General features: G+C 40.8%; 5 protein-coding genes across 10 annotated transcripts; all 5 read left to right on the plus strand.

Annotated features, from left to right (window-relative positions):
* The first annotated feature begins 11,296 nt into the window (after positions 1 to 11,296).
* apoe (apolipoprotein E) lies at positions 11,297 to 16,790 on the plus strand. Of its 4 annotated transcripts, none has more exons than XM_002941039.4 (4): positions 11,297 to 11,387; positions 11,797 to 11,846; positions 12,821 to 12,971; positions 15,332 to 16,790. In XM_002941039.4, exons 2-4 carry the CDS (start codon positions 11,804 to 11,806, stop codon positions 15,963 to 15,965), a joined length of 828 nt encoding a protein of 275 aa, XP_002941085.2. In that variant the 5' UTR covers positions 11,297 to 11,387; positions 11,797 to 11,803; the 3' UTR covers positions 15,966 to 16,790. The 4 variants fall into 4 exon arrangements, with proteins under 4 accessions (XP_002941085.2, XP_004912063.1, XP_004912065.1 ...); XM_004912006.4 differs by lacking the exon at positions 11,297 to 11,387 and adding an exon at positions 11,461 to 11,481; XM_004912008.3 differs by lacking the exon at positions 11,297 to 11,387 and adding an exon at positions 11,500 to 11,530.
* A 16,642-nt stretch (positions 16,791 to 33,432) lies between these two features.
* Positions 33,433 to 37,004, plus strand: apoc1 (apolipoprotein C-I). Its single transcript, XM_004912010.4, has 4 exons — positions 33,433 to 33,538; positions 34,797 to 34,879; positions 35,752 to 35,896; positions 36,798 to 37,004. The coding sequence occupies exons 2-4, from the start codon at positions 34,825 to 34,827 to the stop codon at positions 36,853 to 36,855; spliced, it is 258 nt and encodes an 85-aa protein (XP_004912067.1). The 5' UTR covers positions 33,433 to 33,538; positions 34,797 to 34,824; the 3' UTR covers positions 36,856 to 37,004.
* A 3,573-nt stretch (positions 37,005 to 40,577) lies between these two features.
* LOC101731543 lies at positions 40,578 to 42,958 on the plus strand. 3 transcript variants are annotated; one of them, XM_004912011.2, is made up of 4 exons: positions 40,578 to 40,684; positions 41,302 to 41,366; positions 41,695 to 41,845; positions 42,644 to 42,958. In XM_004912011.2, exons 1-4 carry the CDS (start codon positions 40,614 to 40,616, stop codon positions 42,819 to 42,821), a joined length of 465 nt encoding a protein of 154 aa, XP_004912068.1. In that variant the 5' UTR covers positions 40,578 to 40,613; the 3' UTR covers positions 42,822 to 42,958. The 3 variants fall into 3 exon arrangements, with proteins under 3 accessions (XP_004912068.1, XP_004912070.1, XP_004912069.1); XM_004912013.4 differs by having other exon boundaries at positions 40,588 to 40,704; XM_004912012.4 differs by having other exon boundaries at positions 40,588 to 40,693.
* A 3,275-nt stretch (positions 42,959 to 46,233) lies between these two features.
* On the plus strand, positions 46,234 to 52,064 carry LOC100489282. Its single transcript, XM_002941033.5, has 4 exons — positions 46,234 to 46,329; positions 48,365 to 48,428; positions 49,542 to 49,686; positions 51,573 to 52,064. The coding sequence occupies exons 2-4, from the start codon at positions 48,380 to 48,382 to the stop codon at positions 51,733 to 51,735; spliced, it is 357 nt and encodes a 118-aa protein (XP_002941079.1). The 5' UTR covers positions 46,234 to 46,329; positions 48,365 to 48,379; the 3' UTR covers positions 51,736 to 52,064.
* Positions 52,065 to 56,520: 4,456 nt separating this feature from the next.
* On the plus strand, positions 56,521 to 60,371 carry apoc2 (apolipoprotein C2). The gene is made up of 5 exons (XM_004920534.3): positions 56,521 to 56,620; positions 57,446 to 57,520; positions 58,305 to 58,380; positions 59,207 to 59,357; positions 60,065 to 60,371. The coding sequence occupies exons 3-5, from the start codon at positions 58,326 to 58,328 to the stop codon at positions 60,150 to 60,152; spliced, it is 294 nt and encodes a 97-aa protein (XP_004920591.1). The 5' UTR covers positions 56,521 to 56,620; positions 57,446 to 57,520; positions 58,305 to 58,325; the 3' UTR covers positions 60,153 to 60,371.
* The last annotated feature ends 577 nt before the right edge of the window (positions 60,372 to 60,948 follow it).

A 60,948-nucleotide genomic window follows, 5' to 3' on the forward strand; every position in this document is an offset into this window, starting at 1 on the left:
TATTCAGTTGAAGCTGAATTTGCTCTGATGAGTTTAAATTGTGACATGGTGATAGTAGTGGAAGGTGTACACCTCCTAATGTTACTATGAAGGTCAGTCATGTACTGTATATAAAAAGCATATTTTATGTCATATGGAAACAACACAAATGGATGCAAGTTCCGTGTCCATGATAAACTACCGCTCTGTGAAAGCGCTGCACAACCATGCGACTAGTTTAGATGCAGAAGATGATTGGCTTTGGATAACGAAGAAACCAGTTACTCATAATCAGGATGAACTCCCCAACGCCCACCTACTGACATGGAGGGGGCTGCCTGTTTAATAATTGAATTCTTATCACATATTTGCTATGTTGGCCGGATTCACACTGAGGTTCAGGTGAGGTGAGACTGTGCGTTGGGTAATGTGAATGCCACATTGGTACCAGGGCAGTTGCACTCCTAGTCAGGTCTGTAGCTCTTCATTCTTTGTGTTTAGCATTACCCATCTTGGCAAGGCACAACAGAGTTGCAGAATTATGTACCTGCAACAGCAGTGATTGTTTAATTTCCCCCCCCCCCCCCCACGTAGACCACTCTTAGGACAAGGACCCCCCCATATCTCATATGGTTAAATATATAAACATTGGATATACATATTTACCCCAAATCTCAGTCAAATAACCTTTATGCTGAGCTCCCAGGTGTATCTTGGGGGGAGTACGTAAGTGTTCTCCCCAAATGTCCTTCCAGCTGACCCCCTCAGCCGCACTTGCAGGCCCAGCCTCAGTTTGGGAAGCACTATGTTAGATGCATGCTGGGTCTTGCATTCAGTTTTAATAAAAGGCGATAGCCATCAGTTCCACTGCACCCAGAAAAATAGAAACATTTTGTGTAGGAGGGGCTTATAATTGTTTTTAGTTGTAAACTGATGTATTGCGATTGTTTCATTTTGGGGTGGCTGGGCTTCATTATTCTCTCCTATTGGCTGTGCCTGTCTAAACAGTAGTGTATGGTTGCTCTGCATGGTCGTTTGGGTGGCTTTGGGCATATTGACCATTTCAACAATGCTGAAAATCGTTAAAAATGAGCATCTTAAAAAATATAAGGAAATATATCAGTTAAATTAGTGGTTTGTTTACTAAAATACAGATTTGGGCCCATTTGAGCTTTGATTGGATACAGCACCCCAGAATACCACATAGTAAACATCCTGTTATTGAAATCCAGCTCCCCCAGAATGCCACATATAGAGAAGTTTCCGATGGGTAGAGCACTGCAGTATAGACTGAGAAGACCGACCTACAGGCTGCTGTTTGCCACTGGATTGTTATGTGACTGTACATTAGTAAATATGTGAAACTTGAAGCAGCAGTGGGTAGGGAAGGAAGAATTTGCTGGAAGGTTAACTGCCATCTGTAAGGCATGTACCCAGCATAAACTTTGTAGATCAACTTGTTTTTTTTCTTGCTTATTACCTTCTGTGGCCACTAGTAGGAACCACTGTTCCATGTAATTGATTTACTCTACTTATGATGGCTGGAACATCCTATAGACTCCAATTCAGTATGATAATCACAGTGCACCCTGACCATAGAGAAGTCTGAGAAGTTTAGAAGAGAGGACTAGACCTTCTGCCCTGACCAAGAGGGATTAAGCTGTCAGTGGAGCTAGTAGAGGTTTAGGAGAGGGGCACAGGCCCAAAGAGCTGCCTATGATAGAAACACAAAGAAATAACCACAGTTTGATACATTTGGTTTTGTTAATGAGTGGAAAGGCAGTTGCTCCCAAAAGGCCTGTCTCTTTTATAGTCCCCACCTCTGGCAGCTTTCCTGGCCGCTGATCCATTACTCTTGGTCAGGGCTGGAGTTCTATTCCTCTCCTCTGAGCTTTTGTCTTTGTTTTCCTGTTCCCATGATGGCAAATGGGGGCCTTTGAACCCTCAAGTACACCTGCTGCAGATTAGACTCCCAAGTCCAGACTTCTCCAATCTCCATGGCCCACCCCATCTGCCAAAAGTCTGTGCACCCTACCAGCATCCTGTAGCATTCTGAGCAGCCTTCCATACAATTGGATTGCTCTCTGATGATGTCACTGGTGATGTCACATTTAAGCTGCTGGGAAAATGCGTACAGGGCCCAATAGGAACGCCTCCTACCAATACTTCCCACACAACTAGAACCAAAACTGTGGGGCTGGCCCCCTTAGAACAACAAAGAGCCTCAATTAGGGGGGGCTCAGTCTGAAAGGCAGCTGGGGTCAGAGTTGGGTGTAATATCTATTTACTCTGCTAGATACTCCTGGGCACCCAGCTTTGACATCACTTAGTTGTTACCTCACAACTTTTTTACACAACTGCGACTTATTTGACGTGACCGCAATGGGCTAATCTGGCCCTTGGCTAAATTATGGGCTTCAGGGGGAGTTTGAACCACATAAATCCATTAATCTTACACCTTTAGGGTAGTGGCGCATGGGAGATTAGTCGCCTGTGGTTAAATCTCGGCTACTGCAGGCTACCGAATCTTCCAGAAATGCCTTTGCACCGGCAGCAAAGTGAATCGATGGAGGAAAGGCATACCGAAGTTGCACAAATTGCATACATGGTCTTTCTTATCGCTCTTTAATCAAAAAAACCTGGCAAAACAGTAATAAATGCTGCCAGTAGGGGTCACAAAAGTGCAGAATTAAATCACATCAATTGAAAAGACTTGATTCGCCCAATAGGATAAAGGCAAAATAAATAACAGCAACAATTACTGTGTAGCAACAGGTTGCCCTTTGCTAAACTGCTGAATGCCACAAAAATATACTAGATATTATTATGCCAGCTGCCTGGTGTTGCATGTTCTGGCAGGGGGCACAAAGGCATTGCCCCAAGGGTCAAACAGCTGCTTTCTAGATGTTTCTGTGCTCTTGGCATGTATTCTATGTTCCATCTGTACAGCAGGGGGATTTGCTTCTATTGAATAAGAACCCAGCACTCCATGTATAAAGAGTAATAAGTTAAAGAGATACGGACACCAGAAATTTAACTTTTTTTTTACATTTATCATAACATGTAAATCTATTGGCTGATACTTTTACATTACGTATCTGATCCCCCGTGTTCCTCTATGAGGGGGCTGCCATATTTGTGCAGCAGGAGGCCATTAGCATTAGAAGCTATAACTGACAGGCTGAGAAGGGACAGTCTGGTTGGCAAACAGGTTTAGGAATTTCAAGTAACAATGACTTACAATAGAGCTCTATAAGTGAAACATTATCAACATGGCCTATTGGTAACTTTTAACGTGCATTCATATTTTGAAAAGTTGTTTTTTCATGTCAGAATCACTTAAAAACTGGAATATGATACAACTTATGGCCCTGTAGATGCTGTGGCACTGCAGTCTGACCCTTTGTGCCCTGCACCCTTACCCTATTCATGGGCAGTGCATGGTGACAGGGGTGGCAACTCGCTGACATACAGTGTCTAACTCTGACTCAATCCTCTTTCTGTTTCAGTTCCTCAGTCACTTAGGCCCCTGGCACATTATTATGTAGTATCACTGGCAACATTTGCCCCAGTCCAGTAACCGAAAGTAACTGCTCAGCTTGCTGGTTACCTTGGGTTACTGAACCTTCCTGGATCAACCAGCAGCAGTGGAGCAACTTTACTTGGGCCCCACCAATGAAAAAAAATGGTTGGGACCCCAGTCCAGTCTTATTATCACAAGGCCGCCTGAAATTAGCCTTGTAAATGTGCCCATCCTATAGCCAAAGAAGAACAAAAATGAATTCTTCAGGCGCCCAAACAAGATAATTGTCTGCCTCATAAATGCTAATAATTTTGCCTTTCTTCATGTTAATGGATCTTTTGTGAGGGGACTCAGAGCTGGAGGCAGAACTGTCCAAAAAGGATTGATATCTTGTGTTACACCTGGAATATTTACTGTTAAGCCAGCAGCACTTTCAGTACGAAAACAGGTTCAGAGAAAATAGCTCAAGATTTAATACCATTAAGCACTTAACATAAAGAAACAGAAATTTGAATGCCTTAATTACTAGGAAAATATATAGACATAATGATCAGACTACATATTTGTACCCTCTGTAACTCTGTGGCTGTGGGATAGCAGGTATAGTAGGGAGAGATGGTGCCTATAGTAGCAGTGGGGTAATAGCCTCTGGGAAGGGACTGTGGCTGTGGGATAGCAGGTATAGTAGGGAGAGATGGTGCCTATAGTAGCAGTGGGGGGATAATAGCCTCTGGGAAGGGACTGTGGCTGTGGGATAGCAGGTATAGTAGGGAGAGATGGTGCCTATAGTAGCAGTGGGGGATAATAGCCTCTGGGAAGGGACTGTGGCTGTGGGATAGCAGGTATAGTAGGGAGAGATGGTGCCTATAGTAGCAGTGGGGGGATAATAGCCTCTGGGAAGGGACTGTGGCTGTGGGATAGCAGGTATAGTAGGGAGAGATGGTGCCTATAGTAGCAGTGGGAAAATAGCCTCTGGGAAGGGACTGGGGCTGTGGGATAGCAGGTATAGTAGGGAGAGATGGTGCCTATAGTAGCAGTGGGATAATAGCCTCTGGGAAGGGACTGTGGCTGTGGGATAGCAGGTATAGTAGGGAGAGATGGTGCCTATAGTAGCAGTGGGATAATAGCCTCTGGGAAGGGACTGTGGCTGTGGGATAGCAGGTATAGTAGGGAGAGATGGTGCCTATAGTAGCAGTGGGGGATAATAGCCTCTGGGAAGGGACTGTGGCTGTGGGATAGCAGGTATAGTAGGGAGAGATGGTGCCTATAGTAGCAGTGGGGGGATAATAGCCTCTGGGAAGGGACTGGGGCTGTGGGATAGCAGGTATAGTAGGGAGAGATGGTGCCTATAGTAGCAGTGGGGGATAATAGCCTCTGGGAAGGGACTGTGGCTGTGGGATAGCAGGTATAGTAGGGAGAGATGGTGCCTATAGTAGCAGTGGGGGATAATAGCCTCTGGGAAGGGACTGTGGCTGTGGGATAGCAGGTATAGTAGGGAGAGATGGTGCCTATAGTAGCAGTGGGGATAATAGCCTCTGGGAAGGGACTGGGGCTGTGGGATAGCAGGTATAGTAGGCAGAGATGGTGCCTATAGTAGTAGTGGGATAACCTCCAGGAAGGGACTATGGATGCATTGTGGGTAAACAACATGGTGGTTATGTCCAAAACTGCACTTTGTACACTACAGATCTGTACCCAAATGACCCCTAATATATTCTGGGAAGAGAAACTGACTAGATGGCAATAATATTAGTGTTGCTTATCTTGCAGCCCTACATTGGCCCTGTTTATGCACAGCTCCCAACACTGAGTTAAAGATGTACGCAGAGAAAAGTAGTTGAGCTAAAGAGTAATAGTTTGGACAGTCTAATTTTATATAATTTATGGGGACCCTCATAGTGTGTTTTTGCTGCAGGTCCTTAATCAAAGAACAGTCTGGGGCACTGCCATTAGCAAGTGATAAAGAAGGTGTTTAGTAAGGTTACAGACCAGGCGAGGTTACAGGCCTTCTCTTGCCCTTTCTGAAGCCTTTTTGCTGCAGGTCCTGACCCCAATAATGACAGTCAGTGCTGCCAGTAAGTAAATGAGCTAAACTATTGTCCATGAATGAGGCTACAGGGCGTCAGGGCTGCAGGTTTTCAGTAAGAGGATTGCACTAAGGGGGCAAAGGTGATCATTAATCTGTGCTTGGAGATAAACACACGGCCAAGTCTTGCCACGTCGGAACATTACCCTGATTTATTGTACCTAGGGGCAAATTCCAGTCACTTAGGAAAACATGTTACACATAAGCAGCGGGGCCCAGTAGTGGGAATAAATCAGCTCCTTCCACTTCCAATAGAACTGCATTGTGTTAAACTCCAGAATAAAACACACTTTGCACCCCCTATAGCTACAGATGCATTAGCAGCAGTGGTATAAAGACTTGGCAACAACGCCCCCCCCCTCACAAAAAATCTTCAGAGGGGCCCAGCACTCTGCAAGGAACCTACCCCCTCAACCTACTTGAGTGCACACTCATGAGCACCTTGAGCATTAATTTTCTTTGGGTCGGGTACCTAAGGAGGAAGCTGTTGGTCCCCCCATGACCACGGGGTCTGCTTCCTCTATAGTTACGCCACTGATGCAGGCCATGTATATTGTGCTGTTCCTGCTGAACTCTCTTTATTGAAAGTGGAAGTAAATGGGATGCACAGAATCTTGGACTCAGTTTGGGATTCAGCCGAATTCTAACATTTTTGTATTTTTACAGGATTTGAGCTTTTTTTTTATTCTGCTCATCGCATTTCAATATGCAAATAGGTGTAGAAAATAAAGGCAGCTTCTGGGGGTAACCCCACGACTGTAGGGATATCTGTGGCTCCTGGCTTGGTTTGTATTGGGGAAAATGTGCATATTGTGAAACTGTACATTTATCTGACAGCCCTGGATATCACATATTTGTCCTCCTGCCATTGGAGATACAGTAAGTTATTAGAAGGCACATATTTCCCTTACCTCTCTCTTTATGATGTATGATTTATATCTGCGGCCCACAGGAAGCAGCAAAGCAATCATCTGCCAAAATGTTAGGCCCCCAGTAAAACAGCGCTTAGGGAGGTTTATCCACAGGTCAGTGCAGTTTTCCCCTAACTGGAGCACCAGCCTGCACTGGCTCTGGCACTTAGCTCTGGCACTTAGCTCTGGCATCTCTTCCTTCTATTTCATTATACACTGAATAGTATAGTAACAAGGAGAAAGGATTTATTATCTCTCTGATGATATGGGATTCATTGTTTTGTCCCTACTTCTACTTAAAACAAAATACTGCATAATGGAGAGGAAATAACACACACACACATATATATAACTGGTCCTTTATATAAAGAGGAGATACATATCTGGTGCGTCTGTTTTTACTGTTTTTTCATTCAGGCATTACAATAGGCAACAAGGAGGAAGTGAGCTATTTCTATACCAGAGGTAGTAATGCCCAAGGCCCAAGGCTCTGTACGGGAGGGGTTCTATGCCTGATACAGGAGATACTTATTAGGGGAAATCAGTGGCCATTCCAGCTGCCCTTAATGTGCAATAAATACTTAGCCATCCCCTTACAACTGCAGTGGGACACCAGGAGTGTCCCCATGGGTCCCCATTTACATTCCTGAATAATTGTGGAAAGTTGTACTTGTTGACTGTCCTATTGTGGGGGCCTGACCATATTATATCTCATTAGACCCTGCCATACACACATAGTTACATAGTTAAGTTGAGTTGAAAAAAAGAAGTCCATCAAGTTCAACCTTTTCAAGTGATCTATACACTGTCCTGTGTATAAACTACAGTATATATACCAACATCAATACTAATGATACTGAAATGTTAGTATAACAATAGCCTTGGATACTATGCTTGTTCAAGAACTCATCCAGGCCCCTCTTATAGGCATTAACAGAATCTGCCATCACAACATCTCTAGGAAGGGCATTCCCCAACCTCACTGCCCTCACTGTGAGGAACCCCCTACGCTGCTTCAAATGGAATCTCCGTTCCTCTAATCTAAAGGGGTGGCCTCTGGTGCGTTGATTGTTTTTATGGGAAAAAAGAACACCCCCCATCTGCTTATAATCCCCTCTAATGTACTTGTACAGAGTAATCATGTCCCCTCACAAGCGCCTCTTTTCCAGAGAAAACAACCCCAACCCTGACAGTCTCACCTCATAGTTTAACCCTTCCATCCCCTTTACCAGTTTAGTTGCAGTCTCTGCACTCTCTCCAGCTCATTAATATCCTTCTTAAGGACTGGAGCCCAAAACTGCACTGCATACTCAAGGTGAGGCCTTACCAGGGACCTATAAAGAGGCAAAAATATGTTCTCATCCCTTGAGTCAATGCCCTTTTTTATACAAGACAGCACTTTATTTGCTTTAGTAGCCACAGAATGACACTGCCTGGAATTAGACAACTTGTTATGTACAAAAACCCCTAGATCCTTCTCCATTAAGGATACCCCCAGCACACTGCCATTTAGTGTATAACTTGCATTTATATTATTTCTACCAAAATGCATAACTTTGCACTTATCAACATTGAACCTCATTTTCCATTTTGCTGCCCAATTTTCCAGTATTGTTAAATCGCTCTGCAAAGTAGCAGCATCCTGCATGGAACTTATAGTTTTGCACAATTAAGGGGCTGATTTACTAACCCACGAATCCGACCCGAATTGGAAAAGTTCCGACTTGAAAACGAACGTTAAAACTTAACGCTACGAAAAATGCGCAACTTTTCGCGTAAGTTTTAACGCTACGAAAAATGCGCAACTTTTACGCAACTTTCGTAATGGATACGAAAAACTCGCGTTTTTACGCAAAAATCGTATTGGTAACGAAAAATTCGTAAAGAATCCGAAAAAATCGCAAAACATACGAAAAAATCGCAAAATACCGATCAAAAAATGCAATCGGACTCATTTCGACCCGTTCGTGGGTAAGTAAATCAGCCCCTTAGTGTCGTCAGCAAAAATAGAAACATTACTGTCTATGCCCACCTCCAGGTCATTAATAAACAAGTTAAAAAGCAAAGGACCAAGGACTGACCCCTGCGGTACTCCACTAACAACACTGGCCCAATTAGAAAATGTTCCATTTACCACCACTCTCTGTAATCTATCCTTCAGCCAGTTCTCTATCCAAGTACAAATATTATGTTCAATTTTATCACACACATTATGGGCACTTTTATTGGAAACCAGTAAACCTGTATGTATTTGAAGTGACCCAATGCTGCAAGGTAAAAGTGCGTATTGATTATCAAGGTGCTATACACAGCTTCCTACTAATGATCAGCGAATTCAGCTATTTTTCACAAAACTGCACCAAAAAGTTGCCAAGACAAAAATCGCCCATTGACTGATGAATTAAAAAAATGTTGTGCATAAAGTCGCCTATTGACTTCAATGCATTTCATTAATTTTTCATCAATTTGCTAATTTTCCAGAAGTTTATTGCATTTTTCGGCAAAGTGAAACGAGACAGATTTACTCATCACTATTACCTACTTTATCTACTCCTTATTCTGGCCTTGGTTTAGGAAGACAGGTAATAAATAATAATGGGTCCTTGGCCAAGTTGACTTTGGTGTAAGACAATGACATTCACACTGGGCTTGAGATTCACACTGGGCCGCACATCACAGGAGTGCATTTTTACTGTTACCCATTGTATTTATTAAAAGGAAGTTACTATGTAAAGATGGATTCCCTAATTATCAATGACAAGCAAGAATCAAAAAGGGGGAAGCCACCCACCATGTGAGGCATATGCTTCTGCAGTCATCCACATATATATGAGTATCAGCAGCAATACTTACTCGTGATTTTTGGGTCCTACCACCAACATGGTGTGTGCCAGAAATTGTGTAAATTTATGGTTTAGTCGACTTATAACTGATTGCCAGATGGGAAACTAACTTGTTTTTAGTGATTCTTATAGAAAAGTCCCTCATTTCCCTTTTGATCTCCTGTACTGAACAGCAAAAAGATACAAAGTTTCTCAAACTTAATTAAATAAGTAGCTTTTGGCAGAGAACCCGGAATACTCAACCCCAGCACTTAGATACAATGGTAACTAAGCTAAACAGGTCTGGAACTGGCATGTTTACCTTCATTCAGGCATTCAGGCATGGTCAGCAACCCTTTAATTGCAGGTCAGAAATAAGTAGAATAGAAAGGCCAATAATACAATATGTATAAACAATGAATAATGACCAATTGCAAATTTGCTAAGAAGAGGTTTATTTATAGTGTACTAAAATTGTATTTAAAAGGACACTTCCCCTGTAATTAGAGGTGCTAGAAGGGTCAAACAGGCCAAGCATGTCTAATCATGGCAAGCATTATATGTGCCCCCTGAGGCTCTTGTTTGTAGCTACAGCAAGAATTGGTGATAGTGTGGCAGCCTGAAAGTTCCAACTTTCTATTAACAACTATCTTAGTAATCATTAAACCATGATATGACAAATGTGTAAAAGGGCATTAAATTCCTGTTTGTTCTCCACTGTGCACATATAAATAAATAAATGCATTCTGGGAATTTGTAAAAGTAATTAGTCTTCTAATGAGTAGGAATGCAGTAACTCTATCATATAAAGGTATGGGACCTGTTATCCAGAATGCTGCGGACCTGGGTTTTTCCGGATAAGGGGTGTTTTCATAATTTAGATCTTCCTAAAGTCTACCAAAAATCATTTAAACATTAATTAAATCCAAAAGAATTGTTTTGCCCCCAACAGGAATTAGTTATAGCTTAGTTGGTATCAAGTACAAGGTACTGTTTTATTATTACAGAGAAAAGGGAATCATTTAACCATTAAATAAACCCAATAGGGCTGTTCTGCCCCCAATAAGGGGTAATTATATCTTAGTTGGGATCAAGTACAGGTACTGTTTTATTATTACAGAGAAAAGGGAATCATTTAACCATTAAATAAACCCAATAGGGCTGTTCTGCCCCAATAAGGGGTAATTATATCTTAGTTGGGATCAAGTACAGGTACTGTTTTATTATTACAGAGAAAAGGGAATCATTTAACCATTAAATAAACCCAATAGGGCTGTTCTGCCCCCAATAAGGGGTAATTATATCTTAGTTGGGATCAAGTACAGGTACTGTTTTATTATTACAGAGAAAAAGGGGATCATTTAACCATTAAATAAACCCAATAGGGCTGTTCTGCCCCCAATAAGGGGTAATTATATCTTAGTTGGGATCAAGTACAGGTACTGTTTTATTATTACAGAGAAAAAGGGGATCATTTCTAAAATTATTTGACTTAAATGGACTCTATAGTCCTCTATAGTCCATAGGAGTTGGCCTTCCCATAAATCAGAGCTTTCTGGATAATGGATTTCCAGATAACGGATCCCATGCCTGTATACTGCAATGCTTATACATGCTTCTCCTAACACAGAAAGTCATTGTCATTACATGTGTGTGTGAGAGCAACAATCAATGGCGGCACCAAAAAAGATGGAAGGAAAGAAAGAATAAAATAAACAACACGGTAGTAACTTATTGTATGTAATATCATTATTATACAGTACATATATGGGTACAGCACACACGCTAGAGGGCTAAGGGGCACCAAATTGAGCCCTTATGCAATATCTTACTATAATTATATGAAGCTCGTTCTACATTAATGATTCTAACTAGAGGTTATAAGTGTATTCCTAATATAGCAGCAACACATTTAGTAGGTGAAATGCCAGCTTTCCCACATGCCTCTTGTCATTATCTAACTGTTCACACACCAGTGATGCCAGGGTTAATTCTGAGGAGGTTAAGATTGCTCAGCAGACTTCGTTCCCTCCAGCCAAACTCTGCTATGTGTCATCTGCCTCAAGGTACAAGAGCGTGACCCTCCTGCTGCACAGCTGCCTCCCTGCACATTATATAAAGAGAGGGGAGCAGGGAGATAGTATTGCTATTACAGGCAAGGTGAGAGAAGGAGGCTCAGCAAGGGAAAGTGGGATTAAGACAAGAAAGTGTAAGGCGGGGGGGTGAGAAACTAAACAGAGAAGTAACCACTCATGAAATGATAGAACATAGAGTAGAATCTTCTCTAATGTTAGGAAAAGAGACTGGGAGTTTAGAATCAGAATCCAAATGTTTAGTAAGGGTGTTTTTATTACTTTTTCTGCTTATTATAGACAGTAGGACCCACTTCTTCATAGGATGATTTAGCTTGTGGATTGGCAGTTATTATTTATTGAGATCTAACAAGAGTTCTTTTTTCATTACATGAATATAAAGAAGAACAATGAAGCTGATGATCCTCTTGCTCACGCTTGGGCTCCTGGCAGGTAAGTACCTTAATGGTGGAACAATATTCAGAAGGAAATATACGTTGTTCTAAACTCAGATTTGGTAGTTAAGTTGATTTCCCAGGGTTGGTTTGGGTTGTCAGATATGTAACTTGACATTTATTGCCCATTGGAAGTGTAAGTAAGTGGGCTAGTGGGCTGCTGAAAAACAAGAACCAGTTTGGATACCGTAGTAGAAATCATTTTGGTGTCCAGAATGTCTAGAATAGGCACAGGCAACTGGTAGCCATACACATGTTGCACTGGCCAGTAGACTGGGGGTCAGTAGGTCTAGAAAATCTAGAAGTAAGAAAGGTCAATTGTAAGCAGTGAGTTATATATCAAGGTTTATTGGGGGTATGGATATAGCATAGGGCAAGCCATGCTTGTTACCCTGTCTATGTGTACATGTTAACTGTTTTGTCTTTTGTACCCCTTTATTCTGTAAAGTGCTGTATGAATTGATGGCGCTATATAAATAATAATAATAAGATCATTGAAACTGTAATAGAAAAAGTAATATAATAAATCAGTAAAGAACAAATTGTTTCTGCGTTGAAGGAGTTAGGGTAAGACACAACTACCTTACAGGTATCCTCTTGGCTGTTGGGTAAAGTTGGCCAGAGTAAAAAGCTGTGTTTTTAGTTATGGATTGTATAGGTAGAACTATAAAGAAAAAATGTATATGGTGTTGCACTTGTGTAGGTAATTCTATGTTAGAAAGATGGAGAAAAGTGTAGTTATGGTAGAATAAGGTGCATACATAAGTTAGTGATTTTTTGGGCTTAATAGATGTGAATGTAATAGTTGAATATGGAATATATCAGCTGTCAACTGTAGTGTATTTACATAATAGAGCAATAACTACTATACCAATATACATTTGCTTACTAATTTGTGCTATATTAGTATTGTGTCATTACAAAGGTAATTTGTAATTTGTTTGATCTGCCATGAATATTCTTTCTTTCCAGGGGCCCAGGCCAGATCTCTCTTCCGAGATGCACCAAAGACAAAATGGGAGACTGCCCTGGATAGTTTCTGGCTAACAGTCAACAAAATGGAGGAGGCAGCTGATGAGGCGAGAGCCAAAATGAAGGATTCACCAATCAGTAAAGAGCTGGAGTGAGTATTTCATAGGAGGGAGATCATCACATATCCTTGTGGCCATGATGCTGTGTGTATGCCATCTATATGCACTCACAGTGTGCTCTGTGCTTGTTATAAGCCAAGCCAACTACTTTTGGCTAATAATTACATTATTCCATTACTTCTGGTTTTGTTAGCTATATAAATAAATAGGAGAAATAATGTATGTCCAGTTTTCAGTAAGGTATTGGTTAAGCTCAGGCCATGTTGTGTGTCAGGGAGTAAATATTTAAGTGTGATCCTATTGAGGTTTTGGCATTAACCCAGCAGAACCGCACATTCCTGAAAACATATCTCAGCACAATATACCCTACTTACTCCTTTCTCCCAATCTCTGTGCCCTTACCCCGTACTATTGCTTCTTCCCTAATCTACAAGCTACCCTCCCTGCTCTTTCTCCCATCTTCCCCTCCTCCTCTTCCTCCTCCATGTTCAGTCAAAGGCCACTACCAATAACTACCATGATTGCAATATTCCAGGTTAATACTAAGCTTATACTGGAACTCAGTAACTCACAGCTCCCCCCAAGATTTAATGGATCTCAAATGACCCATTCCTTAAGCACTGTGCTGATCATTACATACTGTACAGTACATACATGCAAAGCTTGCAAGCAAAATGGAACTGCTGCTTCTTTATACCATAAAGCAAACACAGATATAGGAAATTATCCCTGAATTCTGTTTTGTGAGGCTACAATTGTATTGTTATTGTTACTATTTATTACTTATCTTTCTATTCCAGTCTCTCACTCACCACTGCCTGGTTGCTAGGATAATTTGTACCCTAGCAACCAGATAGCTGCTGAAATTCCATACTGGAGAGATGCTTAAAAAAGCCAAATTATTAGAAAAAAAACAAAAAAATAATAAAAAAATGTAACCATTTGCAAATTGTCATACATTAGCACTCTCTATATCATATTCAAAGTTAACCCTTTTAAAGGTAACAGTCCTGCTATAAAATGTTTAATCTGTTTTTTTTTTCTTTGCTGTTAGTGCCCTTTAATAGCCTTTGCAGAAGGAGGGTATTATTTTGGTCTGACCTAATGTTACCTATGATGTTGACAAGCTGTAATTTCTTCCTCAGAACAGTCTGGTCTTTGTACAGCCATTTACAGACAAACTGATGGGGAATTAGTAGCATTAAAAAGTAACAAAAATATATAGAAGTGCTCCCAGCAACAGTAAATGCATTGAATAAGCAGTTAGAAATGTAGCTGGAATCAGTTGGCCAGGGCAGGGCATGAGTGCATAGTTCCTGTAAATGGCATTTCTGTGTATATGTGTCAGTTACAGATATGGAACACTATAAAACATTATTACATATAGACCTACTATGGATTTAACAGCACTGGGGCAAGATGCAAAGTGAAAATACCTGGAACAAAATTCTATAGGTTACTGCTACAGCATTTCCCTGTACAGGGCATAACGTTAAGTAATCATCCCTCAATGTATATAATCCAGGCACACCATAAATGTGATAAATACCATAGTATAAATGTGATTAAAACATTTCAGTGCAGCTCAGACCTTGCCAGCTTTGGGCAGCAAATATTCCAATATTATCAGGGCATATAGGTGCAAGGTCACATTTACAGAGGTAAAATATCCATCTCTTATTATGCCTATGTGAATGCACATCATTTTGGGGGCAATTGCCCCTACCACAGCTACACAAATGCATAACATAGATACTGTGAATGGATAGCAGAGGTATAATTACAAATTACAAGCCTCACTGCAGAATCTCCTTAGAGGTCCCATTACTCTGATAAGATGACCTCTATCCCAAACATATCCGGAAACTACATACCTTCTATTGCTCCTTGGGCCTCCCATGCTTCTGCAGTTGCATGGTCTTCTCATCCTAATTTTAAACTCCCTCTGCCCCAAATATACACATTAAGGGAATTTATGTTTACACATTCCTTGGCCTATGTTTTACCAGTAATTCATTATTTTCAAGTGTGTACAAAATTGACTGCTGTCATTTTATTTATTAAAGAGAAGCACCCATGTCACCGTTAGTGTATTGGTCAAGCCAGAGGAGTTGCTCCAAGACAAGCCACTCTTAATGGACTCCAGTGTTACCACCTCCAGTGTTAATTCTAACTGATAGATGTAAATGCAAAATATTTCTTGTCTGTTCATGTTACAACAAAGGGTAGATAAACCTTAGTACTTTAGTACCTTAGACCATAAACTTAGACTACCATTGTGTCTATGAAGTTGTTTCTACAGCTGCATTAATATTTATTTATAAATAACACTCTATAAATATAAAAGATAAAATGATAAATCTCTTACAGTTATTTTCCCTTTGCTTTTCAGTGGCCTTATCAAAGACACAATGGAAGAACTGAGCATTTATGCAGAAGACATGAAAAGTAAGGTGAGCCCCATGGCCCAGGATGCACAGCAGCGCTTTACTGAGGAGGTATCTGCCCTGGCTGATAAGCTCAAGTCTGACATGGAGGATACAAAGAACAAAGCCATTCAGTACTCAGGAGACCTGCGCATGATGTTTGATCAGAACATTGAGGATGTCCAAGGCAAGGTGAACATGTACATGAAGAAACTGAAGAAACGGCTGAGTAAAGACAGTGAGGATTTAAAAAAGAAGCTCAGCCAATATGGAGAAGATTTCCGTAAGAGTACTGAAGACAAAGTGGAAAATCTCCGTAAAGCCGTGGAGCCTTATTTGTCCAACGTGAAAGATAAAGGGCAGCAGAGGCTGATGAACCTGAAGGATGCCATAGATGAGCAAGGGAAACAACTCAGAGACCGGTTTGTCTCTGTTGCCAAAGACGCCCAAGCTAAAATGAAGAAGACAGCCTCTGATGTGAAAAGCAGTGTGGATAAACTAGGGGAACAGTTCCGTAAATGGTTCAACCCCAATGTAGAGAGCCTGCGCAATCAGCTTCAAGCCTTGGCTAAGAGCCTGCAGACCAAGGCCAACAAATAAATGAAAGAACCAGTGTTTTTCCTTGCTTCTCACTTGCAGCTGCTACTTTTGACCATAAGATTGCGCCCTGAGGTGGAGCAGGACATTAAGGATCCAACATGCCTAAACATCTTGCCTTTCCCTGTTTGTATCTGAGGTACATCACCCAGTGATTATACTGCTCACCTAGGCAAGCTCATTAATCAGATCTCTGACATTAATGACAAGCACAAATTAGAGGTGAACGATGTAAAGCCAAAGGGAACTTCAGTATTAAAGGCACATTTAACCTAAGGGCAAGCCTTAAATTATAGCACTAAACTATCCCCAGCATATTCTCCTGCACTAAACATGCCTTGTGTCCTACAGATCTCCAGCTGACTGCCCTGCCTGAACAAGAACCTACATACCTTAGGCAAGTTAAGATTCACAGAAAAGCTAAGACAGAAAAGTATATGAGCCTCTACATGTTATATTTTCCATTTGGAACACAGGCCCCAAGGGCAAGCAGTAAACTAGGCCATGCAAGGAATCACTTGTACCAAACAGCTGGGGTCTTAAACAAGAGGGTTCATGGATGTCTGTATCTCAACCTACTAAATATCCATATTGTATCACCAGCTCTTGAAAATGTAGGGCACCATTATGGGCATTGCTGGTGTCTTTATGTTTCTTAATACACTCCCCTTTTTTAAACCTAAAATAACGTTGTGCCTTCACTAGATTTCTGCTGTATGTGCTGCCTTACCTACTTTATAAAGTGCCTCTCTGCTGTAAAATATATGTCTATTTCAATGCAATTTTTATCCAAATAAAAAAAAATAAAATACATCTAATTACTGTGGATTAATTCCAAGAGTTATGATTGATACTTATAAGGTTTTTTATTGCAGGGCCATCTATCTCCATTTATGAGTTCTACATATCCATAGCAACACAGTTCAATAGTATCTCAATGCACAAGCTATGAGGAAACCTAAGGAGGTTTCCTTGTTAATGTCATATCTGAATGGACCCCATTTTTGACCCCCTTCTGCTAGCCACACCGCAGTCATACCACTAGGCCACACACCCTGCTATGGTTTTTTTTTTTTTTTACAAATTTCTAATAACTCTCTACTGTCTTAGATATTACTGTAAATAGGGATCACATATAAATACCTGCCACATTATTTGTAGATGTTAAGTATCTGTATAAGATGTGATCCTCATTAGGACACACACAAGACCAGAAGGATGGAAAAATACAACCTAGAATGTAGGGCAATTGTATGTAGAATACATATTAGGTTGTACAGACTCTTTAAGCTGTGACACATCTCACTGGTTTCTTTGGACTTTTATGGTTAAATTAGAGTTCACTCCATGACCCACCCTAAGTGCTCCCAGGCTGGGCTTCCACGAGTATTTGGGAAAGCAAATAGGCATCATTGCCAAATCTCACAATAACTGGCCCTTGGGCTGACCACCTACAGCTATTGCTCCAGGCAATGTGGGGGCCAGGCAAATAGCTGGGGTACCATTATGGTATCCCATTCCTGCAACAGCATATGAGTTGTGGGAATTAGGGTAATATAAAATAAGTAACATAACTATGTAAAATAAATTAAAAACTCCCCTATCTAACACATTCTAGCATGCCCCCAGTGGTCACATTTGGTAAAGGCTTAAAGAAAGTACTACAGGAAAAATGGGTGCATAGATGTCTTCTAGTTGTTACACTCACTTTCATCCATAGCTTTCAGTAAATATGTGGCACATTATACAGATAATTTTGCCAGAAATAAATGTGTCCTTTTAATATAAAACACAGAAAAATTGCCAGCACTAAGCCTAACCCACATTCCGGAGTTGACCAGCTGCTATAAACGCTAAAAGAGCCATTATTTGTACACAAAAAAGAAAAGTAAAAATGCCAGTGCACGGTTTTGCAAAAAATGAGGTGTTAGTACTACACTTTGGCCAAAATATGTAAGCTCCTTTTAATATAGCCTTGTTGGCTGGTTTCCAATATAGCAACAGCAAGTGGCTAATCTTCTTAGTGGCTAAACACAAACAAGCTTCACATTGAGCTTCGCATAAAAAAAACAGATGTGTCTTTTACCATTAGGTTCATGTCACGAGGGACATTTTGACTATCCATTGCCATTAGGTGGACAGTAGCATTGGTCAAACACCCCTCTCCACTTTTTGCTGCTTCTTATAGTAATGTATAGGAAACATGATGCCTGAAGAACAGAATGGTTCCAGACAGACCTTTGCTGATAAACACTCGCTTAAATACTTCTGAGCAGAGGTTGGTTTGTCCCCCCCTCTACCATTACAGGCCCTGATGATATTTCTGTAAACAAAAGTTAAAAGTACAGATGACAATTGTAATATATTTTGAATATTAACCCCAGGGCTGTACAACTTTGGGCCTAGCACTGATGCCCCCATTCTGGAATTTTGAGGAAAAGTTGTGCTGTGGGAAAAGTGGCAAACCAATTCATTTGCTTGTGGCACTTTTTTCTCATTAGTGAATGATGCCCTATATATGTTATAAACAACATTGTGGAATGATACACAAATGATTAAAATGAGGTGCCCATAAATTGTCAGACAGCTGCAGACTTGGCCACTCTTGACTGAATCTGACACCTGTTGGTGCTAGCTTGAGTAATAAACTACCAGATCTAATGTAGTGATTCTGAGTATTTATTTTCATAGTTAGTGACAAATACCTCTGCAGGTGGGCGACAAACTACCCAAATTGCTCCCCATTTATTTGAAATGTAATTATCTAAAATAATGGGTTCACTTGTTTATCATCGTGGTAGTTGCACTTAAATCAAAGAGAGAGTATTTTGTTGCTTGCTTGTTGAGTTATTAATCACCTGGGTGGCAACACTTGGAATAATTATGTTTAACACTGAAGTTACAAGGATACGGTCATTACATAATAACCCTCCCCCCAAAAAAAAGTAAAGATTATGACAGAAGGGGTGAGAAAAACAGAGCAGTTTGTGGCCTAAAGCCAGACACACTAAGCTACTAGTAGTAGCTACTTTTTCACAACTACTAAAGTCCAGAAAATACCCTGCCATAGACAATACTGAAAATTTCCTCTGCTAAAACACACATAGAGACAATTATCAGTAAATGATCAGCATTGTCTTTTTTAGTAGCCACGACAAGTAGCTGCTACTAGTAGCTCCGTGTGTCTTCACCCTTAAGGCCCCCATACACGGGCCAACTATAGCTGCCGATATCGGTCCCTTGGACCGATTCGGCAGCTAATCGGCCCGTGTATGGGCAGAACAGAGCAGCCTGGCAGACCGAGTTCTGGCCTGAAATTGGCCAGATCTCGATCGGCCAGGTTAGAAAATCCAGTCGGATCGGGGACCGCATCGGCTCGTTGATGCGGTCCCCAAACCGACTGCCCCATAACCTCAAATGTAATCCCCAGGGCCAAACGATCGGATTATTTTTTTTTTAAGTCCCTTGCTACCCGATATCGCCCACCCATAGGTGTGGATATCGGGTGAAGATCCGCTCGCTTGGCGACATCGCCAAGCGAGCGGATCTTATAGTGTATGGGCACCTTAAGCTGCTGATTTGTTATTTGATGGCAGACAAGACAAGATTTGCATGATGGTGCCACGGTGGGTGTGCGCCATTAGGTGACCAGCTAATATTTCACTAACTCGGAGAACAGAGAACAAGTCTCAAATAAACACGGCACTTGCAAAACACAAAGGCAAATCAGCTATGTAAACTGTGAAGGCAAAGTCCATTAGGACAATGAGCAACCACAGTGCTAAAGTTCATCTGAGAATATTTCAGAAAGTTACCAGGGCCCATGTATAAATGGAGTACAAAACTCATTATCATCTAAATAACTTGTGGGGCTGCATACAGTACAAGAGAGAGACAATTTGGGACCCCCAGTTATGCAATAAGAATCCCATTCTTGGCCCATTTGTATGGGTGTGTGGAGGTGGGGGTTGTGGCAGTTGACCAATATTTTATTTTCTTCAAGAAGTCCCTGCTGATTCTGGGAGCCCTGTGTAGATGTCACCTCTGACTTATCAATAGTATTGTCCTGTTAATTTTCATTCCATGGTGATTGGTTGTTTAGTCGATCAGACAGGTTAGAATATTTTGGTCGCATAATGATAAAATCTGCACATGTATTGTATATCTGACAATATCTTTGGGGGACCTATAATGGAAGTCACTTTCGTACAATTGGTGCCTGCCAACTGTTTCATGTTCAGAACATCCCCCCCATTTGTATTTTTAGGGCTTTATCCTACAATTTCAGTCTGAATATTTCAGATCGTTGCATTTAAATGTACAACTGATATCTTAATGTTCGATGGAAGAAGGCTAAAATCTGAACGTGTATAGCCAGCTTTACCATAAAACTGGCTCTGGTTTGAAACAGCCCAGTGAAAAGTCTTGATTTACAACATGAAAAAAGCAACACTATGGGGCACATTTATGGATGCTTGAGCCTTTTGGGCTCCAGCATTCGTATCCCCAAACCACGGGTGGTTTCTTCATCTGAATAGCACGATTCGTGGTTTTAGGTGCCAAGCTTTTTATTTTTTGGATAGGAAAAAGAAAAACCCAATTTGCACAAATCAGTCTATTTGGATGAAGAAACCACGCAAGGGTTTGGGTCTCTTGCGTGGTTTTGGGATTCGAATGATCCAGCCCGAAGGCTCGAGTGTTCATATATGTGCCCCTATGACTTAAATTTTTTATAATTCCAATGTCCCTAATTGATAACTAAACAGATAACAGTGTTACAGTTGCCATTCCCCCACAAGCTTATATAATGCCAATTTGCGTATTTTCTGTCCAAAGACAATCAGTTGATCTGCCTTGTGAAATCCTTCCTTTCTTCTTACTCCCACTGGCAGCCTCTGCTGTGTTTCCTGGATGCAAATTGCGACATAGGTCTTGTTATGTGTTCTTGCGTGCCCTTTAACCATCATTGGGCTGAGTTTTATTTGCAGTTTATCTTAATCTTAACTCCTTTTGAACTCTGTTCTATGAATAAATGCATGTTCTTGTAGTTTCCCTTCCTAATTCTTTTTATACTTAGTGTCAAAATGTCTAGGTTATTTTTCAGTGTTACACAATGCTTTGTGTACTTTTAAAATAACAACAATACAACAATAAGCACTTTCTTTAAATAGTGCCCCACTGACTTATGAACTCAATAGACTAAAGGTGGCCATACACACACCGATAATATCGTACGAAACCTCGGTGCGTGTATGGTATGTCGGCGAGTCGACCGATATCGCAGGAACCTGCTGATATCGGCCGACTCGCCGATCGGACCAGTTTGAAAATTTTGATCGGGCGCCATAGAAGGCGCCTGACCAAAATTTCCCTTCAGCGCTGAATTGGCAGAAGGAGGTAGAAATCCTATTGTTTCTACCTGCTTACCTGACGATTCAGCCCTGAATGGTGTGTGGCGGATCTGACGATGTTTCGTGCGACCGATGGTCGCACGAAACATCGTCAGATCGCCACGTGTATGGCCAGCTTTATAGAGGTTATTTGTACATTTGTTTGTATTTTATCTCTAATTTTACATTACATTTAATTTCTTCTTTACTGCTTATCTTTCTTTTGTTCATTGGAAGCACCCAATATGATATTAGAATGGATCTAACAGAGCTTCTGTATCTGTGATGAAACCCACTTGCAGGTAGAGTAGAAGTAAAGGGCAAGTCTACGGTGGCCCCACTGGTAATGCAATGTCTCCTAGGAGACTGTCTAATGTGCATTGTGACAGATAGGGCCATGTGACTGTAGGGACCCATAGGGTTAAATGGTCCCTATGGCTTTAAATCCCTACAGGTTCAGTTCCCTTAGTTGCTGGGCAGAAGGGAATGTATCTAAGTGAGTTCATTAACATGTGTGCTATTGGTTAGAAGGTATAGTGACCACATCCTGCCTGACTTTGGTATAGTGTTGGGAGAGGAGTGGCACCTTCCTGTTGTTTGCTTCCACCTTAGGGACAAGGTGGATGTGTGCTGAGAGCCCAGGGCATGGGCCCAGGCCCAGTGAAGTCGGGGAACAGGGCCCCATGAATGAGGCATTAGATAGTGGCAGGTGTAGCTCCCTTTATAGTACACTCTAGGAGTGTAAGGCAGTTAGGGCTGAGCTAGAATGAGCAGCATGAGCTCCTGCATAGGATTTGCAGTTTTTCTGGAGATAGTTCTCCCAGGCCACATTGCCTGTAGTGTAGGGATCCAAGTGAATAGGGAATCAGGATAGAGAATTCCCTGAGGGATCCACTACAGGGTGTGTCGCAGAGGTGAAGGGAGATTCCTGCCAGTCTGCCCGCAGGAGAGTGTGAGTCTGAATATACACTCGGTATATGTTGCATGTACCAATGGCCTCTGAAGCTGTATTGTGAGTAACCCTGTGGATGTTCAATAAACACTTATTCTTTTGTTAATTGCAAGAACCTCTGGCGCCCTCTGTTTTCATTTTTCTGCATAGCAGCAAGAGAGGTGTAGTTGCACAACACCCTCACCTTCCTCTTCCACTTAGCGAAGGCCCATTCTGGGTAAGAGAGTACAGTGTAACCCATGTTCTACTGGTACTAGTCCGGGAAAGCAGCTATTGAGCTGAAATAGGTGTTACATGACCTTCTCAGATAGAATTAAAAGTAGGGATGCACCGAATCCCGGCGTTTTTTTAAGGATTCGGTTTCGGCCGGATCTGCGGTCCCAGCCAAACAGAATCTGAATCCTAATTAGCATTAATTAGCATACGCTAATTAGAATTCAGAAAGGGTTAAATGGGCAGTGAAAAAAAATTCACTGGCACGCAATACATACATTTTTAACCCCTTCCGATCCTAATCAGCATATGCTGCGGTCCCTGATCCGACCAGATTTTCTAACCTGGCCGATCGAGATCTGGCCAATTTCAGGCCAGATATTGGTCAGCCAGAACGCTCTGTTCTGCCCATACACGGGCCGATTAGCTGCCGAATAGGTCAAAGGGACCGATATCTGCAGCTATAGTCGGCCCGTGTATGGGGACCTTAAGTCAGCGCAGAGGACCTTTGGAATAAAAATTAGCCATGGTAGTTGTTGGGTTGTGCTAGGAACAATGGGCAGTTGGGGCTAGATAGCCTAAATATGGCAAAACACAAATTTTGCATGTACAGTACGGTGGATCCCTGGCTGACATGACATACTGTAGATATCAGTCAGTCTGAGGGTATGACAGTTTGAAAATTTCATCTGCTGATACACCATGTCAATGAGTGTTATTCTAACTGTTTATGCTCATCTTGGGAACAATAGAATAGCAGCCATACCATGTGGCCCCTCGTCCGCTCTACATCCTTTTGCCCTTAAGGATTGGATAGCCAGAGTCACCAGTAGGAGGATCCAAAGGGCATAGAATTAAGGGTAGAAGTCAGCCCCAGGATAAGAAACTGCCCACAAAATAATAGGAACTTAGGCCAGCTAATGAAATCTTATGGGTAAGTTATGCCACACGTGCTATCAGACATAGTTAACATGAAATAATGGTACATTTATGTGCTTAAACCATTTCCCTCAGTCACACAAGGCTCTGTTGCGTGCAGCATCCCACAAAAAGGCATAATATCAAGTTATATACTATGCAAATAATAACATAATATCTGTGCTCACTTGTCCCTGGGGCCAAGTGTATGTGGGCTTCTGTATCAGGAACAAGTAAAGGAACATAAAGGTAACATTAGAAACTATATAGAAAATACAAATATACAAGTGATACAAGTGTCTTTAGGCATTTTTTAAGCATAATGTGTCACAAGTAAGTTAGATGATGGTGGATACATTTAAGAAATGTCCCTGAGGCGCAGAAAGAAAATAATGTTTTTTTCTACAAAAAGAAGCAAAATACTAGATAGCTTATAACCTCAAGGAACGGCTGCATTAAATGCTTTCCGTAAATACTGTGCCTTTGCAATGCAGCTTTTAGCATGGTAGAATATGGATCTTCTACCATGAAATGAAAAGTTAAAGGCACAGTAAACCCCCTGGTGCAACATAAATTGTGCTGAACATACTTTCTGCCTATTGTTGTAATCAGGAAAAATCTACGGTTTTCAATATTCATTAAAGACGACATATTGTGTGAAGAACAAGAATGTGTCAATGCATATACATATATATACACTTTTGAATATAGAAGAAATGTGCTTAAAAAAAAGTAGTGTTTTGGGTTGATTTATTAAAAATTTGCCCCAAAATCCTACTTGCCCATCCTATCTGTTCCACTTCCTTTCCCAGGCTGTGCGGGGGGGGGGGGGGGATAAGCTCTTTATTCTATAGCTATACACAGTTTGCTGCAAATATTTGAAATCTGGGCAATAAGCCTGACAAAGGATTCTGTCCTATTGATGAACAGCAAATACTAAACACCGAGTACAACCTGAGGTTATTCACATTGTTTTGATGCATGAGATCTCATTGTACAACAACATGTATGGGGTTACATCATGCTAATGTAGGTACAGTTACCAGACCCCTTATCCAGAAACCTATTATCCAGAAAGTTCTGAATTACGGAAAGGTCATCTCCATTTTCATCAAATAATTTCTCTGTAATAATAAAACAGTACCTGTACTTGATCCCAACTAAGATATAATTACCCCTTATTGGGGGCAGAACAGCCCTATTGGGTTTATTTAATGGTTAAATCATTCCCTTTTCTCTGTAATAATAAAACAGTACCTGTACTTGATCCCAAATAAGATATAATTACCCCTTATTGGGGGCAGAACAGTCCTATTGGGTTTATTTAATGGTTAAATGATTCCCTTTTCTCTGTAATAATAAAACAGTACCTGTACTTGATCCCAAATAAGATATAATTACCCCTTATTGGGGGCAGAACAGTCCTATTGGGTTTATTTAATGGTTAAATGATTCCCTTTTCTCTGTAATAATAAAACAGTACCTGTACTTGATCCCAACTAAGATATAATTACCCCTTATTGGAGGCAGAACAATCCTATTGGGTTTATTTAATGGTTAAATGATTTACTTTTTTCTGTAATAATAAAACAGTACCTGTACTTGATCCCAACTAAGATATAATTACCCCTTATTGGAGACAAAACAATGCTATTAGGTTTAATTACTGTTGAAATATTTTTTTCTGTAGACCTAAGGTAGACTTAAGGTTTATCCAGAAAACCCCAGGTCCCAAGCATTCTGGATAACAGGTCCCATACCTGTACATTAATACCATTTAAGTAACTACTCCCTTACGTATCTTTATGAGTTATGAGAACAGGGTGCACAGACTCATGGAATTAATAGAGATAAAGTGTGCCCCCTAATGCTTATCTAGAGGCGAGAAGAGGTTAATCACTGACATGCAGCTGGGGTGGCCATTACAACAGACAACCAAGTAGATTATTAGTCAGAAAAGCACAAATTCATGCAAAAATCTAGGCTAAAGGTACAAAGTCTATATCACTTCCCCTCTTCTAACTGACTTTGTTTATCAACTCCTCTATGTCCACATGGAGTCTGACACTGAACCCAAGGCCCTTCCTTGCTCAATTCAAAACAAAGTCACATAGTTTACTCTAGGTTAGGGCTCATATAAAGTGGTTTAAAGAAGCACAATATATGACAGTCCTGGATATATGCTCAAATATAATTACAAAGCAGAAAAAGGTAAGGTTTGTGCCCAAGGAGTCCACCTTGGGCCATTACCCTTGCCTGTCCTCTACAAGGAGATTCCTAGAGTAGAGAATGGTGTTACACTCTCCTACACTAAAAGGCCCATCCTAAATGGGAATTTCTGCCATTAAAGTCATTTTTGTAACACCAGCTTCTTTGTGGGAGAAATTCCCTTCCTTTGATGCCTCATATGAAGCTTTCTTCAGTTATCTCCTCTATACACAGACAGACTGACCAAGACTGGGTTGTTTGGCAGTTAAAGTTGGGGATTTGATCACTGTGTATAAATAAATATATATATATACATATAAAGATTGTATAATAGACTTTCTGGTTTGATATACTTGGTAGATCTTTTAAGAGAATATAAAGGTGCCCCTTGAGATTAGGATTGAAGCAGTAAGTTGAGGAGTTGTTGAAGCAGTTGTACAGCATAAACATTCAATAGCTTCAAGGAAGGTTTGGATGCATTTTTAGAATGGATACTAGCATTAATACTCTTATTAAACTGTCAGTTCAGACTATCAACAGTGTGAGTTTATTTATTCGAACTCAAAACCATTTAGCTTCATGTATCACCTCTTGTCTGGGGCTCATAGTGCAGATACAGGACTTGATATGGAGACGTGACCGTTAATCCTAGACACATATAGGATGATATTATTGGGGACTTTGTTTTATTTTAACAGAATGTGTGTTAATAATGAACCAGTATATCAGTCTGACATGCTGCAAAATAATTGTATTGATATCATGTGACATACTGTAGCCTGGCAGGATCCCCCTATGAGTCAGTCCTTTGGCCATTTTATGTCTAGTTTGGCTTCTTTTATGTCTGACCCAATTTGCTATTGATTGGCATTAGGTTAAACATTCAGATCTGCCTGTGTATGGGTAGTTATAAGTCATTACTTCACCATTCTAAAATCACTCTCTAGGGCAGGGATCCGCAACCTTTTTTCCTCATGAGTAACATTCAAATATAAAAAGAAGAAGAAGTTGGAGAGTAATACAAGTATGAAAAAAACATTCATGGGGTGCCAAATTTGGTCTGTGATAAGCTATTTGGTAGCCCCTAAGTATACTGGCAGCCTACAGGAGGCTTTGTTGGCACACACAGGCAGCATAAGGCAGGCAGAGTATGGCACACACAGGCAGGGTAGGGCAGGCAGAGTATGGCACACACAGGCAGGATAGAGCAGGCAGAATATGGCACACACAGGCAGCAGAGGGCAGGCAGAGTATGGCACACACAGGCAGCATAGGGCAGGCAGAGTATGGCACACACAGGCAGCATAGGGCAGGCAGAGTATGGCACACACAGGCAGGTTAGGGCAGGCAGAGTATGACACACACAGGCAGCATAGAGCAGGCTGAGTATGGCACACACAGGCAGGGTAGGACAGGCAGAGTATGGCACACACAGACAGCATAGGGCAGGCAGAGTATGGCACACACAAGCAGAGTAGGCCCTTTATCTGCTATGTTAATGTGTGCCCTATAGCCCCATTTCAACTTGAATGGCTGCCCCATGGTTACGTAGCAGCTTATTTATATAAACTGTAATAGTGCTTCTGAAGCTAAAACACCCTGTTGTGCAGGGTAACAGTACATTATATTTACATGTATACAAAACCCTTTTTATATTTGGTGCTACTGATCCTTTAAAAGTAACATGTTTTCAATAGAAAGGCCTCTTCTTGTAAGAGGGAAAAGGTAACTTCTATGCCAAGGGAAGGGAAATAAGTATGGTGCTCAGGGTTACAATAATGATTAAATCAAAGTTACTGTGTGCGTAAAAAATGGAATTTTCCTTTCTTGAGGCAAAACTGGCAAAGTACAAGTGTTTCTTTGGCCCTTACTGAATTCTACAGAGCAATGAATCGAATAGCTTCTTCCAAAATAACTGTGTGAATCCAGTGACTCCAGCACTGATGTTTGTTATTGGTCAGAAACCGTAGGGTTCCTCTGGCTGATATCGCTATTGACAGAGTTCTGTGTAATTATTTGGACTGTCAGGGTCACCCTGTTGTAAATGATACTTTAAATCAACATTTAAAAGAGGCAGTCAAAGCAGGCAGGGTCTCTGATTTTAATTGGAAAGAATAATAAGGTTTATATTCATTGTATTCTTCTATAATTGCTCAATAATCACATGGGTATAGGGAGCTCTGCCACAGGGTTCTTGTTTATCTGCAGATTTATATTCTAATAAGGAAGCCCAATCATAGGTTGCCCCTAGCATCAGCACTATTATTTAAGAAGGTTTGATTAGAATTGTTTCATATTTCTTTTTTCCTCTATGAATTGCCAGCAGCAATGCCAGATAAAGGTAGATTGGCACTACTGCTTTCATATTAATAACACTGCCAAAACTGCCGCTTTTCCTTCGCAATATTGCCAAGATACGCCCCTTTCTTTCACAAGTAACAGCTAAAACACTAATCCATGCCCTTATCCTTTCCCACTTAGATTACTGCAATCTCCTACTAACCGGCCTCCCAGACTCCCACCTCTCTCCCCTGCAATCAGTCTTAAACTCTGCTGCCAGGATCCTCCTGCTCTCTCCTAAGAGGGAACCTGTTCAGTCTCACTTAAGCTCTCTAGCATGGCTGCCTGTTAAGCAAAGGATAGCTTACAGAATCCTTCTGCTAACATTCAAAGCCCTTCACTCCTCTGCTCCTCACTACATTTGTTCACTGGTCTCCCTACATGTTCCTGGTCGTCTCCTCCGCTCCTCTCAGAGCCTCCGTCTTTTTACACCATCCACACCCACTGCGCTCTCTCGTCTTAAACCTTTCTATCTCGCTGCTCCTTACCTCTGGAACTCTATCCCTGAATCCCTCTGTAGGGAAAACTCACCCACTCTCTTTAAGGAAAAGCTCAGCTGTTACCTTCTGGAGCACTAAGACATTATTTTGCCCAGTCCTGCGCTTAAGGGCAAATGCCCATACCTGGTGCACCCTTACCTTCCAGTTTGTGCCTGTATGTTACCCAACCACTTAGATTGTAAGCTCTACGGGGCAGGGACCTCCTTCCTACTGTGTCTCATACCACATGGCACTTACTCCCTGTGCATTAATATATATTTATTGTATTTATTATAACACTTGTCCTCCCTGTGTGTAATTTTGTATTTTGTAAGATTGTACAGTGCTGCGTACCTTTGTGGCACTTTATAAATAAAGTTATACATACATAAATACATATTGTAGGGAACTTTGGCATGAGCATGCATTTTGTTTATAGGAAAAACCTCAGTTAAGTTGAAAGACTGAACAAGATGGGGTAGTTTACATGAGAGAAGAGGCATTTGAAGGGGAACTCTGTCTCCTGAACCAAAATTTGTTAAAGAGCCCCACACAACAGAGAAACCCCTAATATAACTGTCACTGCAATCCATTCCATCAAAAAGTATGAATAAATACCATATTTATATGCTGAAATCCAGCTGCAAAACAGTTCTTCTCTTTCTGCATCATTTTAAATCCTGGCAGGGAGGAGGGACTAAAACACTGATGTTACAAATTGTAACAACTTCTCCGCAGCTTACAAACAGCATGCAGGAACTACATAACCCACAATCCATTGCACTGCAATGTTGCTTTCTTTATTGATATTACACATGCAGGGAATTGTGGGATTGGGAGGATGCAGGCTGAAGGCAGGCTGAGGACAGGCAACTACTGTTACATTTAGTTGAGTCTCAAAGTAGCCAGCCAGATCAGCAGGGGAACAGAGGGCGGGGCTTAGGGAACTGTTCCAAACCATATTATCACATTAAAAATCATATTTTTTAACTGATGTATTTTGCAAAGTTGCTTGAAATTATGTTTACTTTTCAAAAAGCTTAATTTGTGTTTGGGTGGAGTTCACCTTTAAGATGTTCTGTGCATTTAGCTACTAAAATTGCCCTCCCCTTTAAACAAAACAGGGATTGTTTGTCCATACATACTGCAATATATTCAAGCTGAATACAGGCTAGAATACAGCACCTTGCCTATTAGTGCCAGCCAAATGCAACATGTCACACTTATACTACATGCTCTTGAATGCTCGTGCTGAATGCACAACTGGTGAGATCCGTAGGGTAGAGATACAAATAGTTAGTAGGACCATATAAAGATTATAAAAATAACAGCAGTAAGGTATCATTGTTATCTCATTCACAGAGATTGTTCTTCACTTATCGAGGAATGCCTAATCCAAGGTTGCTATCATAGGCACACACTAGGGTCAGTTTTATTAGGGGCCAACTAATCCGTGTAACCTTTGGAATGCTACACATTGCTCTGAATGCTGAAGCAGCTCTTATGGTAACTCCAGCTAATCCCTACATATTCAGACCTGTGACTGCACAAATTTTGTAACACATTAAAATATCAAAGGCAAGAATCTCCAGTTTCTGCCCCCCTGTAATCTGCACTCTTTAATCACTCATGCAGTAACACCTTCTAGAGACCTTTAATCACCTTCCAGTCTGTCCCTCAGGCACTTCCTTCCCCTTATGTATTGTCCAGCTAATCACCCCCTCTGTTCCCTTCCTTTCAGCTATCTCGTCTTAAATGTCTTTGTTCTGCTAATTAAAGTAATAGCTAAATAGGAAGTTCCCCTTAAGGGCAATGGCACACAGTGTAGGGCAAGGCATTTTCGGGGAGATTTGTCAGAAAGGAGATTTGTAAGAAAGGGGATTTATTTACAATGTACAGTAATATTAGTGATGAAATATAATGCCTTTTAAAGCATTAGATTAGAAACTATGGGGCCTACAGCCAGAAGAAACTAAATCTAAATGCCAGTTAACGTGGCCACACGTGGCCCGATAAAAGCTGCCGATGGACCGGAGTTGCCAACTTACTGCCCCTTGAATGAGGCCCTCAGACGGGCCTACCTGACTGATACCTGGCTGGAAATTGGACAGATGTCAATACGGCAGGTTTAAAAATCCCATTGGGTTGAGGAGTCCATTGGCAAGTTGTTGCGACCTTTGATACAACAGCCTGTATCCTGTTAATGTTATCCAATCATTCGGCCTAAGGACCAAATGGTTGGATCAACTCAGGTGGGCATATTGTGGAAATATCCGCTTGTTGTGCAACCTTGCCAAATGAGCAGATCTGTCAATGAATGGCCAGCTTTACAATCAGAGTTGGAAAGAATGCATCTTTGCTCTCCTAGATACACCCATTTTGAAACTTAATGAAGGTGAGATTTGGATTGAAACCATAAGGGCTCTGGCACACGGGGAGATTAGTCGTCCGCGACAAATCTCCCTGTTCGCGACTAAGTCACTGGTGGGATGGCACACGCTGCACAAGCGATTTCGGCAAATCGCGTGTGCCATCCCATCGGCGACTTACATTTTCGCCGGTGGGATGGCAACTGATAGCAACTCGGGGAGATTAGTCGCCCGTGAACTGGGAGATTTGTCGCGGGCGACTAATCTCCCCGTGTGCCAGAGCCCTAACTCCTAGATCAGGGATACCCAACCTTTTTTACCTGTGAGCAACAATTAAATATAAAAAATTGGGGAGCAACATCAGCATGATAAAAGTTCCTACGGGGTGACCAGTGAGGGCTGTGATTGGTTATTTTGTCATCCCATAAGGACAGACAGCCTAAAGGAGGCTCTGTTTGGCAGTATGCATGGTCTTTATGCCACCAAAATTTGCCTCCAACTCGAAAATTCCAAAATAAGCACTTGCTTTGAGGCCACTGGAAGCAACATTCAAATGGATTAGTGAGGAACATGTTAGTGAGAACCACATCTGTAAAGGAATGTATTTATGTGCCTCCATTTGGGCAAAGGATTTTAGCAGCACTGGGGGCTTGATATCGATTGATCTTCAAACTTTTTATGTTCTCCCTGTGCTTATGTGGGTTTCCTCACAAACTTCAAGAACATACTGACAATTTAATTGGCTCCTGCCTATAGTACCTGTGATAGGGAGCAGTGACTGATAACTAACCCAGGCTGTTTGCAGCTAGCTAGAAAAAGGTTGTAATTGCTATATAGTTTTCATAAAGTTTAGCATATTAATTTCAGTGTTTATTTTCCTTTCTTACCCCTTTACATGCATGAACAAATCTCCAAATCCACAGACTAGAAGAAAGTAGATAGGCCCATTTCATGCAGTCAAGACCATATGGCCAGCAGAGACCAAGATTTCACAGGCACCAGAGAAGGGGAAAATAACTGGGGTACCAATGAGGATCAGCACAGCCACTTATTTACATGAATGTACAAAGCTTTATAGTCTAATAAGTATCCAATGGGAGAATAAAATATGCCAATATGCTTAGCATAGAGATTTTTTATATTTCCCCCAACACCTACATTTCTCATAAAGCAAACTAACCGTAAAACAAACACCTTTTTTTTATTTCATTGCATCAAATAACTAATCTTTTAATCCTCTTCCTCTTCTCCAAGCATTGGCCCATTTATACATAATGACTTCCCACCAATACAGGTATGAGACACAATAAACAGAATGCTCGGGACCTGGGGTTTTCCTGATAAGGGGTCTTTGCGTAATTTGGATCTCCATAGCTTTAGTCTACTAAAAATCATTTAAACATTAAAAAAAAAAAAAAATTAAATTAAGGATTGTTTTGCATCCAGTAAGGATTCATTATATCTTAGTTAGGACCAAGTATGTATGTATGTATATCTATATTTATAAAGCACTACTTATGTAAGCAGCACTGTACAGTAAAACAATAAATTAGTACAACAGGGGATATCAAAATAATAGATAAATACAAAGTATGATAATAAATACAAATAAATACAAGGTACAGTTGCAATAAGTTAAGAATTAGGAGACAAGAGGATGGAGGTCCCTGTCCCGTAGAGCTTACAATCTAAATACAAGGTACTGTTTTATTATTACAGTGAAAAAGGGAATCGTTTTTAAAATTTGAATTATTTGATTGTAATAGAGTCTATGAGCGATGGACTTCCCTTAATTTGGAGCGTTCTGGATAACAGGTTTCCTGATAATAGATCCCATACCTGTGAAATCAAGTATCCAGGCAGCTGGAGTGGGAAATGAAGTTATATAGCATTTTATCATGTTATCATGTATCCTTGTTTTGGGTTTTTGCTTTCCTTTTTTGGTTCTATTAATACCCAAATGCCTGAATCTAAAACATTTTTAAATTCTTCTACAGATCCATCAGAAAACAAGAAGGAAATATGAACATATAGATGGAAGGTAGGATGACACAAAAGAACAGATACTTGGAGCTGACCTCTAGCATCACTGATGATCTGCAGCTACGGGGGCTCATTTATGCACATAGCGTAAAGCTCTAGCGCTCATTGTTTAATATCCTAATTACTATAGTGATCTTTATATTGTACCTGGCTTTGCATTTTACAAACAAAGATATCAGTTTACTATTCAGAAATAGCTAAAAACCACAAAGAAACATATTGCATTAAAAAAAATGATAGTTTCCTCTTTAATTTTTATTTCCATTGTCTACTTCCCCTTTAACCAAACATAGATTTGCAACATTTTATTTGCTCAGTTGGTATCCTTTATTTATAAATACACCATAATGGCCATGGCACAAAGGGCACTTTGATAACTTTTTTTTTTGAAAGGCTCTTACTTGATTCCCAGTTGTTTACTTCTTTATCAAAGATCTTTAAGTCCTAAAAACCCTCCCAGGAAACACCATTGAGACCTTGCCCCTGCTAAATATCCTCAGTCACATGCTCTCAGTAGGAGGGGATTCCTACTGAAAGTGGGTGTAACTGATATGGGGGGAGGAGCCTAGGGGCATAAGAAGATGTTTGGATACAGTCAGGGAATCAGAAGCACTTGGTCTGCAGTAAGGAGAGATACAAAGTTACGCATCAGAGCTTTCTAAAGGTAACACTAATGTATTCTATGTGTATGTATAGGTATGTGATATACTGTATAGTACAATCTATCCATTGTGTATGTATATGTGTGTGATATACATGTATAAGTGGGATATTTTGCTATGAAGTGCGGTGCATAAGCATTGACATGTGCTGTATACAGAGAAAAAGATTTTTGGCATTTTTGGATAGTAAGGCAACACAATGTCAGGGGAAGGTGATACAGCTATACAATATTTTGTAAAACAGGGCAAGAGAAATAAGTGACAAAAGGCTGTAACTTTGCGATAATGTGTAAAGTATTGTAATATGGAGACAGGGAAAGGGACTATATAGTGAAGTAAATAGAAAATCCTGGCCACTAGAGGTTATGATCTAAAGGTAAGGACAGATGGAACTTTATTTGAGCTTTTTACCATAATAACGAGCCCCCTATGGTCTTTGTGCAAAAGAAAACTAGCCGTGCAGATGAGACCAAGTAATCTATAAACGTGTTGCTTTGAGTAGCCAAATAATCCCCTATTGTTCTGGCTAGGGTTTAATGGAATTGCTTCACAGGGAGCCAAGGGATTAATCCTTTTTGGCACAAATAAAAATGTGGATTTTTGTCACAGCCTGATTACAGTTGGGTTCCTTTCGTTAAGTGTTATTTGAACATTTTACTTACATGTATATTTGCACTTGCGAGTAGGAGATGCCATATGACTTGCCTCAATAAAGGCATTATCCAAATGCCTTTATGCTTTATGCTGCTGCTGCCATAGCACCTGTAGGGCACATTGACACTAGTTATTAGTCTTTATGGAGCATGTCTCAGTGGAGAGGAGTTAGAAAAGAAGAAGCCCTTAAATGAGTGCATAAAATGACATCTATCATGGATGCCCCAGCCAGGAACCCTCCAGCTTTTATTAAGCTACACTTACCATCATTCCACCAATAATCTTGGGCCCCTTTGGACATAAAGCAATCCCACATAGGCATCCACTCTCTGCCCATTGTCTAACTTGTTCATTTCTGTGAGCTCCAATGTGGCACTTCATTTACTGCTCTGCACCCAGTGCTTGATTTACAGTCTTGTGCACCCTAGCACTTGTGCTCAGAGTCATAGAGAATGACCCCTATAGCAGATTAATCTTATGGGCACAAGGTATGCTATATACTTATTCTGCACTGCCTAAGGAAGGGTAATCATTTCAATAACTGTGCACTTATAAATATGCTTATTATTTAGTTATTTCATTTTTTATTTATTTATTTATTTCCAGAAGGTGCCCCTTTTTTTGCACTGAAAAGATGAAGCTTCTTCTTGCAATTTCTGTGATTCTGGTCACAATCTGCGTATTGACAGGTATGTCTAAAAGGCTAATACTGGGCACGTACAAAGGGAAGGTCAGCTAAGGCCCCAGCCCCACATACTGTAGATAAACCAATCATGGTCATCAACCTACCAGATCATCCCTAATAGAACGTAAATACTTGCACCAGACCTAATAACCCATAGCAACCAATAAGCAGGAATCAGCGTTTATTGGTATATATATATTATATGCTATACCAAGACAAACATTACATTAGTTGCTATGGGTTACTAGACCTAGAGCAAACATTGTGCATGTTATTAAATTGTTCCCTGTGTGTCTGATCAGGTTATACAACTTTTGGACACTAGTTTAGTATAAAATGCCCACATTATTGTATATCCCACCTATGCCCAAAAAGTGACAGCCCTTAATGCACTAGAGCAATGCAGCAAAAATGCTGGGAGCATTACATAGCAATGGGTCCATAGAAGGCACTAATTAATCTTGTTAAAAGGCTTCAATCCTGCTGTGATGTAAACAACACAGGGCATAATATGGGACACATTGCATACTGCCCTGCTTCTTGTGCCCCAATGTACAGCACTTTGCCCTTCTAAAAGGGCCCTCTGGGCAATGCCACTGTTTTCCATTACCAAAACTAGAAATTAGTGAGATCAACAGCAAAATCATTTCCAACCTCAAATTTTGGAAATAAGACATTTTTCTTTAAAATACATTGATATTGCTTAGCAGTCAGTGTGCCACTGGATCCTTATAGCTCCTGGGCCCCTTGACATTCACATGATTTGCTTTAGCTACGCCCCTTATGGCTGCATTTGGGTTATGGAGTAACAGTGGTGGCTTAATCCTGTCTGTCTAACCACAGACCTCTCATACACACTTTTTTCTCTTCTTTTAGAATGTAAGCCTTCAGAAGCAGACTCGGAATCTAAGAGCTTCAGGGACCACTTTGATTCTGCAGGGACTGCAATAAAAGATTTTGGAGCCAAAACCAAGGATTTTTTCAAGGATCTGCATAACAGTGAGGCTATGACAAAGACAAGGTACGTTCATGACCTCCTCCAGTTCAGTGGTATTTTCTAAACAGACAGTGGAGACTACTTATGTTTTTGGTTCCGTTGATGGTTAGGGTGATGGAAGTTGGAGGAAGTCAGATTGTTGGAGGCAGTAGCGGTAGATGTTGGAACTTGGATAGCAGGCAGTAGAGGAATGTGGTGGGAGCTGGATGGCAGGCAGTAGAGGAATGTGGTGGGAGTTGGATAGCAGGCAGTAGAGGAATGTGGTAGGAGCTGGATAGCAGGCAGTAGAGCAATGTGGTGGGAGTCGGATAGCAGGCAGTAGAGGTAATGTGGTGGGAGTTGGATGGCAGGCAGTAGAAGTAATGTGGTGGGAGTTGGATGGCAGGCAGTAGATGTAATGTGGTGGGAGTTGGATGGCAGGCAGGCAGTAGAGGTAATGTGGTGGGAGTTGGATGGCAGGCAGTAGAGGTAATGTGGTGGGAGTTGGATGGCAGGCAGTAGAGGTAATGTGGTGGGAGTCGGATAGCAGGCAGTAGAGGTAATGTGGTGGGAGTCAGATAGCAGGCAGTAGAGGTAATGTGGTGGGAGTTAGATAGCAGGCAGTAGAGGTAATGTGGTGGGAGTTGGATGGCAGGCAGTAGAGGTAAAGTGGGTGAAAGCCCAGTTGCAGGCAGTAGAATGAAAGCTAATGTAATATGGGGTCCAGGCCCTAAGGTAAATTCAGGTGAAGTTGTGTTGCAAGAAGTACAGGTAAAGGCTTTTATATGGAACTACAGGTCCACATAAAGGAGGCAGGGTAGGACCTACAGACCAATATCAGATCTGTTAATAAATATTGTCCTGGTTCATGTACCAGCCCTCACACTTTGTCCAAGCTCTCCCGGCACATGTGCAGGTTTAATACTCCTTTCTTTATTTCTGCCAGGAACTGGTTCACAGACCTTTACAAGAAGATAAAGGAGAAAACAACCGGCTCAGACTAATGCATCCTAGACCCGACCAGCAGGATTCTTCCCCAAGAGACCCTCATGTTCTGACCACCAATGTGCCTCAATGTGTTCCAGTTGTGTTAGCCTAATGGAGTAACCCCCACTGATCTCCATTAATAAATAAACCTGACGTTTGTCACATGGGTCTGCATGGTTCTTAAAGATTCTTACATGGAACTTAAATCTTGTATGGAATATAGGACTGAAATATAGATCACTGCCCATGACTCTCCAGCTGTTGTAATAATTCAACCCCAACATCCCTCTGGTACTCACTGGGAGGGCATCCTGGGAGTTATAATAGCTTACTCCAATTATGTACCAGATCATCCAATCACAAGTACTGATTAATTACACACATTTGGGACAGACAATAACTAAATCATAAAGTCATACAAAGAAATTAGTGAAGCCCTTTAAAGGAGAAAGATAATATAGATTATCAGAAAGGTCTATGTAAAAACAGCCATAAGCACTCACAGAGTCCTCTGTCAAAAGAAACAGGATTTGTTATCTCTTTGTTTTCCTGTGCCAGAGACACGCAGCTCTCTCCTCTCTCCTGCTCCCCCCTCCCTGCTAAGAACTCCCCCCCCTTAGGAATGTGTGATCTGAGCCAATCAGCAGGAAGCTTCCTCATAGTCTTATAAACTGAGCATGTTCACTGGTCTCGGTCTCGGTGTAGGAGCTAGGCATTATGGGAACTTTTACAGAGCTCAGTATTTTTTTTTCCAGTGAGGCTTCTGATCATCTGAACAGGAGAAATATGGGGAGACTTAAGGGCACTATTGAGAGAACTGAAGGTATGCCTGCAGCTTGAGATTAACTCTTTACTAGCCTTTCCTTCTCCTTTAACAGGTTGGGGGTATTCCACGTGGCTTTATTTACAAAAATATTTCCCAAACTTTTCATCCAAAATTGCCTAGCAGCCCAAAGGCAGAGAGTGGCAGAAATTCTGCTGTTTTACCCCTTCCCCAAAACTATTTTCCCCTTGGGGGTGTTCTCTTGTGTTACTGGTATTAAATGGCAAAAAGGAGGGCCTGCAGCATCTTATATTTTGACTCATTTAAAGAACTGCATATTTTTGATTTTGAGGAGAGGGAAGTTTTTCTAATTCATAAGGACCTTTACCTCAGGGAACATGGGTTGCAGCATAGGAAAAAGCAATTGTTTGTGCTCCTGACCATGCCCCTAATCAAACCCTTAGCTCTGCCTGAATTGAGGTCATTTAGTGAAGCCCTTGTAGGCCCTTTTATACTGCCCACATATTGAATGGCTAATTAACAAGTAATTCAGATGCATTCTGCAGACTGAACGGATTTATATGCAGCCATGCAACATGCATCTAAATGTATTTATTGCTAATAAGCAGGGCCGCCGCTCCCTATAAGCAGAGTACGCAGTCTGCATAGGGCACCAACTCCCAGGGGGGCACCATCCCAGCTGCTCAAAAAAATCGTTTTTATATATTATAACATACCCCCCCAACACTGTCCTGCCGGTTTTTATAGCGCATCCCGCTGTCCCGGATAGTTCAATCAATCGATGGGGGCAATTGGGGGCACTTACTATGGGGGCATTGTCTATGGGGGTTATTGGGGGCACTTACTATGGGGGCATTGTCTATGGGGGCTATTGAGGGCACTTACTATGGGGGCATTGTCTATGGGGGCTATTGAGGGCACTTACTATGGGGGCATTGTCTATGGGGGCTATTGAGGGCACTTACTAGGGGGGCATTGTCTATGGGGGCTATTGGGGGCACTTACTATGGGGGCATTGTCTATGGGGGATATTGGGGGCACTGTGTGTGGGGCCCCTATAGTAGGTGTTTTTTTTTTATTATTTTATTTTTACTTCCGTAATATTTGGGAGAGGGGGCACAAAAGTAAATTTCTGCTTAGGGCACCCATTTGCTCAGCAGCGGCCCTGCTAATAAGCCATGCCGGATGTGGATTCAATGGGTGGCAGGTATTAAACGGGTGAGGTGCAGATTATGGGGAGCAGGAGACTGGGCTGTTGCTGCAGGTGACTGGATAATGGGGTCCTAAATAGGGTGACTCCCATATAATTTTGGGAGTTTTGCTGTGCTTTCATGGTTCAATCTGAGTTTAACTAACCAGCACCTCCCAGAACTCATGATGTGTGTAGATGGGAAAGGGAGTTAGCATTTGGCTCTTCTGGTAATAATACAATCCCAGGCTACTCCCTTCTACTTGTTTTTAAACATTTACTCTGCACAAGGGGGGATTAAGGGGAGGAGGGTAGCGATGTTCCCTCTATGGAGTGTCTATGCACACAGAGTTTGAGCTCAGTGAACACAACAAATTTACTGTGCAGAATGGAAACACAACATTGTGCATTAATTCTGACCTGGGCGCACAGTTCTTTAAGAGGGAACCTTGGGGGCAAGAACCCCTAAGATTCTTTTAAACTTGATAGGTTCCCATTTTTTCCAAGACTGATGTGAAAATTTGCCTTTATCTACACAATGACTGATATTCTGATCCCTTATTTACTGAGTTTTCTTACATATAATTTGCCTTAATGGCACACAAGCAAAGAATGTGAGGTATTTGAGGTTCCGTGGGTCGATTACAGAACAGCAAGGGAAAGTGCTGTACAAACAAAAATAGGTAAAATATATATAACTCACTGTCTATACCGCTAAGTAGCTTGTATTGTACAGAATATCAGACACTAGGATTTTGTTTTACGTGATTGAATACCACCTGGTGGTCTAAAAGTATAATGCAAGGTAGTGAGATGATTTGGCATCATCATAATTTAGAATTATGGGACCAGTAATATCACACTCAGCATGGGCAGTAAAGGTATTTAATAAATGTATTGTGTAAGAAATTCCCCTTGACAGAAGATCTGACGACCCTGCCTTATCCTGATGCTTTAAAATAAAGTTCTTGCACTCACTAAAGCAGTTAGGGAGCAAATATGGGATTCATGATTCCTTTATGCAGAAACAATATAGGGCAATCAAAAGGTAAATGGTAATATTAGGTAGGTGGTTATGTAGGATTGGGATTACCAGTTATCTGGCAGGGCCTCTACAAACAATACAGGATCAAAATCTCCCACCCAGTCCTCAGTTCAAAAGGCATGCTGCCCCCAAATTGTTGCTGCCCTAGGCCTGGGCCTTTGTGGTCTGTCCACAGAGCTGGGCCTTTATTTCCAGCCTGAGATTTCAAGCTGAGCAGTCTGCACTGGCCCGGACTGGCAATCTGTGGGTTCGCAGCGCCGGATTTCAACTGGGGACGCCCCAAGGCCGCCCCCACTCGGCGCCCCCCCTATCCCCCCCGCCGCGTCAACACGCATGCGCGAAAACCCCCCCCCCCAGCGAACGCGCATGCGCAAGCGCCAAAGTTGAGGCTCCCATACGGAGCAGTGGGGAGAGTTCTCCATTGCTCCGTATGGGAGCAAAATGTTCAATTTTGCCTGCGGCGGGGCGGCATGCAAAATGCCGCCCTAGGCCCGGGCCTTTGTGGCCTCGCCACAAATCCGGGCCTGGGTTCAGGCAAATGCCAAACATAGACAGTCACTATTTATTGGGCTGGTGGGGGCTGTGGGAATGTACACTGTGGGAACATATAATCAAGACACAATGCCATGGAAGTGAATACAGCACGGGCAGACAGTGATCTCATTGAGCCGATGTCACAATTCCATTCTTTTTTCAAATGCGCAACACCTGTATTTATCGATAGGGTCAATGACTGGACATTGACAGAAATCTGGTGATGCCTATTCTGAGTTCAAAAGGAGAAATCATTTTGAAGTGTGTGTGGCAGATACAAGAGAAGGCAGGCAGGTAAGTCAGGTAAAATAAAGGTATGTATGAAAAGGAGTGCGGCTGACAAGCACATAAATGACCATGCACGTATTTAACAATGGCACCCAAGATAGCTATGGGAATGTGTGTATTTTTCATGCATATGAATTTTAAGTGACAGGCAGCAGAAAGATGGCTACGGCTGCTTACTAGCAGTTACCACAGTCAGTGCTGATGGGAAAGCATGATGCGAAGTTTACCTTATAATTCATTTTTAGTATGTGTTATTAAAAAGGTATTAACAGTAGGACAGGCTTGATGACCCCAGCACCAGGTAGAAGGAGAAAGTGTGTATGCAATAGAATGAAAAAATAAAGAATAACAGAAACCTTACTATGATTCTGTTTTTGGTTGCCAGGGTCAGTGACCCCCAGCAACCAGCTAGCTTTTACAGCTACAGGCTAGAAAGAGTTGTTTTATAACATACAAATTAAATTAATTCAAAGGCATATTTCTCCTTTACAGTTGCACAATATGATCAGCATATGCTAAAATGATATTATACACTTTCATTTTGCTTTGCCTTTATCATGCAGAAAAATGTGAGAATATCTTTAAATATAGAGAACTACAACTTATTCATTCTGTGTTTCTAGGTCAGAACTGAACACAATGCAGATCACAATGCCAGTCTGGTGCCTGGCACTGCTGTGCCTTTTGGGTGAGTCTTGTAATGCTTGTAACCGCCATGTTTGAACTGGGATTCTGCAACCCAACTGTTTTAATGCATTTCCAAGTGTAATAATAATAATTAGATTTAGATTAATAAGATTAAGATGAATTAGTTAGCAAAAGCCTCTGTATAAAGTCAGAAGGCAACACAAGGCTAAGTAGGTAACTTGGTTACTATGAGCTACCAGCCCTTGAGCAAAGTGTGTTTTTTTCACCTCCCGCTATTGGTTCTGTGGGCTTTGAGATCCAACTCCATGGTTTCCTCTCATGTCTGAAACACTTACGTGCAATAGATCTTCCTTCATTTTTTTCCCCAGGCTCTCGGGTTACTGCTTTCCCCAGTGAGATGCAGTCTGATGACTGGAGTGCCTCTACTATCCTGCAGGGTGTCCTAGAGCAATATGTCAAGCCATACACCGGATCCACAGTGGATAAAATCACTGACTCCTTCATTTTTGATATTTTTGGGTAGGTGGCCCTTATTTAGCTACTTCTACATACATAAGAATGAGTAATCTTCTTGTCACTTAATTTGCACCAAATACATCAAAACCAAACCTCTCGGGATGCCTGTCCATCAAGAGAAACCTTTGATATACGTGTTTACATGAAATTTAGTAAAATCCCAAAATAATGCCTCTGATGTATTCTATAAAATTAAAAGGGACAGTCACATTATAGTTAACTCATGTTTATATTTGTTTATAATGGTTTCTATACATTCAGGTCAGGATATAGCCAGTAGCAGTAAGTCCAAAGGTCTTGCTATATACTACTGGAAAGGTTTCAGTGCTCATATATCATTTAATTTACTTTCTTCTACCTCTCTCAAACAGAAGATCAAGTTGCTAGAGGCAGATAGTGATGGACAAAATAATTTGCCAGACGTGGGTTTGTGGGAAATTTCCGCGTGTCGCCATTGGCGGATTGTTTCGCAAAACGGGTGCTTATAGCTTGAGTCAATTACCTTATTTACGCAAGACAGCACTTTATTTGCTTTAGTAGCCACAGAATGACACTGCCTGGAATTAGACAACTTGTTATCTACAAAAAAAACCCAGTTCCTTCTCAATTACGGATTCCCCAACACACTGCCATTTACTAAGCTATTGCCAGTCAGAATTAGTGTATATTCATTGGCCTGTAATTGTGTAGTGGCTTAGCTAATCCAACTATTATAAGATCCTCTGTCTCATTTTTTCTCTTTATATTGTCCCTGACTAAAATCTGGGCATTTATGTCCCTCCCCTTCTTTTATTTGTCTAGGAAAGCGCTAAATGGCGCACAAGGAGCAATAAATCTGACTTCAGAATATGTGAGCCCGTACTATTACACCTATCTAAGGCAACCAACAAAGAACACAATCAGCTGGCTGGAGAAGAAGGCAGAGCCAATACGAGAGTTTTATGAGAAAATATTTGAGAACAATGAACAACAATCTTAGCCTTAATAATCTCCAATAATTGGGGCTGGGAACTCAGAAGAAGAGGCAAATGGATCTTTGGCTTTGCTTGTATTGTGCATTAAACTAGGTTACAGTGATGAATATGATGACATATACTAAACCTGTATTACAAAAACTGTGTTAAACTGGTTATTGATCATGTGACACCACTGCAGCCCACTCAGACCTGCAATGACCCCCCCTTGTCCAGGAGGTAATAATTTAGCAACTCCAACAACTATGTCAATAGATATAGAATTCTCTGCCCCTTATTGTAAATTACAAGGATGTTACAGTTCACAGAGTAATTTCATGCCCTTAATATGTATGAGGTGCCAGTTGAGTTTTATGAAGTCATTGAACTCCAAGGTGACTTCTAAATTCCTTAGATTTGAGTAGAAGGTACATTATTGCTTGTAGAACATACTTTTCAAGGGTCTCATACACTAGTACTGGGCAATACTGAGAATGCTGATGCAGAGTGGTACCTAGGACCTGAAGAGCCGGATCATGTACAGGAGTTCCTGGAGTGCCAATGGCTATGTTGAGATGGAGAAATAAGTGATGTAGGTGGTGCCAGAAATGTAAAGGGGTCAGTGACCTCCTCTTTGATTAGGTCCATGCATCACATGAGCGTTAGGGGGTCAACACAAGTGATGTTCTTTCTCATGTGATCTCTCCCACACTGCATTTCTACTAATGAATGTACATAACATATAGGTTTGTTCCAAGTAATGAATTTAATGAAAAGAACTATTATCAAGGTGAACTTCTCAGTTAACTCTATCATGTATATTCCTGAACCATGGAAGAAAACCCAATCACTCATGCAAAGAGGGAAACGCTTACAAACATCCCATGGTACAGGTATAGGAGCCATTATCCAGAATGCTCGGGACCAAGGGTATTCCAGATAAGGGTTTTTTCTGTAATTTGGATCTCCATATGTTAAGTCTATTAAAAAATCAATAAAACATTAATTAAACCCAATAGGATTATTTTGCATCCAATAAGGATTATTTATATCTTAGTTGGGATCAAATACAGGTACTGTTTTATTATTACAGAGAAAAAGGAAATCAGTTTAAAATTCTGAATCATTTTATTAAAATAGAGTCTATGGGAAACGGCTTTCCGTCATTCGGAGCTTTCTGGATAACAGGTTTCCGGATAAGTGATCCCATACCTGTACCTGTATAAACATGGATAGAACAAACAAACCTACCTTAATTAAACCCAAGACCACAGAAATGAATGAGCACTGAAAAACAGTGTTGTGTGTGGATTTCCCTGGTTTACACTTTAAATGTGATGGTGAAAGGTATTTACAGTCAACATTTTTGGATCCTACTGAAAACAATCCCAGTTTTTGAATGCGAGGGCACTATGGCTGCAAACAGGAAGTTACAAACAGGGGCTTCTAAAACAGGAAATGGTTGCAGGACAAATTACAACCATTCACTGCAGTGAGTTGTATGTAGGTACATTGGTTTCTAATTTCTATAATGACCTGCTGGATGCTAGGGAACTGGAAAGCCTCTTAAAAAAATGCCTGGGCGCATCAAGAAAAGGTGTAGTTGCGCCAAAAAAAGTCGTGCAGTACCCGATTTTTATGAGTTTTTTTGCCATTTCGACATTTTTATCACAGTTTTGTGAATATTTGGGTGAAGTGAAATGGGATACATTCGCTCATCACTATTACTTAGTTTTTATCTTTACTTCTCCTTTGAAATGATCTAAGTAAACGTCTCATTGGTTGCTATCGTTTGGTGACTGAGATGTATGTTAAGAAAACTGCTAGCACAGCAAACGTTAAATTTCTGAGAATGTGATTAAATACATTTCCACAGGGCCATCATGAGAAACTTTGGGGCCCTTTACAAGTATTTTAATCACATTCTCAGAAATATGCCCCCCCCCCCATGAATACAAGTGCGCAATACTAAAATTTTGGCCACACCCCTTGTATGTGCAATATGAACGTTAGATGTTACTACTCATATAAAGAGTTCCAATAATTAATGATTAATAATTAATTAATAGAATTAATTAATAGAAAGGGGCCTTTCTAGGGACCCAAGAGAACCACAGGTATGGACATACAATCATTTACATTCACATGTACACACATACAGGATGCACACCATGACATTTAATTTAAGAATGCTACTTAACTTGCTAACGGAAAGGCGAACCTGTTAGGGGAAAAGGGTTAGATATGTGTTAAGGTGGCCATACACGCACCGATAATATCGTACGAAACCTCGTTTCGTATGATATTCGGTGCGTGTATGGTATGTCGGCGAGTCGACCGATATCGCAGGAAGCTGCTGATATTGTCCGACTCGCCGATCAGACCAGTTTGAAAATTTTGATCGGGCGCCATAGAAGGCGCCTGACCAAAATTCTCCCTTCAGCGCTGAATCGACAGAAGGAGGTAGAAATCCTATTGTTTCTACCTCCTTACCTGCAGATTCAGCCCTGAATGGTGTGTGGCGGATCTGACGATGTTTCGTGCGACCATCACGTGTATGGCCAGCTTAAGTTGAACTTTAGATAAACAAATAGCATTGTTGTAGAGGGAGAAATGGTCTTATCTGAGAGTAGTAAATTAAGTAAATAAGTAAGTACCGTAAGTAAGTTAAGGCTCTACTCCAGCTGTTCAGAAGGGGCACAGGTAGATAAGATTTCAGTTTGGACAGACCAAGTTGACTGAATGTGATCACAGTATTGTCTGTTAAAACTGACTCCCAAGGTGCATACAGACGCAGATAAATAGGCAGCATCATCAAAACTGAGCAAACCTAGGCATGTGCTTTATTTTCTGTTTTACTCCTCTGCCTTTACTCACTGCCCCTTTTTCTGCTCTTTCCTCTGATCCTCACATGCTTTTATCTCCAAATGTTAATTCTTTTACCTGCCTGCCCACCTCCACTCTTTCTGTACACCTTCTAAATTTCTCCTATTTCCTTCAGTACACTATCTAACCCACCTTTACTCTACATCTTTCATAATTTCCTGTACTTGACTTACTGCCATGCTGCCTGCCTTGGCCTGTTACTCATTGATGAACCTGCTCCATCTAGCCTGACTATGGAGCTTGATATCACTATAAGTAATTTGTAGGCCTTTATCCTTCTGATCACACCCCTAACTACTGCTGCTGCCAGAGAGTCCTGATCACATTTATATTATATAAATAAACTGAATTAGAATTTGAAGATCAATCTGGAAACTAAAAAACCATGTGGGTACAGTGTGACTAGATGCTACGCCATTGTAGCCATAGTCAAATAAATACAGAATGTATACTGTCAAAAGCAGCTAAACTAACATTGTGTCTGTGTCTGTAGATGACAATTTCAAAATACCATTTCATTCAAAATGTTGACCAACTGTATTTATCTATCAGGTCAATGACTGGACGTTGAGTGAAATCGAGTGATGTCCATTTATGTATAAAAGGAGAAAGAATTTTAATGTGTAACGCAGATACAAGAGTGGACAGGTAAGTCTGTTGCTCAGAATGGCTACAGTAAGGTAGGCATAGAAATGAGTGTGGCTGCTAAAGTTTTGTAACTGGCAATATTGACATATGAGATACAAATTTTAAACTTGGACCGGACAGCAGGCAATGTAATGTGATTAATTCTACTCTATGTGGAAAACTGAATTGCAATGTACTGTATATATGTTCTTAACTGAAGTCAATTTATGTACAGTATCTGTAACCTGATCATGCTGCCACATGAGCTTTGGGGTCACCAGCAGCCTCTGGATATTCATTATGCACCCACCAAAGGGTTTTTGTGGCCACTCAAGATTTATCCCAGATATATACAGCATTAGCTTTTACATAGGGGACCATGGCTGATTTTGAGGCACAATATCCACTTTTTTCTACTGCAAATTGAACTATTTTGTTTTTTTCCTGCACCTAAAGGGAACTGCATTTGAATTATTTGTTTCTTTGCTGCCCAAGGTTCTGGGCTTTTGGTGCTAATCAAGTTCAAGAGTATAAGTTCAGTATAGAGGAACCTATCTCTTCTGAAGTACAGAGTCGTAAGAGTGCAACTAACTGCAGCTAAATGTCACCAAGAAATACAAGTCTCATAGTACTGATTCCAGTGCTGGCATCTGGCTTGCATAGTGTTCAGCTGCGGTTGGAAGGACAAGAGAATAATGGTAGAATAATCACCAAATCCAGATGACAGAAGAGTATATTTAGAAAATATAAAACTGTTGTGTTTATAAAGATTCTCATTCATCCAGGCCATGGTATATCTATAGTAATAAGTCAAATGAACTGGACTTGCTGTGATTTTCCGAAAGATGTTTTGCCAGTCATCTGACTGGCTTTCTGAATTCAGAATGACTTATACAAAGATCTTCCTGGAATAAATACCCTGGAAAGTTGCCCAAGTCAGCATAATCTGTTTATCATAACCAGCATGGGATCAGGGATCTCATGAAGGTGAGGTCTTAATTTTATTAGTATGGAAACTGTACAGGGAGAGGTGCCAATACAGCATTGTACATGGCAGGCAATACATGTTGCACCTCCCCCCTTCAAATTCGGTTTATAAAGACATTTGCAAATAGCAAAAATAGATACATGACCATCTGCCCAGTAACAATGAATAGGAAAGTGTAGGGTTTAAAGCTATAGGGCAGGGTCCCCAACCCTTCCTACTCGTGAGCCACAGTCAAATGTAAAAAGACTTTGAGAGCAACACAAGCACCATAAAAGTTCATGGAGGTGCCAAATAAGGGCTAAGACTGGCTATTAGGCAGTCAGTCTCTATGCACACTGTCAGCTTACAGGGGCTTTATTTGGCAGTAAATATTCTTTTTATTCAACCAAAACTTGCCCCCAAGTCAGGAATTCAAAAATAACTACCTGGTTTGGGGGCACTGAGACCAACATCCAAGGGTTTGGTGAGCAACATGTTGCCCCTGAGCCACTGGTTGGGGATCACTGCTATAAGGGATGTTAACCCTATAGGTCCCTACATATATATCAAGAGAAAACTCATTCAGTTTACCCATAGCTCATGTAGTATAAGTAAACAAAGTACTGGCCCTAAGGTTGTGGGCCCCCAAGGCAAACTCACTCAAAACCACCTCCTGCTTGTCTCCTCATCCCCCAAATTCTATAAGAGCAATGCATGTACTGACGTGCCTACCGTCCCCCCAACTTTCTAGGCAAATAGCAAATGTTCTATGGAGAATAGGTATCAATGTGGGCAAAGTGTTCAGCATCTCATTAGTCTTCCATAGCAATAGCAAGAAATAGTGCTGCTTAGAGAATTGTGTACATAATCTAAATATCAGCAGTGGGGAAAGGGAATCATGGGACAGCTAGGACACAAAACAAATGGGACTTCCTTTCAGAAATTAGTTCTGCTTAAATAGGAATCCTAATGCACAACTACATAGCATTACATACAAGTTACCTTTACTTCTTTCTTTAATACTTTAAACTACTGAAACAATAACTGCAGTTTCCAGTCATATATGATTATTAAATTTATTTTTTCTAGATCACGCAGAACACAATGCAGATCACACATCCAACTTGGATACTGGCACTGCTGTGCCTACTGGGTGAGTTCTGAGTCTAATACTTGTAGCCACTTGTGAGATGCTGGAAAGGGAAAACATCAGTTTGTCTGGACTGGGAATTCTGCGCCATAAACAATGGCTGGCAAACTGTATATTTTGCTATTTTCCAGGTCTATATATTTTAGGGTCTGGGTTTAGGTGCCTCCATGATGGCTGCTTTACAATATGCAGAGGCTTCCTGCACAGACATTAATAGCAATGTGTAAGTGCCTGAAGGCTCCTGGCCAGTTCTAAAGCCAGGCATAGTGTCTCAGATGGTTCTAAATCATTGCAGTTTAAAAATTACTGACTTGACAATCTATGTTTCAAAGGAGACAGCAAAGGGCATTATGGCTGGAATTCAGTATTAACTGTCTTACATTCATTGTTCTGTTAACTGTTGAATATTTTTTGTGAATGTTGATAAATGACTGGCTGTGAAAATACTCAGGTTCCTCCAGGCGTCATACAGCAGTATAATAAATATGCACATGATAAACATATAGTGGGCCTTAGGCTACTGGCACACAGAATGTTTGCCTGCTGTGTTGGTCTGAGGGAGTCAAAAGATCCTTAATCATCTGTCAACATCAGAGCCTAAAATGGTATAGGCAAAAGAGGCACATGTCTAGGGTGCAATGGTGTATGTGTGTGTGTGGGGTGCTAGGACCCTAGGCATGTTCTTCTGCTTTCTGTAACCCCAGCTATAGGAGCAGGTGAGTGGCTGAGAAGATGTCGGTGGTGCAGGTTTAAAGTGAGGTTGAGGTGGTCCAAGGTGGATTAGTGACTCTCATGGCAGAGATGGGAAGGAAGATCATTCAAATACCTTGGGCACCAATACCGTTTGGCCCAGCCCTGGTCAGGGTCAGCATCTTTACCTAGGTAGCATAGGTATTTTCCTGCACTAAGCCCAAACATTGGGTATAATGGCTTTCTAACTCCCTGGGGTCATTTAAGAAGTTAGTAGTTCATGCTTGCTGCCACTACTGGTAAAGTGCTGTCTGGGGCAAGGTTAAAACCTTTCCTTGTGGAAAAATGCCCCATATAACTGTTTTCTTCACCTGCCAATCTTCAACTTTCAATTTTCTGACCACACTTTAATAACTGTTCATACAGGCTCCCGGGTCACTGCGTTCCCCAGTGAGATGCAGGCTGATGAAGACTCAAATATATTGCAGGATGTAATAGACCAATATATAAAGCCATATGTGGAACCTGTAGCAGATAGAATTAAAGCCTCACCCCTCTACACTAACTTTAGGTAAGTACCTAATTAGCCAGTTTATCATTTTAGTTGGTCCCCTTGGGGATTTTAATCCTAGCTAATAGAAGAACAGATTGACTTGCTTGGCAGTTATTGTGGCATTTGGAAAATTATAGTTTTGATGAAATGGTTAAAATGGTTCATCTACTGCCTATTTTGCAAGTGAATTTTTGATACATATCACACTTACCAAGTGAAGGAGGCCACTCTTAAGATTCCCTACTCAGAGCACCAAAACAGGGGAACTGATGAAGGAATGATACAAGAGCCAAAATAGAAGTAGGCAAAATACAGCTCACTATTCACAGACATACACAAGCAGCCAAACAATACAAATATAGAAGGGGTTATGCAATAAAAGGTTCAATTTTGCTACTGATCTAATCACCTACTGTACAACAACCAATAGGAAAGAAGTATTTACTGGTCACCTGTTTAAAAGCTAGCATCTTATTGGTTGCTATGGGTTATTAAAAAGTGCCCTTTTCTACATATTGCAATAGTTTTCAATCTGCAGAGCATGCACATTTTATGCCTCTGAACACTTTGTATTCTGTACCATACGGTTATCTTCCTGCTAAATCCCTACAGCACATAAACATTCCCACAGCTTCAAGTTAAATATAATCCGAAGACACTGGTTGACTTCAGTGCCAAGAAAGAATTCATTTCTAAAAAACAAATGTATATTTGCATAATCGTTCTTAATCACCATTATGGTTTGTTTGTGTAGCCTTGGCCATACCCAATTACACTGTCACATTTTCTGGCTTTGGCAAAACTAAGGGTTTTTCTCTATTCTAACTGGGTTCTATTAGGGTTACTGTGGAATAACCATGGAGAAGACATTAACATAATATATCATTAGTTAAGGGATCAATTAACTAGGGACATCCACCTAAGTATTATAAGTTCCATTATGAAGACTAGGTGGGTAATTTACTAAGTGCAGGTAAGGAAGCAAAGAACAATCTGCAAGGTTGTTTCCATTTTGCACCCTACCTTTCTCTGTGTCCCTCCCACCCATGCAGTGTCAGACAGTAGAGGATCTCCCCCAGGGGCCCACAAAAACATAAGCATACCATCTGCTGTAGCTGTCATCGCCACCACCCTTCAAAGCTTTCCTCATACTTCAACCCCCTGATATGTATACAGACAAGCAGAGCTTTCTCAACAAAATATGGGCGTAAGGGAAAAGTGAAGCTTCGGCCCCACAAAAATGCACTGCGTTGTAGCACAATGTCAGTTTTTTTGGGCCCTTTGCCATAATTACACAGAAATATCAGTAAGATTACTACAGAAATAGTTAATCACTCCGCTAACCCCAGACCCCAGTAAGATTGTTGCAGGAAATATATTAACACATTAACCCAAGACATGCCAGTAAGATAACTGTAGCAATGAACGAGCACTTCATAAACTTCAGACATGCTAGTAAGATCAGTGCAGAAAATCTGCAAATAGCATATTAACTCTAGACATACCAGTAAGATAACTGCAAAGTGCAAAAAAATGGCAGACTACACCTACAGTATATGTTTTTTAGCACTTTACCACCATACCTGTCCTCAATAAATGAGTTTGCCTTCAAAATAACAGAGGAGTGCAGAGGACTCTGTGGTGCGGAAAACAATTTTTTCTTTATTTTGAAGCATTCCTCTATAGGCTTTTGCATTAAAGTTTGCCCTGTATCCTACTGCAGGGAGTGATGGAAACCATCATTATTCAAGTATTACTGAAAAAAGCCCAATAAAGGGGTCAGTTTTCTATGACTAAGTATGATTAAGTAACATCATGTAGGTTCTAATGCAGTACAGCTGTATAGTGGTTTAGAATGCTCTTTAATAATATGTCTTGGTCTCATTTTCTTCCCGGTTGTTTAGGAACATGGTGGACAAGGTGAATGAAGCAAAGGATGAGACTATACGTAGTCTAGCTATGATTTCTGTACCCTTGATTTGGGGACCATTAGATCGGCTGAGTCGGGAAACAAAGCCAGTGTTTGAGTTTGTAAAAAACATATTTTGGGAAAAAAATGAGCAATAAACTAAACCCCCAAATATCATCTGCACTTGGAAACTCAGAGGAAGAGCACGCTTGGGTTAACAACTACTATAGTTTATGTCTATGAAGATTCTCATTCATCCAGGTCATGATATACAGTATCTAGTAGAATTAAGTCTAAAACAACTGGACTTTTCTGAGTTTTTCTTGAACTCAGAAAACTCAGAAAAGTCCAGTTGTTTTAGACTTAATTCTACTAGATACTATAGTTTATTGTCCTGGATTATACTGATGTAAAGGAATGGTATATTTTCGCTAAAATATCAGTCCATCAATATGATACCGATTTATTAAATCTGTACATGCTACAATATTGTGCTTAATGTGTTATTGATCATGTGACACAATAGCAGCCTTTGGAACTGAACTAAATCCCTGGTTTGGGGGGGTAAAAATTTTATAACTCTGGAAAGATGGCATGTGCCCCTAAAAATAAAATACTCTCACCTCTAATGTAAAATATAAGGATATTAGAAGACAGTGACATCTGACAGACTTCTACCTCACTGAAGTCCATTTTTTTCTGCTTAAACCCTAAAGAGAAGCTTTTTAGCTTATAGAAAGAAGCTTGTATGTAAATACTGACTCAGCAGAACTGCAAAGTACAAAACTTAATTTTTGGTTTAATTACCTAGTTTGGTGGAAGTAAAAAATATAGATATTTCTTAATGAAACAGGAAAAAAAGTAATCACTAGGCATATTGTTTGAGTTCATGTTAAATACTATATAAGGGCGTATAGTATCTACTTAATTCTAGCAAATGAAAGGACAGGGCTGCCACCTATTGACAACAATAATACCAACTGGGTTGGGGAGGGATTGTGAGGGGGCGTGTCCGTGATGTGGGGGGTGGGGTTATGATGAAAATGGGGCAGAGTTGATGCATCACCAGCCAGATCCCAGAAGACCTTCGCGAGTAGGACAGGCTACAGAGGCATAGAGATGGCTGTGGGCGAGGGGATTGGGGGTGGATCGGAGGCATGGCTGAGGCAGAGAACTAGTTATGACAAATTTTGTAATACTGGCCCCGGCCTTGGCTGGTAATTTACCGGCTAGGACTGCCAGGGGGCTACCCAGCTTCCCTGGCAATAACAGAAGATCAATCACTCTTTTGGCCAACCTGTTGACATCACAGATGATGCCAGAGAGCTTCTTTTTTTCACCGTGTTTGCATGGGATTCCTCTGCGTACTCTCACATTACAATAACATACATGCACTGCAGTATATGTGAGCGCTGTATAAATACATAATGATATTTGCTACAAGAGTGCTAGTAGGTGAATATGCTTGAGAAAGCAATGGACCAAAACAGACTTTATTGTAGCAGCTCTTGGATGATTGGCAATGATATAGACTTGTGTACTGATAGCCCGACTCTCCCCTAATAAAATTATCATATTTTATAATTATGATACTCACAAAGTCTTCAGTGCCAGAGTTAGTGTGCAAATTCACTACCGTAGTGCCATTAGCTATTGTGCGGGCCATCCACCACTGGAATTTCCCCCTACTCATAGTAGAAACATAATAACTTAGGTTGAAAAAAGACACATCCATCAAGTTCAACCTTCTACGTCTACATAAAACCTGCCTAACTGCTAGTTGATCCAGAGGAGGCAGAAACCCCATCTGAAGCCTCTCTAATTTGCCTCAGTGGGGGGATAAAATTCCTTCCTGATTCCAAGATGGCAATCAAACCTGGATCTTTTTTGTACTAAGAGCTATTGGCAAGAACCCTGTATTTCCTTACTTGCTATAAAGCCATCAAACCTTTTCTTGAAGCTATATAATGTATCTGCCAGTACAGTCAGTGAGTGAATTCTACAACTTCACAGCTCTCACTGTAAAAAACTTTGAATGTTTGTTACTAATCAGAATGGATGCCCTCGCGTCTGCTGGAAGGACCTACTGCTCCTCTGTTGGGTATAGCACTACAGTGCACAAACTTCTTGGCCTGCCTCACTTAAGTACCAGTAGGCTAAAACAAACCAACACCTAAATGATTTTGTCCCTAACTGGCACACAATTGCACAATCTCCCCAAATAACTATCCCCTCATCAGGACCACAGGCTGCTCTTGCTGACTACCCTAGCTGCCTCTCACCTTTGAGGTGAGCTAGCACCAATCCTTCGATCTCCTAGATAGTTCTACCTGGCAAGGTGCAGCCTTCCACCTGGTCTGTCCTGCCTTTAGAAGTTGTTAGGACAAAGAGGAAAGACCTGGCTCCTGCACTTACTGTATATTGGCTCCCTCTATATAGGCTCCCTAAGTTAGTACTTATTATTTTAGGAACTCTTTAGTGGAGTTTAGGAACTCTTTAGGAACTCTTTAGTGGAACCTTTAAGGAACACTTCAATGCAAAAATGAAACTGAGTAAAATAGTTAAACTGCGCAAAATAAAAAATGTTTTTAATATAGTTAGTTAACCAAAAATGTAATCTTTAAAGGCTAGAGTGGGCAGATGTCTAACATAATGGCCAGAACACTACTTCCTCCTTTACAGCTCTCTAAGCTGTTAGCAATCAGTAACCAATCAGTGATTTAAGGGGGGCCATATGGGACATAACTATTAATTTAGTTTGCATTTGAATCTGACCTGCGTGCTCACAAACTAACCGAACACTTATGTCCCCTGTGCCCACCCCTAAAGCCACTGACTAAGAGGTTACAGAGCTGAAAGCAGGACGTAGTGTTCTGGCTATTATGTGAGACATCTGCCCACTCCAACTTTTATAGATTACATTTTTGCCTAACTATATTAGACTGAACTATTGTCTAAATGATTTACATTTGGAAAGTATTTATATCCCAACTACTAACTAATGCTTAATTGACCACAGAGTTAGAGACTGACCTAAACCAAGGGGAAGGCAGCAGTTAAAACCCCCCTCTCTATCACTACTACCTGTAGTATCATTTGGGAAAATGTGGGGCATGAAGCACACAGCAAGTGATTGTGTGAAGTGGTCTGCCTGTCACTTCTACCTGTGCTACAGGCACAGTGTTTCTCATAAATTACTATGGGAAGAGGTGACAGATGGGAACCACCCATGTCACAAAAAGATTATTTTTTGGTCACATGGCTGAAAGAAAATTAAATGGAACGTTGTGAGGGCTCCCACTAAGTGCAAGGCCCAGGGCAGTCAGTGCTGAATTGACCCCCACAAAAAGCTATAATTGTGTATTGTATAGTATTCTGATTTGGTGCTTGTTAATGGGGTCTATTGTACTTAGAAAGAATCAGGTATAAAGGTCACACTTTGTAATAGTGTCAAATAGCAGAGGGAAAACAAATCAATAGAGATTAGCCTATTTCCTCTTATCTTCTGAAAATCGGCACAGTCAGCTATAGATATATTAACATACATGTGAATTTCGCAACAGGCCTTTCACAAATTAACTCATTATTTACAAATGCCCTGTAACATTTACCAAACAATTTCCTTCAGAATCTTCTTCAGCTCTTTCATTTTTGTTAGGAATAATTGTCAGACATTGGGGCCAGATTCAATTCAGTGACAAAAGCTGATAAACTTATCCAGTTCTAGATTTCCCCACAGACTTCTTTTGAGCTTTTGAGAGATAAACCATAAGAAACATTTTATACACTGAACTAAACATGGCCCAAAACCTGGAATTTTTTTGTAGTCAGATGGTATAAAGAGGGAAAAGAGAAATGTAGATATACCAGCTAATGTTCCATAGCTCTAGTTCTATTTTCAGTTCTTTTTTGGACTGTGAATGTGCATTGCTTACACTCCTCCTTTTCCCTAGTGATCATATTTATGGTGGCCCACCTTGAACAACAAAGGAAGAAAGAATCACTGGGAAGTGCCAAAATGTTAGAGTCAGTATTTAAGTTTATTTAAGATATAGGGTTGAAAATCCAACCCTATGCTGGAATACCCTAATTCCTTGCCTGTACCCAGAACCACTGCTTTGGCCAAGTGTAGGCACATGCAGTGGATTTCAGCATGGAAATGCATACTCATGTGCTTCCTGCCAAAACCCTCTGTGTGTGCCTGCATCTAGGCCGAGGCAATGGTTCCGGTTGCAGGAAAAGAAGAAGGTGGATACCAGCTTTGGGATGGATAATGCAGGCCGAAAATCCACCCCAAGTGGCACTAGCCTAATACATCTGCTAGGAAAGGGAGCCCATAAAATATATATTAAATCTAACTGTCAATCAAAATCTGACTCTGATTCCTGCATGAAGAGAGAATGAAGAAAGACAGATGCTGAGAGAGAGGTAGTGAAGAGTAACTTGAATACTTCAGATATGCTCCAGATTTTTTAATTGATTATATTTAGAAAATGTCTTATTTCAGTGAGGTGAAGCTTATATTAAATTTGTGATAGTTCCCCTGTAAGATAAATTCAATGTCCAGCAGGCAACACACTGCATTCATATAAAACTATGTTATTGGGGGCATTTCGGATCATTTGGTTGTTAAAGCACCCCCTTACACAGGCTTTTCTAGAAATGCCTTTTTGTAAAGCCTTATGCGTTTGGTGTTCCCCGAGGCACCTAATTATAGGCTTACGAGTTCAAAAGCTACAGAAACGGTGTCATAAATCCACAGACCATACACTTTGTTTATCCTTTGATATCCTGCAGTATATTATAAAGTGCAATTCACCTGAGTATTTTTCTCTAATGTGTGTTAAACAGAGGGGTAGAGAGAACACGCTGTGTTTATCACGTAGTGTTAATATACACAGGTCACTAGTTCCTGAACTATGAACCTCTGCACTCCAATCTCACTGTTTGCTTGTACTTAGGACCCCGACTCTGACAGCACATCAGAAATAAAAGATAAAAAATAAAATCTCACCCAGAACATTTGACGATACAACGGAAGAGGTGAGGATGAATGGATGTGAGAGGAAAGAATGTTGAGAGGGAGATGGGGTAGAAAAACATGTTGAGAAAGAAAGATGGAAGGGAGGAAAGAGAAGGAGCGGGGTAGAATTATTGTGAAAATGGTACACGAGGAAATGATTGGGGAGAAAGCTGGAGTATTAAAATGGGCAGACCAAACACAAAGTGGGTGGCTTTTTAGAAATACTAAGGGTTAAAACCAACAGGAAATTTCCATAAGATTTTGTGGGTCAAATTTAATCTGATCCTTCATGCAAAAGCACCAGATTTTGTAAGATCCAACAAAATCAGATCTTCATAGGCTATAATGTGAAATCGGATCAGATAGTCTCATGGTGTTTTGTTCCTGGCTCTACAGCCGGCAGTCAGTGTATTTCAATGAGAAAAAAAGTCAGTCAGACACCATCAGATTTTATCTTATTAGACAAAGTTGCAGCATGCAGTGTTCCCTTCCGACAGGCGTGCCGTATGGCAAATCTTTCATGTAGTTTACACATCAGTCCCATTTTATTTTAGCCCATGCAACTACATTTGATTTGTAGGATGCGTTTTATCTGTCTGCCACCATCCTACAAAATCTCCTGTGGAGTTTAGCCCTAAGAAAAAAAGAGAGGAAGGCTAGTGAAATACAACAGAATGATAAATGGTGGCCTAAAAAATTATAGGGACAAATAGCAACATTATTCAGCCTCAAGCCAGCAACATAGGGAATGTTTCTCTGCCCCTCGGTATAATAGTATGACAGCAGTACGGCTTGTTTCTTATACATCTGTATGACCGGGGTAACTGCTTATCTCCTATACTAAGCTCAACAAAGTACTGCTTCCCAACTGTCGCTTTCCTAAACTCTTCCCTGGACAGAGGACAAGATTTGCTGGAGAGGTACATCATGATTTCTTTACATTTTTACCTTTATTCTCCCTTATTTTATAACAAGCTCAAAACTGCTGCAAAAATGAAACTTTAAAGCAGGCACAAGCAATATATAGCACACTGGCTTTTGTAGAACTGCAACTCCCATTGTGGATCATTCTTTGTTTAGATTGCTATATTAAATGTGAATAATGAATGCACAAGAAAAACTTACACTAAAGGTGAGCTGTCTATGGAGAATAACAAACAAATGAAATGGTGACAGAAGACAAGTGGAATAATACTTTATTGGGCCACTTGCTTTGTAAAATAATAATAATACTCCCAGGACCAGATGCCTCCTAAAGGTTGTGAGGCCCAGATGTACATAGTTCCATCCTACAGTTAGTTTGGCATATAGAATCATCATATCTATATTGTGCTATAACTTACCCCCTTGTGATCTAAATATTGTGATTAAATATAGATCCGCTTCCATTGCAACCAACCAATCATTTTCTCAGTTGTTCTCCTATTCTTCTCTTAAAGTCTGCTGAATGTTAATGACTTTTGGATCCTTAGCAAGAAAAAGTGGGATAGAAATCGATTTTTGTTCTAAGCTCCCTGCATCACAAAGGCCTATTGTTGAACTTGTCTTTTTCCCTGTCAGCACCATTTACTTTGTATATGGTGCTGCTCTGCACCATTTAAGAAATTCCAGTTGTTTGGGATATATATACGGTATATATATATATATATATATATATATAGGCATGGCTTACATCTCCAGTTCATGCCACTTTCTGTTTTGTAGCTCCAGAAGATCTAGGTCGCCATGAAGGCATCACAAGTTATTGCAGTGTCCCTGCTATTGCTGCTACTGAGCACAGGTCAGTGCTAATAAAACTTACCACTAGGTGGCCCTACTTGATTGAGTTTGAATCCCTGTTTAGCATGGCCCAGATCAAAATGACTTTCCTTAGCTTTCCTTATGTCCTTGTTTTTTTGCACAGACCGTATGCTCGTTCTCCTAGTCGCTGTTAGCTATCCCTTGTATGTAGCTGATCATTGTAGATGTGTTCATATACATTAAATGGGCTATTCACCTTCACTTCAACTTTTAGTATGCTATAGAATGGCCTGTAACTTTTCAATTGGTCTTCGTTTTTTGTATAGTTTTTTAAATAATTTCCCTTCCACTTTAGACTCTTTCCAGCTTTCAAATGGGAGTCACTGACCCTAGAAGTCAAAAAACTATTGCTCCATGACAATTTTATTGACATTGTCATTGTTTATTACTTATCTTTCTATTTTGGCCCTCCTCTATTTATATTCCAATCTCTCTATTAAACCAATTTCTGGTTGCTAGGTTAAATTGGACCCTAGCAACCAGATAGCTGCTTAAATTCCAAACTAAAGTTGCTGAATAAAAAGCTAAATAATTAAAAAACTGCAAATAATTACAAAGTGAACACCAATTTCAAATTGTCTCAGAATAGCACTCTCTATATTATACTAAGGTAAACTATACCTTTCAGTGCAGCTTTCCATTAGCTTAGCTTTCCATTAGTTTTTATTTATTACTTTGCATGAACACCTCCCATTGGAAAAAGTAATCCTTAAGGTTTAGCATCCTACATTAATCATTGTCTTTTACTGTTCCTTTCTGATGAATGTTCTGACATGCTCTTTCCTCACTGGAACCTCTGTTCTTAGGGATTGAAAGTTACCGGATACAAAAGAGGGAATCGCCAACATACCTTTCTCAGATACAAGAGGCAGTTTCCAGTTCCTGGGAACAAGTGGCTAATAAAGCACAGGATTGGTTTGAGGCAGTAAGAAATCACCAAGTGGAGGAAAAAGCAAAGTAAGTGCTTGTGAAAAACAATTAAAAGAGTGGAAAAGTCACCCACTATAATGGAGGAATATTAGTACTAAAGACACTACATACAAATGACAGGGCTTGCTTTAAATGAGACATATTGGATAAATGAAAAAAAAACAACCTAATCTTGTAGGCAGTTATGAATAATATATGGTGCTGGTTTTATTTTGGGCTAAAAATTATTTGTAAAATTGGCCCCTATATTGGAGCTCCCTATAGATCCTCTCAGGTCTCTGTCCCTGTTTCAAATGAGGGGCGGGTGTGTACTAACGGTCCCTGCCAGAAGCACAATAAGAGGGGGGTAGCCAATCACAGCCCTGCAGTCACACAAGCAACAGGCTTCAGTTCCCTATCAGGTCAGCCTAGCTGTTGATTCGTTCCTATCCTACAACGCAATGTTCTGAGTGCTGCCGGCCCCCCTGCACAGCCTGGGAAAGGAGGCAGCAAGAAGTGGAACAGATGGACGGGACTAATAGGATTTTGGGGGAATTTCTCAATAAAACTGTTCCTACCTTGTTAGCAAGTATCACTATGTACATTTTCTTTTTCATAAATAATTTTGTTGTTGGTTCTGGAGAAATGTTAATGCAGAGGACAGGCAGCAGGAGTACCACGCATTGGGGGGGGGGTCCAATCAGCTGTGTGTTTGTTTCTATTGTGTTTCTCACAATATGATATGTCATTTGCAGGGAGATTTATGAGAAAGGAACTAATGCCGTGAAACCATATTACAATATCTTTTCTGATCAGCTGTACCACTGGTGGTACGCACAGTGACGCACAGTGACCGTTGCCCCGTGAAGTCCACAATGAATGAGTGTTGGGCACAAGGATCATTGTCTTCATGTTACACATTCTGTCTGGATGTCAGTATCAGTCTTGCTAGAAGCACAGCAATACCATATGCTGCTTAAAGCTTGGTTTCCTATTCTCAGTGTTCCTCATATCATTGGATCATTCAGTCTCAGCCAAAATAAATCTTTGCATCAAAAAGGGTCTCTCTGTGTCGGTTGCTAGGTTTTACTTAACCACTATTTTAAACATTTCCACTGCAATTTAAGTCTATAATAATATCAGTGTTCACCTTGTGGAGCCTTTGGCATGAAAGCCAATCCCCGCGTTCAGACGATTGTGCTTTAAAGTCAAGTGGAGTTTCTGACTGTATGTTTGCATGTTAAAGCCTTTCAGTGTCATAGGTTTCGGAATGATTGGGACCATGTGTTGTGCCATAGATTAACCTCTAACCAAAATAGAGTTTAAGAGTTTTTGGTAAACTAAACATCTGAGCAGCACTTGAATTTGCGCCATTTTGGGTTGTTCCCTTGGCAAACTTCCTTGCCTATTATTCCCAAATAAAAAGTAAAACCTCAATTGGAATTATTTATGAATGCTAATGTAGCCCTCTTTTGCTACTGCATGAGATCTCGCACACATTCACTTGCGTGTGGCGCTACAGGAGTCCTGTGCCCCCGCTATCTGGAAGAGCAGGTACACTGATAAATGGCGTGCCTCCACCCAGGGTCAGGACAGGTTGGGCTGCGGTACCCCTCCCTGGGAAACTTCTCTGATCCAC

Source organism: Xenopus tropicalis, chromosome 7 (genome assembly GCF_000004195.4).
Source record: "Xenopus tropicalis strain Nigerian chromosome 7, UCB_Xtro_10.0, whole genome shotgun sequence".
Classification (NCBI taxonomy): Eukaryota; Metazoa; Chordata; class Amphibia; order Anura; family Pipidae; genus Xenopus; species Xenopus tropicalis.

Excerpts from the sequence above, each read along its gene's own strand:
- apoe (XM_002941039.4), top strand. The coding sequence starts at position 11,804 with ATGAAGCTGATGATCCTCTTGCTCACGCTTGGGCTCCTGGCAG. Across the intron at positions 11,847-12,820 it reads CACGCTTGGGCTCCTGGCAG|GGGCCCAGGCCAGATCTCTC; the intron begins GTAAGTACCTTA and ends CTTTCTTTCCAG. Across the intron at positions 12,972-15,331 it reads CCAATCAGTAAAGAGCTGGA|TGGCCTTATCAAAGACACAA; the intron begins GTGAGTATTTCA and ends TTTGCTTTTCAG.
- apoc1 (XM_004912010.4), top strand. The coding sequence starts at position 34,825 with ATGAAGCTTCTTCTTGCAATTTCTGTGATTCTGGTCACAATCTGCGTA. Across the intron at positions 34,880-35,751 it reads CACAATCTGCGTATTGACAG|AATGTAAGCCTTCAGAAGCA; the intron begins GTATGTCTAAAA and ends CTCTTCTTTTAG. Across the intron at positions 35,897-36,797 it reads GAGGCTATGACAAAGACAAG|GAACTGGTTCACAGACCTTT; the intron begins GTACGTTCATGA and ends TATTTCTGCCAG.
- LOC101731543 (XM_004912011.2), top strand. The coding sequence starts at position 40,614 with ATGCCTATTCTGAGTTCAAAAGGAGAAATCATTTTGAAGTGTGTGTGG. Across the intron at positions 40,685-41,301 it reads ATACAAGAGAAGGCAGGCAG|GTCAGAACTGAACACAATGC; the intron begins GTAAGTCAGGTA and ends CTGTGTTTCTAG. Across the intron at positions 41,367-41,694 it reads GGCACTGCTGTGCCTTTTGG|GCTCTCGGGTTACTGCTTTC; the intron begins GTGAGTCTTGTA and ends TTTTTTCCCCAG.
- LOC100489282 (XM_002941033.5), top strand. The coding sequence starts at position 48,380 with ATGCAGATCACACATCCAACTTGGATACTGGCACTGCTGTGCCTACTG. Across the intron at positions 48,429-49,541 it reads GGCACTGCTGTGCCTACTGG|GCTCCCGGGTCACTGCGTTC; the intron begins GTGAGTTCTGAG and ends CTGTTCATACAG. Across the intron at positions 49,687-51,572 it reads CCCCTCTACACTAACTTTAG|GAACATGGTGGACAAGGTGA; the intron begins GTAAGTACCTAA and ends CCGGTTGTTTAG.
- apoc2 (XM_004920534.3), top strand. The coding sequence starts at position 58,326 with ATGAAGGCATCACAAGTTATTGCAGTGTCCCTGCTATTGCTGCTACTG. Across the intron at positions 58,381-59,206 it reads ATTGCTGCTACTGAGCACAG|GGATTGAAAGTTACCGGATA; the intron begins GTCAGTGCTAAT and ends CTCTGTTCTTAG. Across the intron at positions 59,358-60,064 it reads CAAGTGGAGGAAAAAGCAAA|GGAGATTTATGAGAAAGGAA; the intron begins GTAAGTGCTTGT and ends TGTCATTTGCAG.